This window comes from Pipistrellus hanaki (genome assembly GCF_964339955.1).
Source record: "Pipistrellus hanaki genome assembly, chromosome: 3".
In the NCBI taxonomy this organism is placed as follows: Eukaryota; Metazoa; Chordata; class Mammalia; order Chiroptera; family Vespertilionidae; genus Pipistrellus; species Pipistrellus hanaki.
Window position 1 is genome coordinate 170935611 of NC_140505.1, and position 71272 is coordinate 171006882.

Below are 71272 nucleotides of genomic sequence, written 5' to 3' on the forward strand. Positions count from 1 at the left end.
CCCCCCGTCTTCACCCTCTCCCTCTCCCGGCTCCCTCCAATCAGCATTTGGACACGCTCAGATTTTTCCTGTCTTCACAAGTAAACCCTCTCTGCTGGGGGAGAGGGCGGGCTGCCAAAGCGGAGCGGGAGGGGGAGAAGGAGGGAGAGGGAGGGAGGGAGGGAGGAGCTCTCTCTCTGGCGTGCAGGCCTGGGAGCCATCTTCTGGTGCACGGGGTTTCCAAAGGATTGCGGCGGGGGTGGGGGTGGGGGTGGGGGGTGGGGGGGGGAGGGCACGACTTTCTTCCCGGTGCTGGGGGTCGGGACCCCCTCCGGATGGCGGGGCTTCTTCCTCCACAGTGCAGGGGCCCCTCCCAAGCGCAGGGGAACTGGGGCTGCCTCTCTGAGGCTCAGGGATTCCAAAGTAGCTGGGCGGCCTCCTCCACCCCATGGAGAGGTTAAAGCCACCCTCCAAATCCCGCAGCTCCCTCTGTAGCATTGGTGTGTGTGTGTGTGTGTGTGTGTGTGTGTGTGTGAAGAGGAGAGGGGGTAGGGGGTGCGCCTGGACCCCCTGGAGAATGCGGGTTCCCTCAGGTGTGCGGAGTTTCCTGTGTGGCTCTGGGGACTCCCTCCACAGCGCTGGGGATGGGTGGGGAAGGGGGTAGTCTGAAACCTCTAATCAAAGTAAAAGGCGGTGGGGTAGGGAGTGGGGGGGGGGGGGGGTGTGTGTCACTCTTTTAAATGCAGAAGGGTGAAATTCCCAAAGTAACATGGGGTGGAAAAAGAAAACAAAAGCAAAACCTCCAGCTACTGTTTTCCTTTTCCACTTCAGAGTCAGGCTTCTTGAAAGACGATTTTACCCCCAGCACCTTCCACCTCCACCAGCTCCATTCACTCTCAGCCCGTCCTATTCTTTTATGGGACATTTATTGAGCTCTGTGTGACAGGTGCTGTTCTAAGCACTTGCATGTATTGACCCATCTACTCCTCAGACAACCCAAGGAAGTAGGTACTATTACTAGCCCATTTTACAGACCAGGAAACTGAGGCTAGAGAGGTTAAGTGCGGTCACACTGAGTACAATCCACTCACAAGAAGTCAGTCCTAATGCTGGTTTCAAAACCAGGCTGGGGACATGTTGATTCCTTAAGTCGTGGTGTTCCTGTTTCTCTTCCCATTCTCTCTTCTTTCCTTAGGTGAGCTCATCCATGTCTATGATCATTATGTGCTAACCGACTTTCCTCTTATCCGCTGTCCAGATCTTCCTTCTGACCCAAGTCCCTCATGGTGATCTTCAATTGGATGCCCCATAGATATTCAAAGTTGCCCCCAACCGAATGGAGGACATGTTTAGGACGTTTTCATTTGGGAATGGGAGGCCACGCAGGACTGCTAATGGGGGTGGAGGGATGGGGGGTGGGGTGGGGAGAGGGTGTTTGATCAGATCAGTGCTTTAGAAAGCCTTAAGTCCTGCATATGCTGTTCCCTGGGTCAGGTGCCCTTCCTCGGTTAACTCCTTTGTCATACCTCGGTCTCTGCGTCAGTCCCTTTCTTGGGGAAGTATTTCTTTTTAAGATCCCTCCGACAGCTTCAGCACCCTCATTGTGACTCTTGGTGTTCTCATCTGCCTCTATGAGATCACTTCTCCTTCCCCTGTCTGGAATCTTTTTTTGAAATTTATCTTTATTGTTGAAAGTAACACAGATGTTCCTTATCAGATTACTTCTTATTCTGGATGGTAATTGCCCATTTTCTTGTCTGTGTCCTGTCCCCCTCCTGTAACAGTGTGGCGAGCCTGTTGCCCTTTGGATCTGATGAGCACCATGCCTGCACATAGACAACACTCTCTAAATGTGTGTTGTTCCACTTATGTGACTTTTAAAAAAAATATATACATTTTATTGATTTTTCACAGAGAGGAAGGGAGAAGGATAGAGAGCTAGAAACATTGATGAGAGAGAAACATCAATCAGCTGCCTCCTGCACACCCCCCATTGGGGATGTGCCCGCAACCAACGTACATGCCCTTGACCGGAATCGAACCGGGGACCTTTCAGTCCCCAGACCAACGCTCTATCCACTGAGCCAAACCGGGTTTGGCTCATTGTGACGTTTTCATGAGGCAGATCTGTCTGGAACTGTGGGGTGTGTGTTTGGGTGGGGAGGGCAGGGAGGGGAGAAGAATTGCAAGGTGGTGGTTTGGTTCAAGAGAAGCTAAAGGGAGAAGCATGGAAACGGAAACATGGAAGTGCAGATATCTGTGTGGGTTTGTGTCTGTGTCTGTTAACCTCAACATCAAGGGGTAGTGGAAAGAGCAAGGGTTTCGAAGTGTGAAACTGGAGTTCAAATCCCAATTTCAGCACTTACTGCAGTGTGATTTAGAGGAAGTTCCTGAACCTGTTTGTTTCTCTTTAACATAGTTACCTGACACTGCTTGGCAGGTCACCACTGAGCAAGGGCTCTGCTCTTGATTCTGTCCCTAATAGTGCAAATGGCTTCCCCTCTCTATGCCTCTGTTCCCCATCTGCAAAAATGAAAGCCGTGGCCAGAAGGTGATACCTCCGAGAGGAATTGCTGGATTGTTTAATGTCATCCTGTAAGGTCATAAGAAAAAGAAAGTCCAATTGTTTTCCAAAGTGGTTGGTCCTGCCGGGACGGGTTTGGCTCAATGGATAGAGCGTCGGCTTGGGGACTGAGGGGTCCCGGGTTCGATTCCAGTCAGGGGCATGTACCTTGGTTGCGGGCATATCCCCAGTAGGGGGTGTGCAGGAGGCAGCTGATTGATGACTCTCTCTCATCGATGTTTCTAACTCTCTATTTCTCTCCCTTCCTCTCTGTACAAAATCAATAAAATATATTAAAAAAAATAAAATAAAAACAAAGTGGTTGGTCCTGCTTACACTTATACCAGTCATATATAAGACATCCTGTTGCTGTATCTAAATAAAGTCTCTTTCCACATATGATCTTCACAGGTTTCAAATTATTACCAGTTAATTGGTATAAATGTGATCTCTCTCTCTCTCTCTTTTTTTTTTTAAATCCTCACCTGAGGATATTTTTCCATTGATTTTTAGGAAGGGTGGAAGAGAGAGGGAAAGACAGAGAGAGATAGTAATGTGAGAGAAACACACCGATGGGTTGCTTCCTGCAGAGTCCTGACCAGGGTCTGGTTCACGGAAGAGTCTGCAACCGAGGTACATGCCTCTGATCAGAACTGAACTCAGGACCTTCCAGTCCACAGGACGACACTCTATCCACTGAGCAAAACCACCTAGGTCTCTCCCTGTGGTCTTAATGTGCATTTCCCTGATTGCTGGTAAAGCTGGGCATCTTCATCCTCCTTTAGCATGGAGATTGCTCCTTCCTTTTGGAAGCACTTTCGCTCCCAGCATTCCTGAAGCCTGCACTCTGATTTCTCTCTTCCTGTCACTGGCTGCTCTTTTCTGGTCTCCTTTGCCATTTCCTCCTCATCAACTTGACCTCTTGGCTCTGTCCTTGGAACTCTTCCCTCTCCTGTTCTCACTCATTTCATAGGTCTTTCTCATCCAGTCTCCTGATTTTATTATCAAGTAGATGCTACTATCTCTCTGTTTATAGCTCCTTCCCAGATCACCCTCCTGAACTGTATATATTGAAATGCCAACTACATATTTCGCTACTTGAGTTTTTAACTGATGTATTTAAAATTCAACTCTTGATTCCCTCAACCCCCAAACTCCTAAAGTCTCCCCATTTCAGTACAAGGCAACTCCATACTTCTGCTGCTCAAGCCCAAAACCTTGGCATCACCCTTGACACTATCCTATCAGCAAATTCTGTTAGCTATACCTTCAAAATTATATCCACTTCTCACTACCTCCTTCCCGCTACTCTGGTCCAAGCCACCATTATCTCTCACCTGGATTCATCCAATAGTATCTTAATCTGAATCCTCTTCCCTTGTTTCCTAACCATCTATTCTCCAAATAGAAACCAGATCAGGATGCTCCCTTTTCTTAAATCCTGCAATGATAGCCCATCACATTCAGAGTAAAAGTCAAAGTCCTTGGAACAGACTAGGAAACCATTTGGCTTCTTGCTTTCTTTCTGACCTCCTCCCCCTCTTCTCACTCTGCTCCAGGCTTGTTAGCCACTGTGCTGCCCCTGGGACCTGTAGGTGCTCTTCTGCTTTAGGTTTTGCACTGACTATTATACTAAGATTAGAGGCCCAGTGCACAAATTCATGCACTGGTAGAGTCCCTAGCCAATGATCAGGGCCGATTTGGCCCTTCCTTTGTTCCTCACTGCCCCCTGATGGTCAGCACATGTCATAGTGAGCGAACTCGGGGTCTCCTGGTTGAACTCCCGAGGGGATACTTTGCTTATTAGGCATATATATATATATATTAATTATTCTTGTTGATTTGCTTTTTGTCTGTTTTCTCTCCAATAAAAAGGTCTTCACAGGCAGGGACTTTGTTTTGTTCATTGCTGTAACCCCAGCACCTAGAACAATATTTGGCAGAGAGTGGGAAACCTTGGCAACTATTTATTAAATGAATCACTTGACGGATGATTATTATGAGCTAGGTAATCTAAATCAGATAAAGAGGAAGTGACATCATGAGGGGAAGGTGGTAAGATTGAGGCACTGGGTGGAGTTGGAAAATAGTTGAACTTGGAGTACTAGAGCCAATGAGTTTGAGTGACAGGAAGAGATTGGAGAGTGTGATTCTGTCTTGTATTGTGAGAGCATCATAGAGGGCATTATACAAACCTAGATGGTATAGTCTACTACACTTCTAGGCCATGTGGTATAGCCCATTACTCCTAGGCTATAAACTTGCACAGCATGGTACTGTACTGAATCCTGTAAGCAATTGCAGCACAGCAGTAAGTATTTGTATAGCTAACCATATCTAAATATAGAGAAGGTACAATAAGGATACGGTATGAAAGGCTTAAAAAGCGATATATCCATATATACAGGGCACTTGATATGGATGAGCTGCAGGACTGGAAGATGCTGTGGGTGATGTGGGTGAGTTAGCGAGTGAGTGAATGAATGAAGGCCCAGGATATTACTGTATACTATGGTGGATTTTGTAAATACTGCACACTTAGGCCACACTAAAGTTATTTGAAATTTTTTCTTTTTTCAATGATAAATTAACCTTAGTTTACTTTAGCATTTTATAACCTTTTTAATTATATCAGGTAAAAAAGTTATAGTAAGTAATGTGTTGCACTACAATGCTACGGCAACTAAGTGATGGAATTTTCAGCTCCATTATAATCTTATATGTGGTCCTATATGTGGTCCTCTGTTGACAGGAACCTCATTATGGGGCACATGACTGTGTTTGGATTGTACTAATGAGGGGTCTGTTTGTTCTTCTACCTCATTGGCTACTTCCTCCCCAGCTTTTTGGTCTCTAAAACTGGAGTGATGTAATGAAAAAATCTAGGGCAGTGTTTTTCAAATTGAGAGACAGAGCCATTAGTGAATCACAAAATTAAGTTAGTGCATCTGTAAAAATGAAATAGAACAAAATAGGAAATAGCAGAGCACAATGCATGTAGCAAGGGTAAGTATCATATTGTAAAACTTGATTTCATTTACGTATGTGTAGATGTGGGTATTTACATATGATGTGTGTGTGCACTGAGTCACACATATGGTTGGGCCATGGACAAACAAGTTTGAAAGCCACTGGCTGTGAAAGTGAGTGAGGAGGTCAAAGAAGAGAGACACCAGGCCATTGGAAAGATTTTATTGTGAATCCTGAAATCACCAAGACTTTACAGAGGTAGTGCTGGAGAGAAATATATTAATACAGGGTTCAAACTCTTCAAAAAATGTCCCAGGAGTCTGTAGAGGATATAGCAAGGTCATTCTTACTCCCTGCTTAGGCTTCTAGTTCTAACCCTTTCCTGCCCTTCCCCAGCTCAGAGCCTGCACATGGCTTTTGGGGGGGTCTCCCCCCCTCCCCCAGTACATCCCAACCTGCCTCAGTAGCCCTAGCAGCTTGCCTCTGATATTAGGTCAGAGGGGTCAGGTTTTCTCACTTATACCCTCCAAGGGTGCTCATTAGTGAGAATAGTAACACACTATTTAGGTCAGCCATTGTTGACTGAGCCCCTTTCCCTGCTCTGTAGCACTCTGGCAGGCAGATTACCCCTCATTTTATGGAGGAGAGCCAGGAATTCAGAAGTTGAATGATTTGCCTCAGCTGGTCCAGTGGCGGAACCAGGATTTAAACTCGAGTCTGCTTCACTCCCCAGCCAAGCCTTTGCAATTGGACCTCACAGCCTCCCTCTTCTGTGGATTGATTCACTCTTACAGACCATCCTCACAGCATGACATTCGGATTTCATGCTTCAGTACAACTACAAATCGCTGCATTTCATGGATGGCTGGGTTTTACAATCCCGCCGTTCAGTGAGTGGTGATGGGCACAGTGTGTATTAAGGTAAGGAGCTGATTCAAAGGAGACCCGGTTGGGGTAGGGCCTGCATTTGGGGTGGAGAGATATATAAATCTGGGTAGAAAGAATGAAACCAGAATATAGAAGGCTGTGAATAGCTGTGTCCATCTACTTTGTGTTGTGTTCTCCGGTGTTGATTGGGGACTATTATGCAGATGGTTTCCATCTGGGTCCCCACCTGTTAATCACCGGGATTCAGGATGAATTCCACAGCATCCCATGTCATGGAAAAGGAATGAGTTTCAATTATTAGTTGAGGGTGAGGAAAGGGACAATTTACAAGCACCAGGTCAGCAAGACCCCCGCTCTTCCTAACAGGACAAATATAGAAGCAACTTTGTTAATGACAGGACCCAGAGGCTGCTTGGGGCTAGCCACTGTGGATGTGGGACTGGAGCCCAGGGGATGTTGTAGTCTGTTAAGTTGTGGAAAGCTGAGCTTGTACAGTGCTGCTCCCCACACAACTGAGAGCTGAGATTTTGTCATCTTTTGTTGAGGGGGAGTTCTGACACTCTCATGTAATGGTTAGTGTTGCATTGTGGGAGAGGTCAGAGCCCAAGGTTTCAATAATAAGACCATTTATTGTGTTTCTTACTATGTGCCAGCCACTTACAGTAGAATAAACAAGTAGGGCTCATGGTTGCAATCTTATAGCCATTCTCTTTTGTCTTGCCCCCTTCCTAAATTGTGTTCTGTGGGGGCAATTCTTTGTGCCCAGGTTAGATGTGTGGCAGTCCCATGACTTTCCTTATGACTTTTAGGGTAAAGTTGGTCAAATTTTCAAAATAAAATAGCCAGTTATTTTACCAGCAAAAACCAGTATATTTGGGAATAGGAGAGGAATTGCAATCTGAGACATGCAAACGGTGGCAAACCACAGGCAAGTCTGGAGAACAAAAAAGGGGAGAGTTATTTTATTTAGTTAGTTAGTTAATCCTCTCCTGAGGATATTTTTCCATTGTTTTTTTTTTTTTTAGAGAGAGTGGAAAGGAGGAGGAGGGAGAGAGAAAATCAATGTGAGAGAGGGACATTGACTGGTTGCCTCCCACAAGTATCCCGACCAGGGCCAGGGATAGAACCTGTAACCAAGGTACATGCCCTTGACTGGAATTGAACCTGGGACCTTTCAGTTTGAGGGCCAACACTCTATCCACTGAGCCAAACCAGCTACGGTGGAAAGTTATTTTATGGAGAAAAAAGGAAAAGTTTGGAGGGGTGAATATGAACAAAAGTCCACTGGAAGAGAATGAGTGTTCAGGGTGGCAGTGGCTTCTCATTGGCTGAGAGTGGTGGCTTCTCCTTTGCTGGGTTGTTGCTGGGATAGTAAAATAAGCTTCTTCCTGCCCAAATTTGTAAAGTAAGCTCAACAGGTCATATGTTTGTGAGAGCTACACTTTCAGGACTTCCTGACTCTGTTTGAATAAGGTTTTCTTTATTTGTTTTCACAAGTACTACAGTGACTTTGAATTGCCAAACACAATCTTCATTCCAGAATTGCAAGGTGTAGTGACAGGTACTAGTCAAAGCTTTCAGTCATAGTCAAACTTATCGCCAGGTTCCTTATGCCAGTGGAAGCCTGCTGTTGCGAACGAGGTATGGCCAGCGTTTCCTTTCCTGTCTCTTTACTTCTGCTCACCCAACTGCATTTTTTGAGCTTCCATTTGGAGAAGGTTTTCGGAATTTCAGGCAATGATCAGAGGCAGAGAGGGCACTATTCTCAGAGTCAGACTCTCTACAGCTCTCAGAGGTCCCCACAGCAGCGGGGGACATGGCTCCTCCTTGAGGTCTGGGTCCCAACTCTGCAGGTCCCATAACCCCACCCCTTCCCTCTATTCCCCCAGCCCTAGGCTGGTAGCTGTTTTCTGTGGTTATTATTTCTGCATTCCCTCATTGTTCTCATTTTGATTTTGCAGTCTTCCAAAACTTGTTTAACCAATTCCCTATGTCAAACTTACTCTGATAGAATTACCTATTTTGAATCCTATCTTCTTGACCAGACTCTAATTATACATTGGTAATTTAACTATTTCCAACTCACCACAATTGAAAAGAGATGTAAATTATACTAAACAGCCACTTATTTATGAAGAAAATAATTAAACATTTGCTTATGTCAGGCAGGGTTTGATAAACTACTTTCCCTGGGAGAGAGATATCTGTACTTAACTGAAGTGCTAGGACCTTCCTCCGCTGCCTTTGCTTTAAACCCAGAGAGTGCCCAATATGTCACTCATGAGCCAAACTACAAACACACATTCCATAGCTTCAGCCTCACCGGGACCTGGGAGGAAGGAGGTGATGGGGGACTCTGTGTTGGTCCAGAAGGAAATGACGGTGTAGCTGCCACTCACCACTGTTTCAGTGAATTTGTGTGTTCCTCCTCCTCCTTCACTTCCTCCTCTGCTCTCTACCCTCCCCGTTCCTCCCCAGCAAGTCAGAGAAGCCAATCTGTACTGAAAACTGAAGTGTCTCTAATGAGAAAAACTGTCCTCCAAAATAGGATGGCTTTGGACATTATTACTGCATCACAAGAAGGCACCTATGACATTACTCAAACAGAATGTTGTGTGTTCATATCCGATGAATTTGCTAATGTATCATCTTGATTAAATCACATGAGGACTCTAATAAATGTCTTTAGTGATTCAACTCTCTAGCCTAGGGGACTTAGTAAATCAAAGGTTGGGATCATGACTCTTGGTAGAGAAAATTGTTACTTATTTTGGGAATCATCTAATCTGTGTTTTCTCTTGCATGTGCCTATATTGTTGCTGTAGCATCAGCCTCTTATGCAGCCAGGTAGCTGCCAAATGAGCCACCTCCATGCAGGTGAAGTCAGACCTTATTGTTGAAGAGGGGGAGTGCATGTGACATTGTAAGAGCTGGTCATGAGGGGTAGGGTGTTGGAAGAGGTTATCAAAAGGACTGCTAGTTGACACTTGAGCTGGATTTTATCTAGGAATCTCTGAGGGTTTCGAACCAGTACTGCCCTTGCAAGGTGTGTTAGAACAGCCCGACTGGCCCCTCATTGCCCTGCTTGGCCAGAAGGTCTGCTCTGGCTCTTTGGAGCCTTTCAGAATAGGAAAGATTCTACACTGGGATAAGATCTGATCCTGTTTGCATAGCCAAAGGGGAAGCAGATGATTTGGGGAAATCCAATTAAAAAAGAAAGAAATCAAATTAGTTCTCCAGGGGTTTGCAGGCCAAAGCTTCAGTGAAAACTATTCCATTAGCTGCTCAGGCCTCTCCAAGCCAGCATTATAACCGAGGGTGGGTGGAGGTGGACTGGGGGAGGAGGGGAGAAAACTTAGTTTAGTGGAATAAGTCCTTAGACTCTGATGATTGTTGGCTTGGGACCCATGGACTCTCCACTGATTTTTCCATTGTTCACAGACCCTCTGTAACGTCCCTTTCTCAAAAGGCCCACATGCATAATCCTACTTCTTTTGGAGTGTGGTCATACTTATTTTAGGAGAATACCCCTCAACAGGCATATCTACTCCAAATTCCACTGCAGACTTCTTTAGGGTGTAAAGACTATGGAGTGGGTCCCAGGTGGTCCTGGAGACAGTCAGCTCTAGCGAGGTGAGGTGTCCCAGGAAGTTCTTTCTGCTTAATTTCCTGTGCTTGGAAAGACCTAAGGGATCCTCAGTGTTGATATTGCTACCTTAACCACAAGCACTGGGGCCAGGGATCTATGTCCTGACAAAAGATAATAATAGGGATGCTTTTTTTTTTTTTCCTTCCCCACCAATACCTCTATTTTACAAGTTGAAAAGCTAAGACAGTTCATGAAAAATGAAATCTATTGCATAATATAGTCAAAGATCTGAAATACAATTGGTGTCTTAATGATTTCCCATCTTTTTGTTAAAATTTTTAAAATTATTGTTGCAGGAATTTCTTGCCCCTTGCCCCCCTTTAACCCTCTTTCCTGACAATCCCTTCCTTGGATTTTACCAAATTATTGTCCATGTCCATGAGGTATGCATCTGTTCTTTAGCTATTTCCTTCATGGTCTTTATCCAGTTACCTGACCCTTTCCTTTGGGCACCAGCCAGTCTCTTCCATGTATTCATGCTTCTGGTTCCATTTTATCAGTTTATTTTGTTCATTAGATTCCACATATTAGTGAGATCATATGTATTTGTCTTTCTCTGACTGGCTTATTTCACTTAGCATAATACTCTCCAGGCCCATCCATGCTGTTGCAAAGGGCAGGACTTCCTCTTTTTTTAGCTGTGTAGTGTACTTATATCAATCTACCACAGCTTTTTTATCCCCTCATTTACTGATGGGCATTTGGGTTATTTCCAGATCTTAGCTATTATAAAAAAACACACACACACACACAAAAAAAAACACTGCTATGAACATAGGGGTGCATATGTTCTTTCTGATTGGTATTTCATAATTCTTAGGATCACTGGGTCAAAAGGCAGTTCCATTTTTTAAATTTTTTTTTTTGAGGAAACTTCATACTGTTTTCCACAGTGGCTGCACCAGTTTGCATTTCCACCTGCAGTGCACAAAGGCTCCCTTTTCTCCATATCATGGCCAGCATTTGTTTGCCATTTCCCACCTTTAATCAATAAACATTATTCTTCTTAAGAGGAAGTAAAAATTTTTACCCATCTTAAAATGCTGAAAACAAACATCCTATATAATAAAAGGCTAATATGCAAATTGTCCCCTTGACCAGGAGTTTGACTGGGGGTTTGACCAGAGACGGGGTCGGCTGGCCAACCTCCCACATTCCCTCCCCTCAGCCAGGATCGGGGCAGGCCAGCTGGACCCCACCCAGGCCTCTAGTTGTTAATAAACACCATTAAATGATGAATAATTTAACATCTCTCTAGTCTATTTGTTTCATTAGCATTCCAGAGTAAAAATAGGCTTCATATTTCTTTGAAATATTAACTAAAATAGGTTTCCCAAATTGGAAACATACAATCAATGCCAATTTTTTTGTTTGTTTTTTTAATGCCATTTGGTTTTAAACAGAATTGTATCTTAATCATCAAGCTGAAGACATAACAAGAAAATAATGACATTGCCACTTGAAGGTCATCTCAGACTACTGTTCACCATGTAATCAGATACCCTTAAATGAACTCTAGCAGAAAATCCAAGGAATTCATGGCTCGATCTAAGCACATCCAGGAAAGTGCTAATACCCTGGATGTAAAAAGGCAACGGCAGTAGAACAGCTTATCTAAACGTTTGGTGATAAAACAATACAGAAGTGGAAACTCCCGTGAAAAGTTTTTTTTTCCCCCCTCTCCTTTTAGTAACAAGATCATTAATACGTTATAGTTGTGTAACACTGTAAAGTTATGAAAAAACGTACTATATGTAACATTTACAGGCACAGGGTTACAATTTCAAGTAACTGAAATTGGCCATCTTACAAATAAGCAATCTACTACAAATGGCTCTTACTACTACCTAGTTCTTAGGATAAACACCGTTATACTTTGAACAGTCACGTGGATACTATAAACGTGGTGCTGCGTATCACTACTGGATGAAATTTCTTGCCTTTCGCCATGATTTCTTCAGTCATTGTTCCCCCCAGTGGGCAACAGACTTTCTAAAAAGTCTGAATCTTCTAAGTACAATCTGTCTGCTGAGCAGTTAATGTGATTGACATCCACCCATCTGTCCACCCCTTCTTTTTTTTTTTAATAAATTTTTATTGTTCATATTATTACAAGTGTTCCTTTCCCCCCCCTTCCCACCCCACCCTCTGCCCTTTCCCCACTCCCCATTGTCCTCATCCATAGGTGCACAGTTTATGTTCAGTCTCTTCCCACATTCCCCTCTCCCCTTTTCCCCAAGAATCATCAGTTCACTCCCCTTCCATACCTCTGATTCTATTATATTCAACAGTTAATATTGTTCATCAGATTTTTTTTTAATTTCCTTGGTTTTTAGATTCACTTGTTGATAGTTACGTATTTGTTGTTCATAATTTTTATCTTTATTTACTTTCTCTTCTGAAAGAACCCCCTTCAGCAATTCATATAATTCTGGTTTGGTGGTGATGAACTCCTTTAGCTTTTTTTTATTAGTGAAGCTCTTTATCTGACCTTCAATTCTGAGTGATAGCTTTGCTGGGTAGAGTATTTTTGGCTGTAGGTTCTTGCTGTTCATCACCCTGAATATTTCTTGCCATTCCCGTCTGGCCTGCATGGTTTCTGTTGAGAAATCAGCTGACAATCGTATAGGTGCTCCTTTATAGGTAACCACCTGCTTAGCTCTTGCTGCTTTTAATATTCTCTCTTTGTCCTTTGCTCTTGGAATCTTAATTATGATTTGTCTTGGTGTGGTCCTCTTTGGATTCCTCTTATTTGGAGTTCTGTGTGCTTCCTGGACTTGTAAGTCCAATTCTTTCCCCAGGTGGGGGAAGTTTTCTGTCACTATTTCTTTCAGTATGTTTTCGATATCTTGCTCTCTCTCATCTTCTGGGACCCCCATGATTCTGATGTTGGATCGTTTGAAGTTGTCCCAGAGGTTTCTTACATTATCTTCAATTTTCTGGATTCTCTTGCCTTCTAGCTTCTGCAGAGGAGTGTCTTCTGGCTCTTTATGTTCCAAATCTTTGACTTGATTCTTGCGATCTTCTATTCTGTTTTTAGGACTCTGTAGAATATTTTTTATTTCAGACAATGTATTCTTTATTTCTTGTTGATCCCTTAGCATTTCTTGTTGATCCCTTTTCATATCCTCATAGGTCTCATTTATTTTATCGGCCTTTTCTAGGAGTCTCTTGAAAAACCCTATGAGTGTGGTTTTGAACTCTATATCCAGTCTCTTTTTGTCCTCCATTTCTTTCGTTTGTGATCTATTTGGTTTAGGCATTTTCGCAGGCAGCTTTCCTGATGGGGGCGGGGTTTCAGGGTGGAGCCTACAGCCTTGGCTTCCGTCAGCCCCGCCCTATGGGACTCCTGAGACTCAGGGTCCTTCAGTACTTGTTGTAAGCACCTCTGAGAGAAAGGTGCCCTCGATTTTCGCCTGCTACCAAACAGTGTAAGCTCTCCCGCAATGGGCCCGAAACTGGGGTTCAGTTCAGTTGGAAGTGGAGTTGGAGGTGGCGTTCAGAGCAGTCTGGAGCCTGTCTCCTTCCCGCCAGGGCAGTCCTACGGCACAGCCGGCCGGCCCTTCTCTGCGCGCTGTGTGCGCGCCTCTGGGACCTCCTTTCGCTGCTTCCCCGAGTACTGCCTTACAGCCCAGCTCCCTATGGATGAGCCTGGGTCCCCAGGGTCTGGCCTAGAACGGGGGTTCAGAGCAGTTGGGGGCCCAGCACAGTCGGAGTGTTTATCTCCTTCCCGCTAGGGAACGCCAGCCAGGCACTCGGCCTCCCTCCTCTCCGGCTCTGTACTCGCCGCGCGCGCCGCGTGTCTCCGTACCTTGGGCTTTTACAGCTCCTCCGCGCTTCCTTCTGGTTTTCTCCTTGCTTCTCGTTGTAGAATTTCCAGTCAGTTGACTTTCCTGTAGTTCTGGGTAATGTCCATTTTATATTTTAGTTGTATTTTATTGAAATTGTTGCGTGCGGCTGCGGCTAGGTGCCTACCCGAGCAGCCATCTTGGATTCTCCTCTTCTGTCCACCCCTTCTAATGCACAAGCCAAACAAAATTTATGCAAGTCAGAGAGAGGCAAAGTTTTCCAGTATTCTTATTTCATAGAGCTCTGGCGATTCCAACCAAATTTTCTGTGATATGAAACTTCAGTCACCTCTGATGGACAAGGGCAGCAGCCCCACCACCAGACAGGCAGCCAACCCAGGAAGTGGCCATGTGGAAGCCAGACTCTTGGGTGGTGCAGTGCCCACATGTGGGGCGTGGGCTGTCCAGGGGTGCTCACAGGCACAGGAAGAGTCCTGGGGGTGCAGTGGACACAGATGTGCCAGGCCGTCAGGCCCCAAAGGGGCGGGCCAGGGTGGGTGAGGATTGGGGCCCAGCTCAGGCAGGCAAGGCCAGGTACCTGCAGCAGCAGCAGCACCAGTGCCAAACAACCTGTTTAGAACCTTTTTGCTAAGTGGCCTTGGGTGACATTGCAGAAAGACCTAGGGATTCCGGGGGCGAGGGAGGGGAGCAGAAGCCATATGAAGAGCTGGGACGAGCCACTGTCTCGTTTCTGCTTGGCCTGTTGCAGGCCAGGCTAGAACACACAGGAACTCAGAAGTTGTGCTGTGGTTGCTGAGATGTTGAATATCCTCCCCAAAAACCCCACGATTTAAGGGTTCTGGTGCTCTCTCCCTTTCATCTCGAAGAGCCCACGAGTAGCACTGAATATGAAAAATGCAACAATTTCAGAGATAAGGCATTATTTTGAAGTATTTTGGGGTTTCCCATAGAAACAGAAACTGTACTCTTACATTAACCTTTATTAGAGGACTTCCCCTCACCCTTGCCCTCCTCCATAATGAATTGGTGTTTTTGTTTGTTTGTTTGTTTGTTTTACTTAGAGACCTACATTTTTGTAAGTGCTTAGGGGTGGAAGGGATGTAAGAATTCCTCAAGTCCCCATCAGTGCAAGAATTGGCATAACCCCATCTCCAGCCTCTCCTGGGGGAACACTACTCCTGGAGAGCATCTTCTCCATTGGAGATCCCTGCTTTTAAGGAGTTTTCTTTGGGTTTAGTCAAAATTTGTTTTCCTGTGGGTCCCATCCATCAGTTCTTACTGTGACCCCTGAGATAATAGATGCCCCTGGTATAGCCCTTATGCCCTTTAGATATTTGAAAACAAAGATCATTGTGTGGTAAGCCCCCCTCCCCCAACCTCAGGTTAGAATTCTCTGGTCCTTCACTCTCCTCTTGGGGGACATGATTGTAGGCGCCTCTCCCATAAGGTCTGTCCCCTTCAGGTCTCTGTGGTTGGCACTTTCCTTTTTAAGGAGTGGCCCCAGATCGGAGCATCATTCCGCTCTCCGGCCCGACCACTGCATCTGTGACTCTGGGTAGAGCCCAAGACAGCCTCACTTAACTTTGTGGTAAGCTACATTTCCATGTCTTTTTTCAAGGGAAATTGTTTCTCCAGCTTGCATTTTATGAGTTCTTCCAATCGAAAGATGTTCCAGTTTGTTCCTGTTAAATTTCCTCTTACGATATTAATCCAGGAAGGCAGCCTGGTTGAAACTGGAGAAAGGCAAACCTGGGTTCAAGTTTGTAGCCAGGATATGAATTGTGTGATGTTGGAACAAATATTTTTCTCCGAACCTCAAGTTCTCGAACGGTAAAAGGAAAGAAACATTCACAACTGGCCTGTCCCTTTCCTACCTTCACCATAGATTGGAAAAACTAAATATGTTCTCAGCCTCCCCTATAGTTATGAGTACCCATATGACAGACTTGGGCCAATGTTTCACAAATGGAAGTTGGCTTTTGTTGGAGGAAGCTTTTGCATTTTAGCTAAAAGTGGTAGTAGCTTTAGCGAGCATTTGCCCTCCTCTCTTACTTCCTGCTAAGAATGTAAAAATGGTTGGAGCTGCAGCCATGGGGGGCAAGCTAAGAGAATCAGACATCCATCTTTGACAGTACCTAACTCCTAAGTCAATACCAATGGTTGTCTTCAGACGTAATATGAGGGGGGAAATCCTATTACCTAACCAGCCAAATCTATTCTAACTATAAGGATCAGAGACTGTAGATTGCTTGATTTCATTTACTTATTATTTATTCCTATTAAGATACATTATTTGGGTGTCATAATCCATTTTCCAGGCTCCAAAATCTCTCTTTAAATCATAATTCTGTTACCCAAACTATTCTTCAGAGCTTTGTGAAACCTACAATCCAATCTAATAAAGACTCTCACGCCATAACAAGATGGCTGCGCCCACAGCGGAGGAGAGGATTCCATAACACAAGATGGCTGTGCCCATATCGAAGTCTGAGTTCCTGCAATGAGCCTTAATGAGCAATTAGCAGGGACCTGAGGCTGTGTGGTGCTGGCTGGGGTAGGGGACCTGAGACTGCGCCCCCCACCCAGCGGGGTTTGACAGGAGTGGGGCCAGCCAGATCTGGATCTAGCCCAAGGGTGTGAGGCAGGTTGGGTTTGGATCTTGCACAATTTTGAGGCACATGTGGATGGGTGGGGACTTGACTCTGGTTCCTGTGGCCCACCCCAGACTCTGACAGGAGGAAGAGTTTCATATATATTTTACTAATTTTCTTTCATCTCTGACACTACTATTATAGAGAAAGGGCAAATAGCAATATTAAAATATTTCCTCTAATTAATTCCCTTTTAATGTGCACGAATTTCGTGCATTGGGTCACTAGTATTTAATAATATTTCAAGTTATCATTTAAAACACTGACCAGGATAAGGCAAAGCAGGACCTCCTTAGCCCATCAATAGAGACCTTTCCCCTTGAATGGGGGGTGTCTGCCCAGCTATGGGTCTGCCTCATTATGCTAGAAGTCCACCCATACTTCATCTTTGCCCATGAAGCTCATGAGATGCCCTCACCTAACTTGTAGTGAAACAAAAATTGCCTGAACTCCTGGAGTGTCTTCATGCACTAGTCAAAACCCCCTTTCCAAGGAAGTGACAGCAAGCAGCAGCAGTGCTGGGATGTGTGGGGTCTTGGATCCACCCTTGCACCATTCTGCTGTAGAAGGATGCGGGATGTGGAGATGGGCCTTGTGAAGAGACTACCAGGAGTTTAGGGATTTTATTTTATTTATTTAAAAATATATTTTATTGATTTTTTTTTTTTTTTTTTTTTTTTACAGAGAGGAAGGGAGAGGGATAGAAAGTTAGAAACATCTATCAGCTGCCTCCTGCACACCTCCTACTGGGGATGTGCCCACAACCAAGGTACATGCCCTTGACCGGAATCAAACCTGTAACCTTTCAGTCTGCTGATAGACCAGATCCGGGACACTCAGGGCAAACCAGTCGCTGATAGACCTGATGCTAGACCTTTATCCGCTGATAGATCTTTCAGTCTGCTCAGTATCCACTGAGCCAAACCGCTTTCGCTAGTTTAGGGATTTTAAAGCACTTTCAGTTCTGAAGGGCACAGGGTGAAGTAATAACCTTTTAACTATCCATCCGTGTTTATTCAAATTGGTTGCCCAGGGCTGCTTTTAACAGTTGAATCAGAGGCCAACATACCCAGCTGAGCATTCCTCTTTTGCTTAAAGTAATTCTTTCTGGACCCAAATCTCTTGTTGTCATTGGCAGAGTCTATTGCCTTTTTGTGACCTAAAGCTTCCTAAAGGCCTTGGCTCCATAAGCCCTTCAGGTGCTGAGGGCTATGTAGCAGCTTGGTTTTGTCTTAACTCTAGACATCACCTGGACCTGTCGGCCACGAGTCAGGCAAACTTGTTTCACTGGATTGATAGCAGGGTCCTGGGCCCAGTCTACAGGTCAGAGTGGGCACATCTTTCCCCCTCACTGCCAGCTGACCGAATAGGGATAGGTATTTGACTAAAAACTGGCTCAGATGTTTTCTCCTAAAGCTTCATATGGGGCTAATGGAGGTTGTCTCTGTGTAAGCTTGGGAGTTGCGGGCCAGCCCTTTCCCACCTCATGTGGACAGAGTAGCAGAAACAATTGGTCTCTTAGGGGAGCACACAACACAGAAATGGAGAGCTGCAGTTCCTCGTCCACAAGTCCAGGATCTTCCCATGGCTCAATTGTTTCTATTTTTGGGTTCCATAAGACACCACTTGTGCTCTTAATACATGTTTGCTGTTGCTTAAGCTAGCCCATTGGTCCGTTATTTCCAACAAACTGAAAATACAGGGTATAACACTGAGGTAGCCCTCAATTTAAATAATAACAATCTGTTATACTGACTCCAGCCACCTGCAGCAAAGAAGCAGGGTAGGAGTGTGTATATGGGAACTGCTTTTCCTAGAGGGAGCTGGCAAACAGTGGATATTGGAATTAAGCTTATGTCAACATAGTCTCATTCACTCATACATAAAACCAATAGTTAACTTATTATTTCCACAAATAGTAGTAAGACTTCAAATGTTTAAATAAGGGACCTGGGGCCATAGAACAGCAATGAAACCCAGGATGCCAACCCAGCCAAATTTTTTTTTAATGTGGCAAATATAAAATTTACCATTTTAACCATTTTTAAGTGTACACTTCAGTGGCACCGAGTACATTCACAATGTAACCATACCACTATTTCCAGAAAAATTTTGTCACCCTAAACAGAAACTCTGTCCACCCCAGGCTCTAGTTATCCTTTTTTTTTTTTTTTTTTTAAATCCACAGCATTTATGGATTACATTTTAATTTTAAATATATTTTATTGATTTTTTACAGAGAGGAAGGGAGAGAGAGAGAGAGAGAGAGAGCTAGAAACGTCAATGAGAGAGAAACATCGACCAGCTGCCTCTTGCACACTCCCTACCGGGGATGTGCCCGCAACCAAGGTACATGCCCTTGACTGGAATCGAACCCGGGACCTTTCAGTCCGCAGACCGATGCTCTACCACTGAGCCAAACCGGTTTTGGTGCCCTAGTTATCCTTAATCTACTTTCTATCTCTATGAATTTACTTATTCTAGGCACCTCATGTAATTGGAGTATTTTTTTCTTTTGTTTCTGGCTTATTTCACTTAATATCTTCAGGCTTCATCTGTGTTGTATGTAGAATGTGTATTAATGCATCATTTCTTTTTAGTATGAAATAATATCCCATTGTATAGCTATACCACATTTTATTTATCCATTCGTATGTTTTGTTGATGGATAGTTGGGTTGTAGCCACCTTTTGGTTATTGTGAATAATGCTGCTAGGAACATTAGTGTTCTGACTTTTTTTTTTAAACACTAAGAAAGAACCCAAACTGAATTAAGGGGTGGAGAATAAAAACAGGTTTCTTATGCCTCTGTACTATCCTCTCAAAGTGTTTATCTCCCTCTGAAGTAATTGCCTGCCTAACTTTGAACTGCCCACTACATTGCAGACATTCTGAGTAGAGCCACGTCTCCCACACTGGTGGCTCACTGAGTGCTCAACCCAGTTAAGCTGAACTCCACTTCCCAGCATGCCCCTCCTGAATGGTGGTGGTTAGAGTGGAGCAGGAGGAGACCCAGAAGATCCTTGTGGGAGGAGGGAAATAAAGCAGCAGCCATTTTGAAGCTCAAATTGTTGCTTTTTTTGCTGGATCACTTCAGCTTCCCCAACTCCTGGCCAGTGTCTCTGTAGGACCCATACCACCAACATCAGAGGAACAAGAGCCCACACAGATTTGTCTGTCTCCATGGGCTTGTGCTTGCGAATTCTAGCTTGTTTTTGCCCTCCTGTCCCCAATTCACTTCCATTTATCCTTCCTGTCTGCCTGTGGGCTTCAGGCTCCAGCATCAGATGCAAGGACAATGTCTTACAGAGACTGCTTAGCCAGCTCCAATGATTGTAGCTAGTCTCTTTCTCTCTCCATAATATTTAATACTAGAGACGGGGGGGGGGGGGGGGGGAGGGGGGAGGAGAGGAAAGAGGGGAGGGAGGGGGGATGTTTCTCAGCCCAGCTTGCACCCTCTCCAATCTGGGACCCCTTGAAGGATGCCCGACTGCCAGTTTACAGGAATCAGGCCTATACCAGCAGTCAGACATCCCTCTTGCAATTAGGGACTGCTAGCTCCTAACTGCTCATCTGCCTGCCTGATTGCCCCTAACCACTCTGCCTACTGGCTTGCTGGCCTCCAATTGCTCCCTGCCGCCAGCCTGCTCATCCTCAAATGCCCTCCCACCCTGCCAGACTGATCACCCCCAACTACGCTTGTGCCAGTGTGTTTGCCCCCAACTGCCTACTCACCCCCAACTGTCCCCCCTGCTGGCCTGCTCACTCCAAACTGCCCCCCACCCGCTGTCCTGATCACCTCCAATTGACCCTCACTGATGGCCTGCTAGCCCCCAACTGGCCCCCCTGTTGGTCTGCTTACTCCCAACGGCCCCGCCCCCCACCAGCCTGATCACCCATAACTGCTCTCCCCTCTTGGCCTCTATCTCTGCCCCGCCACCATGGCTTTGTCCATAAAAACAGAAGGTCTCCCAGTCTAATTACCATATTACCCTTTTATTAGTATAGAGGCCTGGTGCATGGGTGAGGGCTGGCTGGTTTGTCCTGAAGGGTGTCCCGGATCAGGGTGGGGGGTTCCCTTGGGGTGTGGGGCGGCCTGGGAGAGGGGACTGTGGTGGTTTGCAGGCTGGCCATAGGGTGAGGGTCTCCGCTGGGGAGCATGGCCAGCATGGGTGAGGGGCTGAGGGCTGTTTTCAAGCTGGCCACACCCCCTTCAGGGTGGGGGTCCCTGGCCAGTCTGGGTGAGGAGCTGATGGCTGTTTGCAGGCTGACCACCCCACCCCCCCAACCCAAGCTCCCAGTCCCTCCTTTTTTTTTTCTTGAGTGACTCCTTGAGCAGAGGCCAGTGCCAGCTGGAAGCAGGTATCTGGGATTTATTTATCTCTTATAATTGAAACTTTTATAGCCTTGGGCAGAGGCCAGAGATGGCTAGGGAGGGTAGGAAGCTTGGCTTCCTCTATCACTGGAGGCAACCCAAGACTCCTGCTTATTCCAGCTCTGGGGCCACCACTATCTTAGTTGGGTTAATTTGCATACTCACTCCTGATTGGCTGGTGGGTGTAGTGGAGGTATGATCAATTTGCATGTTTCTCTTTTATTAGTGTAGATCCTGCTTCTTGGATCAAACCATAATGGGTACACACTCATTTATCAACCAACAAATGTTAACTGATAATAAATACTGAGCAGCTATCAATACTATGCACCAGATACGAGGTTCTAAGAGCTGGGGGAAGAGTAGTGAATAAAACAAAGTCCCTGCCAGCAGGGATCTCACATTTACTGTTGTACTTCCAAGACACAACACACTGCTGCAAGAGGGGTTCTAGTGTTGATCCTATTAGCAGTTGTGTGACCTTGGGTCAGAATCCCTTCATCTCTCCACACTTTTTTTATTAGCAAGGTAGGAAGACTAACCTTCCAGCCTACTTTTCGTGTAAATGCAATTAAAGCAGAAAGCAGTTGAAAGACATCTGAGAAATACATAGCTCTAAAAAAATAAATAAATAAATGAAGCCATGAGACCCCAAAACCAGTCCAGGATATTGTCATAATCTTTTATTATGTATCAAATTGTCTTCAACATAAGTTACAATCTGATTAAATTTGATAGACATTTTTTTTTAAATCTATTTAAAGAAAAAAAAATCTCTTTATGTACAATATCTTTTGTCTAGAGTCTAGCAAATATAGTACCTTTCATTGCAGGATTTCTGCCTAACATAATAAGCAAAAACAAACGACCAAAAATTATAAGCCAAAGCAAAACAAGTCCCTCAATCTTTCAACTATCCATATGAATAAAGCATTAAAAAGATAAAAAAGAATAACATTTTTTATTGTTTATAATTGCAGAATGAATACTAAAAGTTAGTGGCAAAAAAGAAAAAAAAAAGAAAAAAGAAAAAACAACAAAAAAAATAACAACAACAAAAATAAAACCCCAGGAAAATAACCATCTATCTTCAGGGGTAAACTTTCCTGCTCAGGAATGAATGCACGCTGACTCTAGACCATCTCTCGGTTTCTTCGGATAGCACAGCACAGGATCATACTGAAGATCATGCCAAAGATCTGGAAGACAGGGAGGAGTAGGAGGAACAAAGTGGCTTTTGATGAGGGAAAGACATGAATCATTCAGACCAAGACAAAGGACTAGGACCGTGGTAGGCAAACTGTGGCTCAGGAGCCACATGCGGCTCTTTGTCCCCTTGAGTGTGGCTCTTCCGCAAAATACCACGGCCTTGGAGAGTTTATTTGAAGAATGGAGTTAGAAGAAGTTTAAATTTTAAAAATCTCGCTCTCAAAAGAAATTTCAATCATTGTACTGTTGATATTTGGCTCTGTTGACTAATGAGTTTGCTGACCACTGGACTAGGAGAATCAGAGGCCAAATGAATTAAATGTCAAAGCAGGGAAGTGTAGGCTAGATCAGTGTTTCCCAACCTTCTCTCATGATGAGAATCACCTGGTGGAGTTGTTAAAACACAGATTCCTGAATCCCAACTAAGAAGTGCTAAACTAGAATCTTTGGGAACATATAGGTAAAATTGTATACTTAACTAGTGCTCTAAGACAGATTTTATATACAGAGCACTAAGTTAGGTATGCAATTTTACCTATATGTTCCCAAAAATTCTAGTTTAGCACTTCTTAGTTGGGATTCAGGAATCTGTGTTTTAACAACTCCACCAGGTGATTCTCATCATGAGAGAAGGTTGGGAAACACTGGGCTAGATAATGGGAGGGATCACTGACAGGTGTGATTCCGAGAGTCTGCAGCCACTTGCTAATGCAAGTAACTTCCCTGGGTGAGACAAATACACTCAGAGCTAAAATGAATGGTCATATTTAGATATTCCCATAGCTGGAACTTTCGCTTCCACCTTTGTGTTTTTGCGAGTTTTATATTCTATTTTAAAAGGTATGGGGTTTTCTCTTTTACTGAAAGCTGTGCCAAGCTTTTCTAGATGCAGATGAGAGGTATCAATAACCATTTAGAAAGCAAGCAATTCTCCTTTGGAGTAGTCTTGTGAGGGGCAGACGAGGGCTCAGTGTCCCTTGAAGAGTTCTCATAATGCCCTACTGGGGGAAGAAGGGAAGACCTCAGGGGACCTCATCGACCCTTGATGGTTCCTGGGAGCTGATTACTACAGAGTACACTATTTGATGCTTTGGGCTGTCCACCCTGGATGCCTTTCAGACTACAGAGGGAGATGAAACAATTCACATCCATGTAGCTTTTACTGAACTACTTTTTTTGGAGAAAGAAGTGCAGGCTCATGATGAAAACATGTTTCAAAGATCATCCCAGGATAACTAGCAGGTCTGGGGTGATCCAGACCCTTGCATGGTCCGTGGACCAGAAGCAGTGGCTTCACCTTACATTTACCCCTGAACCTCAGTGGTTCAGAGAGTGGATTTGAACACCAAGGTCAAATCCCAGAAGCTTCACTCATGAGCTCAGAGACCTTGATCAACTTATTCAACCTTTCTGTCTCTCTGTCCCTTAGTCTCTGACACGGGAATGTTAAGAGTTCCACCTCATAGGTACGGTGAGGATTCAATCAGCTGGTAAATGTGTTAGCACCTAAGATAGCGTCTGGCCAGAGCATGCACTTAATCAATGCTAACTACTAAGAAGATCCTTTCCCCTCCAAAACCCCAATGTCCAGGACACTCACCATCACCACAGCGATCCCGATGCCCACAGCGCCGATGATGTGGAACTTGTTGTGGAAGACCTCTTTGATGGCCTCAGGGCAGGACTGAGGGGGGAAAACCAAGACCCTGGTCACACACGATCTCTGCTCACACCTCCTTCCTCCCACAGAACCCGTTTCACACCCAGAGCATTGGTGGTTCCAGGGATAGGGGAGGGGACAGGAGTGTTCAGGTATCTTGGTTGGTGGATAGAAAGGAGAACCGAGAGAGGAATAGGAGGTGGGTGCCACATATTTGGATAAGAAATCACAGAAGAAAGAGGGGTAAGCCCTGCTGTGGGTCTGTTTCTTATCTGGGTTACATCTTGTTCTTCTGGAGTTTGGACATTAGCTCTCGTTTACAATCTTGAGCCATTTGCAAGTCTACAAAGCAGATGTCTAGGACTCGGAGCACACCTGACCCTGATGCCTTGAGTGCTGGGGGAGGCTAGAACATGGGGCAGCAATGGGCAGTTCCAGGTGCCAAATCATTGCAGGCAGCTAGACACACTTTGCTGTTTCCCTGGTCTGGCCTTTGTTTTGCTGCCATTGGGGACACAGAAGACACACCAAGGCAGGGGAGAAATGAGGTGGCTACCCTGGGACCTTGCAGATGGAAGACATATTTGTGAAGCACTTAGATGACTGTCCTTCCAGAACGAGAGGGCAGATTTCACTTCTACCCTTATGGGATCTGCCCAGAGCAAGCGGGCAGGGGCACAAAGATCTTGCTCCTCATGCTTACCTTCACGGTGAAGGATGTGAGTGTATCCTTCTGGGGGCAGATGTCCGAGATGAATTGTTCCACTCCCCCAGCCACACCACAGCAGTTCAACTGGGGAGAGAAGGGCAGGGATGGGGTAAGAGAAACAAACACAAAAGTGATTGAGATAGAGACGCACTGGTCTGGGGACAGCAAATGCCATGTGCACATGCTCTGAGGATGCAAAGACGACGTACCGCGGCGTGGATGGCTTTCAGTGTTTCCCGCTGGGGCTCGTCCTTGTTTTTCAGCTTGTTGTAGGTGTCCGTGTAAAAGTCCTGGAGTTCCTTAATCACCTGTGATGGACCAACAGAGAGAGAGAGAGAGAGAGCAGCAGAACAAATGAACAAATGTCACTGTTCCGTCTTCTTCACACTCAGCCAACAAATGCCCGTGCTCAGGAAATGTTACTGAGCAGACTGTCCCCATCCCTATTCTCCCCCTCTCCCCTGTGCCATCTCTGGGACCCCTCGCTCTCCTCCCATATCCTCTAGGAACTCTGCGCCAGTCATTTCCCCTTCTCCTGCACCTAAGGTTGGTCCTTTTAGTCCCACTCAGCTCCTTACCTTCTATCTATGAACAAAATGTTGTCTCTTCAACTTAAACAAAACACAATTCCTGATCTGGTTAGTTCCTCGGGTTTCTGTCTTTCTATATTTCTTCACTCAGAGGCTGTGCGACTTTTGGCAAATTAACCAAGCCCCTCCCTCTGTATGTCACTTTCTGCATCTTTAGGGCGGAGATTGTATTAATCCCTATCCGAGAGATTGCTGTGAAAATTTCAATGTGACATTACATGGTAAGCTCCTAGCACAGTGTCTGGTACAAAGTAAATTTGGGATAAGTATTACCTATTATAAAAGAAAGACGATGTTATCATCCTCCTGTAACTGGGTTTGTCCCAACTTCATGGGTGCCTATCTCTTGGTCCCCCCAAAACCTACAATATCAATAAACTGACCAACGTCCAGCCTTCCTCCTTCAGTGTTTCTCATCACTACCCCCGCTTAATTCCGGGACTGTGGCTTCTATCATCTGACTCATGAAATCATTCTTTTTTCTTTTTTAAAAACGGGGTTCCCTCATCTAGTGTCTCTCTGCTTTCCTCCCTCCTGCTCAACACGAAAACACAGTCCTTCTAGAACATTGTTCTGGGTGGCCATCCTGGCCCCTGATGCTTTGGTCTCCCCAAGGAGCCCATGCTCAGCTGGGTCAGGCCCTTTCTTTGCTGGGATGTACCCTGTCTCCCACCAACGTTCCTCCTGAAATCTTCTCTCTCATCCAAGGTTTGGGTCAATGCCCTCTTCTCGAGGAATGGGACTTTTGGATATAAGTGACTCCTGTGACACTTATCAAACGCATGTCTGTCTGCCACACTAGGTGGCAAAGCTCCTTAAAAGTGAGAGCAACAGCCGAAATCGGTTTGGCTCAGTGGATAGAGTGTCGGCTTGTGGACTCCAGGGTCCTGGGTTCGATTCTGGTCAAAGGCATGTGCCTTGGTTGCGGGCACATCCCCAGTGGGGGGTGTGCAAGAGGCAGCTGATCGATGATTCTCTCTCATTGATGTTTCTAACTCTCTATCCCTCTCTCTTCCTCTCTGTAAAAAAATCAATAAAATATATTTTAAAAAAAAAATGAGAGCAACAGTTTGTGCAGTGCTCGACTCATGTTTATAGTCTAGGTAAAAGAGCAAGGGCGCACAGCCCAGAAAGCCGTGTTTCCCTAAGGTGTTTCCCTAAGCTGTCTTTTCCAGAAGAATTGGGGAAGGGCTGCCGAGGTGTGAGACACATACACAGACACCCGGGCCCAGTGACTATTTCCTGAACATCTACTTTGTGCCAACACTGTTTGGGGAACTGGAAGCAGTGGTTGGCACAGTACCACCCAGGGTAGCATAAACGCTCACATTCCCTGCCCTGGGGAAGCTCACGTTCTGAGGGCATGTGGGAATGTGGTGAAATAAGAGGCGCGATGAAAGCTGACCAAGGTGGGCAGCCAGGACAGCCTTCCACAGGCATCACCCCTCACCCACAAACTCCCAAACCCGAACCACCGGAGGCCCTGAGATTTTACAGAAACTACTCACCTCATCTTTGTGCTGATATCCCCACACGGCCGCAGCTACTTCAAGGGCAAATATCACCAAGAGGAAGACAAAGAACTAGAAGGTAAAAAGGGGGTGGGGTGAGGAACAATCTTAGCCAACCAGAAAGATAAAAGGTATTCTGGCAAACAAGGAAGAACAGCAATTCTCTGGGACTAGGCACCTGGGGACACAGATGGAGCTGTTCACAGAAGCTGGAGAGCGGAGAGAGTTAAGCCCGGGCGAGGAAGGAAAGCTGCAGCAGGGAAGGCCTGGGCACAGGGACCCCCACACTGATATTCCTGAGGAGTTAATGAGGAGCCAATGGTAAAATACCACTGCTCACTCACAGAGCCACAGAGATTTGAGGAAATAAGTGAGAACACTCTGGAGTTTGAGGAAAACTGTAACAAGTTTTTGAAAAAAGAGAAGGCACAGATACCTGTGGATTCAGGGAAAGAAAGCAAAAGGAAAAAAAAAAAAAGTCCTGGCATTTAGTCACCTGAGGGAAAGTGATAAGATAGACTCCAGAGAGGAAGAGAGGGAGGCACCACCATGGGGGAGAGGATAAGACAGATGCCTGGCCAGGAGGCTGGGGTAGGACCCTGAGGGGAGGGACCCTGGGGGGCGCAGAGGACAGCTCATGCCCTTGGGGTATCCTGTTTACCTTACCCTCCTCGCCCAGCTCCACCCACCTCACCCCACCCCACCCCACCCCATCACATCTGTTCTATGGGGACTTCCCAGGCAGGGGGCCCTGGAGTGAGTGTGGGGAACACAGAAAGAATACTCACCAATCCCAGCATGCACTGGGACTCCTGCACAGCCCCACAGCAGCCCAGGAAACCCACCAGCATCATGAGGGCACCAGCTCCAATCAGAATATAAACTCCTGAGGAGAGAGCACAGAGGACAAGACACAGAGAGATTAGCGTGGAGGCTCAGCTGCTTCCTGCGGTTCCATTTTCCCTCTCTATGATGTGCTCGCTCCGTGTCTTTGTCACCCTCCACCTTTGCTCTCAAGCTCCTTCCCACCAGTCTCTCTTCTAGGACCCCAGGGCATCAGGTCCTCACTCCTACCTTACCCTCAACCTTACTAGAAGGTGCCTTAACTGGGGCAAAGAATACCCCTGGGACCCCCAGGTTTTACAAGGGGTTTGGAAGGACACAGACTGGCCTAGTCTGCCACCTGTTTCCAGCTGGATGAATGAATCCACTTATGCCAATGAAGACAGACCCTCCTCCCAAACTCCGGGTAAATTCCTGGGACTCTGATGAGCCCCTGCCAGCCTCTACCTGGCAGAAGAGGCTGTCAGGGCAAGCTTCCAGCAGCAAGGGGCTGTGCACACAGCAGCCAGCCCTGCCATGGGTGGCAGCGAGGCATGCACAGTTAGTAACACCCAAGGGCACATGTTGGCAAAGGCAGAGCAGCTTGCTGTAGTGTAGAGAAGATAGGCCTGGGGTCAGGAGACCCTTGACTGGGTCCTAACTCTGCTACTAAGTTTTGTGTGACCATGGGTAAGACACGTTCCCTCTCTGGGTTTCAACTTCCTTGTCAGTAAAATGAGAGGACGGCGATCTTGCGGTTGCAATTTGGTTAAGGGTGAAAAGGCTCAATCCTCTTGTTAAAGGTGGGTCGTGAGTGATGCATTCTAAGCCTTCAATTTTAGTGACCAATGGAGAGGGGGCGATGAGAAGGGCAGTGTCTTTTATAATTTCTGACTATGCCCAACAAAAGGCATATTCCTGGGATGGGGGGACCCAGTGGAGCAATACTAGCCCTAGTCACCCCCAGGGAATGCCCAGAGGGGCCCAGGTTGCAGTTATATTCTGGAGAAGTCACAGCTGTTCTTTAGGAACCACCCCCTTCTGAGTCTCCCCCAGTGGACCCCATGGAGCATTTCTTTTTATTTTTAAAAAATATTTTTTATTGATTTTTTTTACAGAGAGGAAGGGAGAGGGATAGAGAGTCAGAAACATGGATGAGAGAGAAACATTGATCAGCAGCCTCTTGCACACCCCCTACTGGGGATGTGTCCACAACCAAGGTACATGCCCCTGACCGGAATCGAACCCGGGACCCTTCAGTTGGCAGGCCGACGCTCTATCCACATAAGAGCCAAACCGATTAGGGCCTCAGGGAGCATTTCTAACTCTGAAGCCCAGAACGTTTGCGTTTGAGAGTGGGCACTGTGACCCTGGAAATGCCACCTAATCTCTCTGTGCAGCACTTTTCTGTCTGCAAAGCAGGGATGGTAATGTCCACCACGAGGTGGTTGTGAAGATGAAGAGACATGTCGTCAAGGTGTGCACAACACATTTCAGCTACTGTTAATTTTAAGAATGCAAAGGATGGGGGACAATTATGAATCATGATGGTGAATTTTCACATACTTGCTGATCCCTCCCTGCTAACTGGGAGCAGGGCGACTTTCTTGAAATAGGGGCTGAAAGGGAAGGAATCTATGATATTTCCACACAATACACAACGGGACACTGCAGTGAGAACCCTGGGCAGGCGCCACTGGTCCACATCTGGACCCCTATTACGAGGGCGAGGCTTTGCAGGCAACAAACCGTGCAGTCTGAAGCTCACGGGCAGCACCTGCAGAACGCACATAAGGGAGCATTTGTGTCTCTGCCCCCTTTGCCCCACATCTGTCGTGATGTCAAGTCACGTGGGTTTACTGGCAAACCCCTCTGCTGTGTGAATATGGGTATTGTTCCTGTGCATGCCTGGCTCAGACTGGGCAAGGGGACAAATGCAGCTTGTCCTTGAGTCAAGTTCCATCCTCCTGGGCAGTCTCATACTGCGGGGCCCAAGCCCGTGCGTCTGCTGAGGCCGTGACATGGCCTCAGCTTCTCCCCATCTTATCGGGACAAGAAAAGGAGGACGAGTCACTTCTCTGAGCTCCAAAACAGGGACTGAATAAACAGGGATTATTAAGAGATCAAAAGGATTTTCAAACACACGAAATCTGTTGAGTGGGAATGAACAGACAGACATGTTTTCTCTAAGTCCAGATCCCAGTTGGTAGGCCTGGAGACGCTAGCAGAAGTCGGAGAGTTGGGTGAGTAGCATTAGGGAGTTGTGACAGGGAAAAGCATTTCTAGTGCAGAGAGATAGGTAGCTAGAGAGAAAGAAAGAATATTCTCCTAGCCGAAACCGGATAGAGCATTGGCCTGCGGACTGAAAAGTCCCAGGTTCGATTCCGGTCAAGGGCATGTACCTTGGTTGCAGGCACATCCCCGGTAGGAGGTGTGCAGGAAGCAGCTGGCTGATGTTTCTCTCTCATTGATGTTTATAGCTCTCTATCCTTCTCCCTTCCTCTCTGTAAAAAAATCAATAATATATATATAAAGAATATTCTCCTAATGGAGAATAAGAAATATTCATTCTTGGGCTTAGCGGATGAAGACTTTAGGACAAAGGGTACTGATGGCTTTAAGTCTTGCTCAAGCAGCTGCAGATCGGGGGTGTCTGGGCTTCACGCTCTCCAGTTCCCTGGCAGCTGTTTGTGGGGATTTTAGCAGCAGCTATATGATGGGTCATCTGCAAGGGCCCTCCCTGGAAGTTGGGGGAGTGGGCTGTTAAAGGGCCAGCCGTGCAGGGATCCCCCTTGCTAAGCTCCTCTGAGCCTCCACCCCAGCTAGTTAACAAGGGCTGGCCATGCAGATAACAAAGCTGTTCTCCTTTATAAAACAAGTGAATGTGGGCTTTCCATCTGACTCATGGAAAAAGTTATTTGTCACAGAGCCTTCTCTAGGATTACTGTATTAGTTTGCTCAAGGGCTGTTTATTCTGCCTTTTTTTTTTTTTTTTCCAGGCTGACATTATAGCTAGTTTTTACAAAAAGCCCTTGGTGTAGCAGTGACAGATGCCCGGGTGTCCTTTCACCTGTTTATCAGGGCTCTGCGTTGGCTGGATGGAGGACACATCAGCCTCTTGTCACCACCTCAACCCCATCTTGCAAAAAGCACTCACCACACCTGTGTTTGCGTGGAGAACAAAACCCAGTGGAGCTCCTAGCCTCCACTTGCTTAGAACAGTTGATTATCTCCAATGAACATAATCAGGGCTCCCAGGAACCCCAACAGCTCTCTTGGTCCCTCTCCATCCCATTGATGGCCGTTTTCATTAACGAGCGCCCCTGCGAACCCCATCTGCCAAGCACAGAGGTCTCTGCCTCCTAGAGGTGTGGGTGTGTAGACTCTGCCAGTTTCAGGATAAGGAAGATGAAGAGACACAGAACAACCAGACAAGCTGCCCCAGATCATAAGCTGGAAACAGGGAAGTCAGCTGAGTGCAGGCAATGTGTCAGGCACCGTGTCATAGAAGGGGAAAGGTCCTTGAGAGTGTGCATGTCCACGGCCTCTGGTTCACCATCCCCCCCACTCCTCTCCCGGATGCCCTCATGCAGTGGCTAGGCTCTGGGAGGACACCAAGGAGTTAAGAAGAAGGGCTGCTGGCCCGAGACCAAGAAATGAAGTTCCCCAGCACGTTTGCAGCCGGGGATCACGAATACTGCTGACGGGCTGACTCTCTCAGGGCCTGAACAGCAGACAAGGCCCTTATAAGGCTGCCTGTCAGCTGTTCTGCATCACTATGGCCTGTTTTGAATGTTGGAACATTTATTTTTCACTTGCTTCTCTGTCTGGCTAGCCATTGTTTCGCTATTTTCAAAGCTGTGGTCCTTCAGGTTCCCTGAGGGGCCAGCTGCCTGGTCAGGCTGGCCTGTGGATTGCCCTGCGGATGGTCGGTGCCCCTGGGCAAGGGATGGTCACCTCCTGATGCTGGGAATAGCGGCGGGGGTGGAGCTGGCATGCTGCTGGAAGAGGGCGATGGGTCAATACCAAGGCTGGTGTCACAGGCCAAGTGGGAAGGGGACAGTGTATGAAGCCTCCTTAGCTCTTTGCCCATGGACCGTAATGACTGAATTTCAGAATGCACTCAGGGAAGGGCAGGGTCAGGCTAGACCCAAGTGGCCACCCAGCTGACGGATGCTCTAGTGTCACTTGCATCATCCTTTGCTCCCTGAGCTTCTGCGACCTGAACGCAGTCTTCAAAGCTGAGCTCTTTCCCAGGCAAGGGGTCCATTTCCTCTGTTAGAGCTTAAAGCTGTGTTAATGCGAAAAAACACATGCATTGTGTCTCTGTGAGACTGTGCCTTCCAACCCTTATCCTGGTCACGGGAGGTAGGACCAGTGGCCATGGGGGATGGGAGGTGGGGAGGGCCTGCAATGACCTGTGAGGCTCCCAGAGGCAGGTCCTGGCTCCCCAGACAGTGTGCTCATCGCTCTCCTGACACTCGACAAGACTTTCCCACCTGTCATCTGCTGGCTGGGGCCACCGATACTTGTGGTTTCCCTCCTCCAACTATAACTTGGGCGTAATCAAAGGCCAGAAGAGCCCCCACCCATGGGGAACGTCGGGTCAGTGTAGATATTTTCCATTCCTACATAGGGGAGGCCTCCCCACAATCCAGTACAGGTAATACAAGAAACAACTTTCACAGGACTGGGTTCCAATCCCAGCCCTGCCTTTGGAGGGTATGGCGCTCGGACAGGTAACTTAACTCCTTAGGCCTCGGTTTCTTCATTAGTGAAATGGGGATCACTCCATGTATAGTAAAGAGCTCCCGGGATGACATTACATAACCACACGTGAGACAGGGAAGGACACACAGAGAAGGGGGAGTGGGAGCGGGTGGGAGCCAGGCCCCCTGCAAAGGAACTGTGGGAGGTGCCCTATGGGGGGCTCTCCTCAGGAGGACCTGCCAGGAGTGGCTGCCCCGCCTCACACTCCTCTAGCAAGTCTGCCCTCCCCTCTCGCTGCCGAGGGTTCCCAGCAGCCTGGTGTGACATGACATGACATAGCAGGAATCAGAGTGCTCCTGGTCTCCCCAGCACCCCGCCCCTGCCCCTCTAGCTCCGCAGGTGGCATTCCAGGGCCGCCACAGACTCACAAAAAGCAAGCTGTTGCTAAAACAAGTCCGGGCACAATGGAGATCTGCTGCCCAAAACTCTGTGCGCAGTTTAAAAACGCACACGTGCTTTTCTTCCCCCCCCCCTTTTTTTTCTCACGGTAGGGAGGCACACCCTAAAAAACCCAACTAACAATAACAGCAAGAAATAATAAAAGCCGGGAAATCATCCAGAGAGCCAGGGCCCTGGAACCACGAGGCTGGCCTCCCAAGCTGGCCTCCGGGAGGCTGGAGGGAGGTCTGCAGGCTGGCAGCCACCGCGCTCTTCCTGAAGGCCGGGGCGATAAGTCTCTTCAGACTGTTTTCTTCATCTTTTTTAAAAAAATAACTTCTTTGGTGGGTGGGGAGGAAGTGACCAAACTTATACTTTGAGCCTGATGGTGTGACACCACCATTCTAAAAATAGGGGGGCTGCTTTTGTTTCTCGCAAATGAAATGTTTCCTATTCCCAAACCGGGCAGAGTGGAGAGTGGCAGACAGAACCTGGGTTGTCCCAGAAACTGGGCAATTGCGTTTGGCAGGCCTCCCTCCGTGCTCCCGCTCATTTTAGGGAGGCGCTTACATGGCGATATGGCAGTGAAAAGTGACAGAACGATGCCAGAAAAAATGCCACGGAGCCTGTGGGTACGAAGAAACCTGTTAAGTCAATTCTTGCTGAAATTGGAAACCTTTTCCCTTAAGTAGGAATGCTTGGCCTTTATACCAGCACCAGGGGTCCGGAGGGCTGGCTCTCTACTACTCTCTCTTACTAATTTTGACTGTTACTATCCAGGAGGCAGGTCTTTGGGGTCTCAGAACCCCCCTGTCTGAACAACTGGGGAGGAGTCACCTCTCCTTTGCCTGGCACTGTGGATTCCCCAGGACAAAGCTTTTTGAATTGAGGAGATGATTTAAGCCTGAGAAGACATGAAAGGAAGAGAGGATCAGGGTCCAGGACAGATATTCTTTCTGTTTTGTTGTTAATCCTCACTTGAGGATATTTTTTCCATGGATTTTCAGAGAGAGGAGGAGGAAAGAAAGGGGTAGGGGAGAGAAACATCAATGTGAGAGAGATACATCGATTGGTTGCCTCCCACTTGTGCCTCGACCTGCAAGCCAGATACGTGCCCCTAACTGGGAATCAAAACCACGATCCTTCAGTGCTCAGGTCAATGTTCTAACAAGTGAGGGCAGGACAGAGGTTCTTAAATCCCCAAGAGTGGCAGCAACTTTGGTGGAGCCAACTTCACATCAGAGAATAGTCGAAACTCCAGACTTAGTCAGCATGAAAAAAGAAACCACATCAGTCAAATGCAAATTCATGGGCATAAATACCTACACAGAGCAAGGCTTGCAAGGGACATGACTGACCAATGTGACCAGAGCAAATGTCTTTGCCAAGGCCAAGTCCCTGGATCAACAAGGCATCTCTGCAGCTGGAGGAAGCACCAAATCTCCCCATGGTTACCTGTGTAGAAGCTGGCTTGATTATTTTCTTGCTCGAAGATGCTCTTCGTCTGAGAGTCGAATCGGAGCCATAGTCCAATGGCAAGGACTGCAATCCCAGCAAGCTGCAAGAAATACAGGGTGTTGGCATTAATTCTGGCTGCCAGGGAGAACATGGTGTCTGAGTTCTGAAGGTGAGACCACACTTGATTTCTGCTCCTCACCCATGTACCTGTAGCAGCAGCAGCCTGTGTAGGATTAGGAGTAGGGGACCAATCCATTTGGTCCCCTAAAAATATCAGTAAGCTGGGAATAAATAATTACCTACTAGCAATACAGCAAAATGGTTACTTTATGAACAATGGAATGTTATACAGCTGCGAAAACGAAGTATAGCAATACGCAATCCTATAGTGCATCTCACCATGTTAAACTAATGAAGAACCCCAAGAATATAGTCAATATATTCCATATAGTTAAATATTATTCTTCTGTTTAGGGGTATAGAGATGACCAAGGGAAAAAAGGGAAGTGATTGTTATATAAAGTCGAGTGTTGGTGACCTATAGTAGGAAGGAGGAGTTCTCATCAGGGAAGAGCACTTGGGGGCAGGGTCTGGGGCACTGGCAATATTCTAGCTTTTGACTTGGGTGGTGGTGACATGGGTATTCACTTCATAGTTACTCTTTAAGCCATTCATGTTTTATGCACTCCTCTGTGTACATACCATACCATAAAACAAGAGACAAGCTGGTCAAAGGGCATACCCATGCGCCAACGAGGGCAGCTGTGATGCCTATCAGACCTCAGAGTCCCCCCTAGGGCGTCCACATTTGCTCCTTTCCCTTTCCACACAGGGAAACCTTACAAACTGACTTGTCCAATTCTAGGTTTTAGGTACTTGCTTCCTTACGAAGGAGCCTCCAAATATCAGACGAGAAACCTCCAAGTAATCTTCCAATCTTATGGAAATCCCATTTCATAGGTGGGCAAGTTGAGATACTGGACTGTAATGGGCGGACTTTCCCCATAAAGAACCAAACTAAGGTGCCAAATCCCGGCCTGGCATTGTTGAACTAGATGCCTGTGGAGGTGGCCTCCTGCCAAGCCCTCGCCCCACCCTCAGGGCCGGCTGAACTCCGTCTCTCACGCTTGTACCAGGGCTTGCTGGGAAGTGACTCAGGCTGCAGTGTAGTGGCCAGCTGGATGCCTGAGGGGGTGGGCTCCAGGCCAACGCCCAGGCACCAGGTTTCACTGGCCCACCCTTCTCAACAGAGACGCCCTACGTCAGAGCCTTGCTCTTCAGGAACCTTGGTTCTCTGCCCCCGGAGAGCTCGACAGCCCAGTGGTGTGGACTAGCCTCTCTTTCCTTCCTTTTTTGCTCCCTTCCTTTCCCCCATGACTTGGCAGTTGGGAGGAAGAGGAGAGACAGCAACAGTGGAAAGACTGACCCAAGACCTCTGCATGCAGTGGTGAAAGCCTTGCCTACACTGGTGTATACTGCCCTGGGTGTGTTTCCCTAGTAACGGGCTGGAATTCCTGCTCAGAGTTCTACTCTTCAGTTTCTCACCAGTAAACAAGGAAGGTGGCCCTTTCTTGCCTTTTAAGTATGTTAACAAATAAAGGAGACTATATACTACCAGTATTAGAAGTGACTGTGAGAACAACTCAGCATCCAGGTCACCACAACTACACTCCTACCCCCTTGAACAGTCACTCAGCATCTTCCCAAACCTCCCAGTCCTCACCTTAGGGAAGGCAACACCAAACAGCAGTAAAAAATGACACATCACCACATGGCCCATGGTTGGGCAGTACAGAAAAGAAAAATCATGGGTGCCAGACTTGAAGGAGCAGGACATTTAGAGTTAAAGCAAACCAGAAAGCTTTAGGTTTAAGCAAATGTGGCAGGTCTTCCCTCTTATTAAGACAAGACATGCAGGTGAGGAGGATCTCCTGGCTTAGGCCAAAGATAATGGACATGGCTCCACGAGTCTCTCTCCGTTAGAGCATGGACATGCTTTTAGGTGGGGCCCAGCTAGGACATCCCCGTATACTGGGTACTGCATAAGCACGCACGTGATTTCATGGTGGGCAGGCCCTCCCTGGCCTACCTCCCCTGGGTCCCAGGGAGTTAAAAAGAAAGAAGGCGATGCTTTTCCCGCCCCCCCCCCCCCCCCACCCAACACGTGGAGGCCCAATCAGACCCTTGAAAAATGGGAGACAGGCTGCTGGCTTCTTTGTAGACACAAAAGCATCAACCTGTTGTTCCACGTTTTGGTTAGCACTTAGCTACAGTCCTCCCTTTCGCCCTCATCTTGGAGTCCCTGTGGCCGAGAGGTAGTGTCCTTTATTGTCCTTTCTGTTCTAGGCTTGTGCTTATCAAAAAATTATCTTCAAATCATCTCATTCTTCTGGTGGATAAAGTTACTCAACCTCCCCACCCCTTCTTCTGCCAGGAAAGTTCTTAAGTCAGTCACCATAAAAAGAATAAAAACAATCCCAACCAAAGGAGAACGAAGCCACAGAAGGTGTGATGGAAGGCTGCACTGTGCACAGAAGCTTCTCCTGGGCAGGAGCTGGGTCTCTTTGGGAGTGACGCCATGCTTGGCTAATGACAGGGCTCCCGCCAAAACCTCCACGGGTTAAGCCCCTCCCACTTCATAATTTCAAGGATCCCGAGTCAATCGGTAGAAGGCTAGTTATTTCTCTGGTCTACACGCACAGGTGGCAAGAAGGATATTTTCTGGAGAACTGAAACCAGCAGGGGAAAGACTCCAGTTCCACCTAGTCAAAGACAAGGCCAGACACAGGAACTCGGGTCCTGCAAGTCTAGACCCCATCCAGAACACTTTGCAGAATGGGGGAAGCAGCAGCTGGCTCTGGAGAAATGAAAGAAGTGGCAATAGATGGCAGTCTCATACCTAAAGCCTCACCATAAGAGAGGGGGAAGGGAGGTCAGCGGCAGGACTGGGAGCACTTGGTTCACCAGAGGAATGAGCCTGGCTGATTTTTTGTTGTTGTTAGATCACTAAGTTAATTGGCTTGAGGAGATGCTGTGTAAGCCAATAGTGGCCCCATTTTCTGTAATGGTATTGGAGAGACCGTTTCATTAGGCAGGGCCACAATGGCTGGGGGGATCACAAGGCCATGAAGTGAGTGTAATTGGTGTTCCCTAGTCATGGCTTACATGGTTGTGGGGGCAGCACAACTGAAGGGGTGCAGTGTTCTGAGGAGAACTCACTTCTTGGTGTGGCGCAGAGGGGCTCCCCAGGCCCCAACCTGGCTCTCAACCCCGTTACTTGAACACTAGAAGAAACCAAATGGGAAGGGACCATCAAGAATCAAAGAGAACTTCGACCTTTAAAAGGAGCACCCAGTCAATGTTTAAGGGACTCCAATAAAATAAGAAAACAGGGCCTGGGAGGCCAGGAAGTTGACTGTTTCCTCCCAGGTTAATAACCGATACATGGCAGGAATGTTGGCCATATAGTTGCCAAGGGTGCTACTTTACTCTTGCCCATCCTTGTAGGATCTCAGCTGAGCAGGTTTGCTACAGATGCTATGTTAGACAATACCTGCTCACAAAGCTCATTAAAGGGAACAGAGACCTGCCCAAGATCACCAACGGGTCCAGTGGGGATGGAAGTAAAAAGTCCAGCACCTCTACTCCAGCCTTGCCCTGCCTGGTTACCTCTCGTTTCCAATTACGGCCCAAGGGAGATGTTCTGGTTTTGCTGAGAAAAGCTCCTTTGCCTGTGGGCTAGAAATGGGTCTCACACATTGCATAGTGCAGGGAGAAAAAGGTTAGTGTTTTTTCCCCTCCCTATTGTTCTACTGGAAATGTCTTCATTTCTTCAAAGAATTCTTTTCTTCCCAGAAGATGGGCCATGAGAAAAACAAGTCACACACCCAAAGGAGGGCATTCTACAAAAGACTTGACCAGAACATCTCAACACAGTCAAGGTCATGAAAAAACAAGGAAAGACAGAAACTGGCATAGACTAGAGGACATGAAGGAGACTGCCCCGTGCACTGTGGAGGGGATCCTGGAACTACACGTGTGTGTATTCTATCTAATAAAAGAGTAATATGCAGATTGACCATCACTCCAATGCACAAGATGACTGCCCCCATGTGGTCAAAGATCCTGCCCCTATGTGAACACAAGATGGCCACCACAAAATGGCCTGCAAGGGAGGGCAGTTGGGGGCTATCAAGCCTTCAGGGGAGGGCAGTTAGGGGTGACCAGGCCTGCAAAGGAGGGAAGTTGGGAGCAAATGAGCTGGCAGGGGAGCAGTTAGACATCAACAAGCTGGCAGGGCAGTGGTTAGGGGGTGATTAGGCTGGTAGGCAGAAGTGTTTAGGGGCAATCAGGAAGGCAGGCAGGCAAGCAGTTGGGAGCCAGCAGTCCTGGATTGTGAGAGGGATGTCTGACTGCCTGTTTAGACCTGATCCACCAGATTGGAGAGGTTGCAGGCTGGGCTGAGGGACACCCCCCACTCCCGTGCATGAATTTTGTGCACCAGGCCTCTAGTCTAATATAAAGAAGGTGGGGCCTCTCCCAAGGCTTCCTGTCTCCTTCAAGAACCTGCTCCATTAATCCACCTCTTTCCTGCCTCTGCACTCTGTCTCTGCCACTGTTTCATCCTTTGCCAACACACATGAGCAGGTGTGTCTATCCTGAAACACCAAACAGAAAACAAAACCTCTCTTCCTTCAATCTCACACCAAAAGGCTGCAGACAGCTTAGGTCGTTGCCAACTTTTAAGGCTTTTTGCTCCGTCTTCACATTGTTTGATCTCCCAGCAGTATGACAGCATCCCTGCCCTCTCCTCCTCACCTGCTCCGTCGTGCATGGGAGCACTCAACGTTTCCCAAATACATCTCATATTGTCCTCTGCTCCTGCATGTCCCTCCTCCTGGAATGTGGTCCTGGCCACCTCGGCCTGCTGTTCCCCCACCAAGATGCCCTCAATCCCTTGAGCTCCACATTGGCTCTTTGTAGCACCCTCACACCCTCCTTTCTCAGGAGTGTGCTTGTCTGTGTCTCTATCCAGAGCTTAGCTCCTTGAGGGAAGGGCCACTTCTTACTCATCTCCCAGGCTCCCCTGCCCCAGTCACACTTCAGACAAAACAGTGAAACAGTCGTTAGTAAATAATTATTCCGCAAATGATTGCTTCAATGAAAGAGAATCTCTGAAACCCACCAGAATTTCCTCCCCTTGGCAAGCCTCCTTTCCCATCTGAGTTTTCATCCAGACTCACCTTCGAATATCTCACAAGAGAAGTCAGGAACAACAAAGAACAATTACTTGCCCAGAGAAAATCGTGAGAAAAACCCATAAGGGTACATGGTGAATGTCACTGTGAGGTGTAGGGGCAAATCCACATAAAGTCTTTTGAAAATGAGTCTTTAAAACGTTCCTGCACTGCTGTGACCTCCCTCCCCCCGTACAGTTACACACTCCGACTTTTTACGAGCACACAACACAGGTAATCCTGTCTCTGGGGCTTATGGCCACATCAGGAGTCATGAAACTCAGGACTTCCCCAAGCCGGGGCCCGCAGGGAGCAGCTTCCTCGCCTCCTCTCCCGCCACCGCAAACACTGTGCTGCAACACCCACACGAAGACCAGGGCCTCTGTGAGTCACACCAGTCTCGCTACAGGGATAGGTCCAGAAATCTTACACTGAAACAAGCTCCAGTTACAAAGGAGGCTAAAAACAAATCAGGGCAATGACACTTAGGGGCACCTGGCTGCTCTGGACCCCACGCCTGAGAGTCTACAAAATGGGACAAGGGGTTTGGGAGGGTGGTTCTGTATCCCATCTCTCAGGTGGAAAGAAACACATCTGCCTGTGGGACAAATCCCACTTCAGTGAAAATTCCTCTGGTGACAAATGAACTGGGTGGTCTTGGTGACAATCCCGCCCTTTCCTCTAGTCCTTCTTCTGTAATATGACCCAACTGGTCAGTTTTTTTTTTTAAAGGACAAAATAGTCCTTACACTTTCTCTGTCCAGCTGTCTCGGAAAAGCCAGCACACGGAGAGCAGCTCATTCTCCACATGGTTTCTCTGTGAGGCAGGTCTCAAGACGTGTGGTCACAGCTGCCACTTTGGGAAGGCTTGGAGGTGGGCAGTGGCAACCGGATGGGGTCTGGGAAGATGGGAGCACTTTTTTTTTTATGTCCCACTGTCCTCCTGCACCAGCCAGGACTATCTGGTGACTTGGGTGAGGCTGTGGCCAAAGAGTTGCTGCAAAAGTTTTCCGTAAGGGGCAGGTGACCTTGACTCTGTTACTGGTCACTTGCATGCCTGTGTCCACCCAGGGCCTGAGTGGCTTACATAGGCTTTCCGTCTAAACGTGCACCGGCCTCAGACTTCATCCCAGGGGAGTCTGTGTTCCCAGGTAATTCATGTGACTTCGCTGCACAACTGTTGAGAGGGGCCGGATGAGTCAAAGGGCGTGGACTTGAGTCTGATTCTGGCACTGCCAGTAGGAGCCGTATGACACTAAACACTTTCCTTAGCTTCTCTGAACCCTAGCACCCTCATTTATTTAAAAAAAAATAATAATAATTTGTATAATACCTGTCCTGTCTTTGACCTAGGCTGATGATGAGGATTAAATGAGGCAATGCATATAAAAGTCTAAAAACTGTGAAGTGCTGTAGCCAGGCAGATTCTGGAGGGAGGGGTTGGGGGAGAGGGAGGGATGATGATGACAACAATCACAAAGAACCTTGAGAAAGACGCGAGACGACAGTGGGGCAATTCATGGCACTTGGCGGACGTCAGTTGCGTGTCCTCCTGTGATCTGAGGAGGTGGCTGGGCGGGAGCAAGGCGATTAGGACACTGGGGTTCTCTTTTCTGGTTTCTGTGAGAGCCCGTGAGTGTGGTGTGGTGGGGAGGTGGGATAAATTTACCTTCTTCACACCCGTCCTCGGTGTCCGGAGCTCTGCTGCGATCAGATGGGAACAGCCAAAGAAAAGTGGGGAGGGAGGATTAAAGGGAGATTGTTGGCTAAGACTGGAGGCCTCTGTCCTTCCTTGGATCACAGACTGCTCCTGTGGGTGAACGAACGCTGTGCAGGGAGTTATTAAAGGAGCAGATCACAGAGAGGGAGGGAGTTTACCTCTTCACTTCCTCCCTTCAGTCAGATAGGTATCAGCCCTGGGTTTGTTTGTTTTTTAATGTCCTGGGCTTAGGAGACCGCTGGCATGGTTGCCCATGGTGCCCAGAAATTCGCAAGAGACTGAATATTGAAGAAACAAGTTTCCCCTACCAGCCCGTTCTGGGCCCAGAATACCAGTCATGCTTTAAGGCCTCGGCGGTGGGGACGAGGGCCTCTATGTTCACACAGGCTTCAACAGTTTTAAAAACAAGTCAGGCCACCCAGACCTGCGGGCTCCGGGCCTCACCCATCCCCATGGCAACCCTGGCTCACCACTGAATGCCAAGCCTGGATGGGATGATTCACTGTCAGGAGGCTGGGCCCGGAGCTGCCAGCAAGAACAAACAAGTGCCTAAGCCCAAGCCCCACCACCTCTTCTAATCCTCTCGTGAGTCCTCCTCCCCCAACTCCACGTGAAGGTGGGAGCTGTTGTCTTTGGAGGGGCAGGAACAGAAGTCTCAACGTCCTCCCTCATCCAGTCCCACCGCACAGTAAAACCCACACAAACCAAGCTCCACTCTCTTTAGCAGCAAAACCTGCCTCGGTTTGCTTTCATTAAAGATCCCAAGTAGACTGTTAATTCATGTCAAAGTTTGAACATCACTAACTTTAGTTTTACTGAGTTGAAAAGCCCCAGAAATCACCATTCTGGAGAACATCCCCCCCAACCCCCTGTATGATCCTCCTGGGCCATTTTGTCCCTTTAGGCAACTTCTGCTCTTGGGACTTCTAGTGAGCTCATCTTAGAGCAGTGTGCAAATCTACAGAAGCTGGGATCCTCGAAGGCCACTGGGAAAAGTTTTCTTAGACCAATGGTCCAACACGTGTGGTCTCCTACTGCAGTAGCAGCAGCATCTGGGAGCTTGTTAGACATGCAAAATCTGCTGTCCCCATCCCAGACTTAGTGAGAAAGTTGAGTGGGGTGGGGCCCAGCAATTTGTGTTTTAACAAGTGCTCCCGGGCGATTCTGATGCTTAGATTCTGATGCTTGCTCAAGTGTGGCAACCACCCTTCCAGGTCTTCATACAAAATGCTGGTCAATCGGAAGACATGGAAAATTTCTCTCTATGGGTTCTGAACCCAGAGGCCAGGGGGGAAGGGCAGGCAGCCCTGGAGCAGGGCTATGAGCTTTCTCTGGGCTCAAGGTTATGGTGTCAGTGAGAGCTCACAGGCTCAGCCCAGCAGGGAGCAGAATCTCACCATTCCATGTTACACCATGGAATCTGGAGAGTGGCTCAGAGGCCCTGCCTCGTACTGTAAAGCCATGGGGACTCAACCTAAGGACCCCCTGAGCTGCTGCCTGGTGACAGGTAAGGGGGAGGATACAGGACAGTTAAGCAGGGAGGAAGCAAGAGAGATACTGGCTGGACAACTGTACCCTGAACCCACTGAGCCTGGGAAGCCATAGTAAAAGGTTCAAGTCAGGACCTGCATTTGGCTTCCCAAAGTGCATGCAGCACACAGGTTCAGTCCTGTGAACACTCCTCCCCGAGATGCCAAGGTGACTCCTGCGGTGTCTGAGGCAGGACACCCTTGGGAGAAACTTCGCCCTGACTTCTGCAGTCTGTGTTCTCCCTAGGCTAGGTTAGGCATGGGAGGGGCCTCTTCCTCAAACCTCCCAACATTCTAAAAAAAAAAAAAAAAAGAAAAATTTAAGAAATGCAATGACGTTGTAGGTCATTTCGCTTTAGTGTTAATCGGACTTCTGGCAAGCTTTTCTGTCCATTAGCAACCCCTCCAGAGGCTAGGGAAAGGGAAATAAACAACATAATAATAGTAGCAATTATCATCTGTGTGTCCCACGTAATAGGAGGTGATTTACATATATTATCTCATGTAATCTTCTCATCATTCTCATTTGCTAGATGAAACAGGCTCTGAGAGGTTAAGCAACAATCCGCTGAAGAAGACCCAGCCAGCAGGAGGCAGAGGTCACAACACTCCTCCCTTCCCGCACTGTGCACCTGGTGAGGGGAAGAATGGGCATTCCTAAGAACTTTTCTTGAGAAATAAGAGGGTGGTCTGGACATGTTGAATCTGGCATATGACCTAAACCTTAATCTGCCACTGCAGTGAGGTGTTTCAGGTTCAGGGCGTCCATCCAGCTGAGGGGAAGCCAAGAGGCAGGGAGGGCACCAGCCACCATCTATTCCGTTGGGTTTCTCTCTCTCCTGCTGTTGAGAGTGGGAGGTGGTGGCCTCAAGCCCACAGTCATTGGGCACCTGGTAGGGCCAGCTCTCCCTTCCTCTCTTTTCTTCCCATGGTGACTGGCTCTGTCCCCCATCTAGGACCTGCTTCAGGTTGTCAAGAAAGTTCCAGAGAAGTGAATGGAAGGAAAGGTGCCGAGACCACTCTTCTTGGTTTGAAAGCAGATTTCTTCTTTTGACTCCTGTTATTCAATTCCAAAGGGGAGTCTCTACCTACGGGGCAGTCTTATGGGGACTTTTCCAGCAAAGTGCAAACTTAATACCTCTCCTCACCCATTGTTTCCAGACTGGGGTAATCTCTGAAATGGGCATTTTGTAGACAGTCAGAAAGACAAGTCTTCTAGTTCTTCTTTTTGTTTGTAATTCTCATAAGAGGATATTTTTCCATTGATTTATTTTAGAGAGAGTGGAAGAGAGGGATGGGGGTGGGGGGAAAGAGATAAATACATTATGAGAGAGACACATGGATTGGTTGCCTCCTGCACATGCCCTGATAAGGGGGTGGGGGATTGAACTGTCAACCCAGGTATAAACTCTTCATCAGGAATTGGACCAGTGACCCTTTGGTGTGTGGCTCAATGCTCTAACCATTGAGAATACCAGCTGGGGCTCTAATTCATCTTCAGAAAGGGATAAAGCCTAGCTGTGAAGTTTCAGCAATCCTGTGCAATGCAGCCTTTCAGAACTGAAGCAATAAGCTATGGATGAGAGTGATTGTTTAGGACAGTGGTGGGCAAACTCATTAGTCAACAGAGCTAAATATCAACAGTACAACGATTGAATTTCTTTTGAGAGCCAAAATTTTTAAGCTTAAACTTCTAACACAACTTCAACTTCTAACGCTACTTCTTCAAAATAGACTTGTCCATGCTGTGGTATTTTGTGGAAGAGCCACACTCAAGGGGCCAAAGAGCCGCATGTGGCTCTTGAGCTGCAGTTTGCCAACCACGGGTATAGGACAACCTTAATCTCTGAACAAATGTGAGAGGTATTATAATAGTAACTCCACAACAGCTGCAGAAGCCGACATATGGGCTCTTGTTTATATGTTGGCTTCTGCATTAAATACCCCATTATTCCTCTTGATGGTCCTAAGACTTTGGTTTTATTATTATTTTCATTGTACAATCATGAAAGTGAGGCTCAAAGAGTCAGGAATCATCATTTCTAACAAGTCAACTTCCCCCTCCCCAACAATGTATGTATTTGTGTGTGTGTGTGTGTGTGTGTGTGTGTGTGTGTGTGTGTGTCTGTGGTACTACATGTTGCTCTTGTACACACCATGGCAGGCTGGGAAGTTGACAACAATAAAAAAATAAATAAATCCAACTATCCACAAGAAGCCAAAAACCAGGTCCCTTGGGGAAGCCAACTTCAGCTTTTTGTGGCCAGATTAATGCCCTGGACTATGAGAAGATTATGGCACCTACCCTACCACCTACATAACTCAACATTAAAAAAAAAAAAAATCTATAAAATTAGTATATACAAGTTCAAAAAAAGTGCTTACATGCCCCACAATTCCTTGGGCTTGCCTGCCTGCATTGCTGGCATCCTAAGCACATACTCAGCCTGTCCCTGGCCCTGCAACCTCCATTTCTGGGGATTCTGGTGCACTCAGGGGCTCCTTGTGGAGGAGGGGTGATGGTGGCTCAATAGCTATACTGTGGGTGCCATCCTCTCGCTATGCCTTGCTCTTTTGGGCAATTGTGTTTGAATGTTTAAGCCTGGGCCCAGGCTAGTACAGGGATAATGGGCACATTCCCTGTAGGAGCAAGTGAGAGATTTCCCAAGGAGAAGAGGAATATTGGAAGATGAGTTCTGCTGTAAGGCTGTGAAAACCCCTTTGGAACCTAAGAGTGCTGATGGGACAGCCCGATACCCTTCAAGGCAGTTCTGATCATCCCAGTGTGAGATGAGGAAAATGGGCTCGGAGAGGTGAAGGAACTTGCCCAGGGACACAGAGCAGGTCTGGGGCGACTTAAGCCGTCAGTGCTCTCCTTCTGTCACGCATGAATCTCATCCCTGGTGAAAGGGAGGTAGCTTGGTCTCCTCCGGGGTGTGGCAGAGGATGAAGGGCCTTGCAAACTTTTTCTCAGAACACTTTATAGAAATTAGGGAGCGACCTGGTCTGAGTAAGTTCAAGTGTTGAGAAACCCTCCATTCCAAGAACAAAGTGAGCCTCAGTTACAAACCAAAGCTCCTATTCTGCCTGAGAGAGGAGGAAAACTTCACCTAATATGATGTGCTGGTGTTAAGTAGCTTGGGGCTGAGGAACTGGGAGGGAGGGCCTGTGCCCAAGGTAACTTCTTTCTAAACAAGAAATCTCAATTCAAGTTTCCACTGCCTGCTTGCCAGGAGATTAGTATATACTAGATAGCCCATAAATCCATTTTCTGCTGAAAGCAGGCATTCTGATCTTAACCAAAATTACCTGATGTGGGGGACTGTTTGGCAAGTTTTGCTTTAAATTCCAGAACACCACTCATTTGTTCTCCATTGCATTCGCTTTACTAAGATGTCTGGCAATCTCTCTCTCTCTCTCTCTCTCTCTCACACACACACACACACACACACACACACACACACACACACTTTAGCCATATGAACCAGCCAGGTCTCGTTCAATCCCTGGAACCGGTTATGCTGTGTGCATGGCCCTGAGCAGTGGAAGATGCCCCTTCTTTTACGCACTCCAAGCAATGCCATATGATGCATGGATCAGCAGTGTTGGCAAATGGCCCTCCTTCCCCATCATAGGCCACTCTGAGTAGCAAGCCAGCAAGGGGGCAAGAGTCAAGGTTCCCAAACTGCTGTGTCTAATCTATTACCTGCCCTATTCCTCTGCCACAATCCCTGCCTTCATTTTAGGTCTCTTAATTATTAGATAGCAAGCACCCCAATATTTGCTATGTCTCATATGCCGCTCAAATCACTTCTTATATTATGTAATTTCCACAACAGACCCACCAGGTAGGTACTATTAACTTCAACTTTTTAAATGAGAAAGCGCGAACACCTAAGTTAAGAAGCTTGTCTCAGATCACATGGCAAATAAATAGCTGAATTAGAACTTGAACCCCAAATAGTCTGAATGCAAAGCCCAAATTTCCAATCATTTTGGTAAAATTTTTTTCTTTTTTAAAATATATTTTTTTATTGTTGATGGTATTACAGGTATCTTTCACTTCCCCCCTGACTGTTTGTCTTTTGAACCATTTGGTGAATTTTCAGAGCCAGACTTTTCCACTTTTGTCCTTTCTCCCTCTTAGCCATCCTTTCTCCCTCACAGCCACATCTGATCTTATATCAAAAGTGCCATCTTCTATCCTTGAAGGCCCCAAGACAGCCCACCTACATGAGCAGAGAGCTCTACTTTCTCACGGACAGGAAGGCACCTGCAAAGACCACGTGGCCTGCAGGTACCATCTGAGCCGGGGGTAGGGTGGGGGTGAGGGGTGGAGATCCACAGGTGGACAGAATCTAGGCAGGGGTCTTCAAACTACGGCCCGCGGGCCACATGCGGCCCGCAGAGGAGTCTGATCCGGCCCGCCAGGTTTTTTGGGCAGTGAGCGCAGCCGAGGTGTTACAGTAGGAATTAGTAGTTCATATAGTCCGGCCCTCCAGCTCTCTGAGGGACTGTGATCTGGCCCCCACTTTAAAAAGTTTGAGGACCCCTGATCTAGAGAATGAGCCTGCACTTTCTGTTGCTCGCCTCTGGCCCAAGAGCTTCGCCACACCCTTGCTGTGCTGGCCAGAATGTCAGCGTGGACACAAGCACTGGTCTGGGCAACAGCTTCTCTGGAGTAACTTGGTACATTTTCTTCTTATTCTTGCTTCACTACCACTGCAGGCCTGGCAAGTGCAGACGCTGTTGCAGTGCCCACTGGCCAACACGTTCACAGATGAGGCTGTGGTCCATCAAGTGGCCACTGCCTGGTATCCCCTTTAGGAGTGACCCCCAAAGTGGGACCCAGAGCCTCTGCCTTTCCACACAGCACCATCTTGCTGACAAAGGTCAGTGCCCGGTGTCTCTGCAGGCACCGACAACACAAGGACAATGCCAGCTTCCTATAATACTCAGGGTCCCTCCCCAAATCACCTCTAATAATTTATCTCCAAAACAGTAGAGATAATTTAATTTCTATTTGAAAGGAGTTTTCTGGTCTGTGGGAGACCAGAGGTTCCCTGGTCTAGAGTCAGGGCCACAGTCTGATTAGAGGGGGAAGGTAGAGGACCGAGTGGATGACCCCAGCTTGTAGAAAAGAGGTTTAAGAGGTTTGAGTGGAACGTTGGAATCCACAGCCCCGAGTCACGAGGAAATCGTTTCCATTGGGGTGAGCAGGAGGAAGACACTCAGTGGGAAGGGTTTCCTGTCTGTGGAGTACACATTCTTCTCTAGGAGGTCAGCACTTTTCAGGAGCAGGGCTGCTGGGGGTGAGGGGGGCATTGATGTGGGGTGCCTATGAAAACTGGCACATTGTGAATACCCACCTAGAAGGGAAGATGTGATTTTGATTTAAACCGGTAGATAACTGTGTTGGTCCATTAGGGCTGCTATAACAAAGACCATACACTGTGTGGCTTATAAACAATAATTTACTTTCCATAGTTCTGGAGGCTGGGACGTCCAAGATCAAGGTGCTAGCAGGTTTGGTGTCTGGGAAGGAACTGCTTCCTGGCTCATAGAAGGCTGTCTTCTTGCTATGATCACACATGGCGGAAGGAAAGGGGGAGCTCTTTGGGGCCTCTTCTTTTAAGTGCCTATCCTATTCATGAGGCTTCCATCCTCAAGGCCCAATCACCTCTCCAAGACCCCACTTCCAAATACCATCGCACTGGGCTGTAGCATTTAACATGCATTTGGAGGATATACATTGAGTTTATAGAAAACTATCTTTTAAAAACATCAAACTTATATCGAAAAGCTGTGAGTTCACAACTAAGTATGATTTTGCTGATCTTTTCATTTAAAGTGTTAATAAATCAATCTCATCACTTTTCACGCTACTGATTCAATCAACATAGGCTTAAAGATGAATTAACACTAAAATGCGATAGAAACGTGTTTTGAGAATTCAAGGTAACGGTCTGATTTATTTTATCATACTTTGAACCCGCCATTAAGGACCTTCTGCTGTGGTCTACGTGTTGTGTTTCTGCACCTGGACACTGCCGTGCAGCTGAGACTGGAGGACAAGCAAGGGGCTGCCTCCTGAGCAGTTTGGAGGCAGGGGCTTGGTAGAAGTCACAGGCCATTGACCTGGGCCTGAGGGGTTCACTGGAACCGTGATGTACACTGGGTAAGTTTTGTAGGGTCACTTTCCTAACAGAGCCAGCAAGAGACACTGTTTCTGCTCCCTTGCACAACGCTGCTCAAGAAGATTGAACAAGAAGGGCCCTAAAAACCCAGATTTTGGATTTTTCTCAAAGGCAACAGTCCTCCAACCTCTCTGGAACCAAATAAATCTGGCCCCTGTCATCTCCTCCAGAGTCCAAGTCCCCAAAGCAGTCCCTGGAGACACTTCTTCCTTCCCAAAGTCCTCAGGGGCAAGGCCAGGGAAGACTTCTGGTCTCTATTTGGTGGGAAGGTGGAGGAGGGAAAGAGAGCTCCACTCCTCCCGAACCAAACAAATCACCCACGCTATGGGAAACCCTAACCCAAGATGCAAGACTTCGTTGGAAGCTCATAAAGACGGATTCTTCTTGTGGACTAGAAATGCAAAACACTCGTTAAATTAATCAAGAGTCAAAGCCACTCGTTGGGCAATGATTAAGCTGAGAGTCAGAGCAAGGATGGGCAGGGAGGCCTGGATTGCCAGGGGCACTAAGGACTCTTAATGCCTCTCTCAGAGCCCTCCCATGATGCCCCCATGCAATCCCCAGGAAGCAGTGAGGCAACCCGCTTCTCATGGCAGAAATGGGATTCAAGACAGAGCTGGGGTTGTCTGGAAACCAAGGGAGCAAAACCAACACAGGGGGTCCATAATCTGAGGTGAATGAGCCTCCAGAGAAAAAAAGCAAATAAAATAAAGTAAAATAAAATAAAAAATGGACATAACATGTTTCTGGAGGCAGGCCCCAGTGATTGCATGGAACTCCCTAAAAAAGGTTAAGATCCACCAGTGTAGATGACGACATAGAGTACTTAGCAACTATCCAGAACAAAGTAATTTTGGGAGCGAGGAGAGGAATTACCGGATGGATGTAATTATTATAAAATTACCTCATCTGTGAGACAGGATGCTGCTTTCCACAGATGCATGCCATCACTTGGTGGAAAATGAAAATGTCCCTGGACCGGCATTACTTTTTCCACAGAATGAAACAGGCAAGTGATCTGCACTCAGACTTCAAAACCATCAACTTAAAATATGTCTTGAGATCAGCCCTTTTGGTCTTCTGGGTTCCCTCGGGTGCAAAGGACAGCTCTGGGAAGTTGAGAACATGGGCCCAATAGGCTCTTACCCAGATTCCCAAACCCCAGAACAACAGCCATTGCTCTTCTGTGAGAGGGAAAGACGGTTTCTGCAGGACTTTGGTTGAAAAGACCTGTGGCGGGTCCGCATAAACCCCCATTGACCCCAACCTGGGGAGGGGGAAGGAGGAACACAGAACATAAATATAGGGTGTTCCCCCCAAAAATGTATACACACACTTCGAATAATTATAAAGGCAGTGTTCATTAAAATACGGGTTCATTTTCAAATTTGAGCTATCAGCTGTTGGAGTGTGTATGGGGTGTGGGGTGGGGAGACACTCTGTATGTACCTTCCTGAAACTGCTCTGCTCCCCAAGTCAATGCAAGCAGATCTAGAACACGCAGCCACCACGCAGGCAACGGGACTGCAGAAGCCATGGGAACTCTGATCCCAGGTCCCTTACCAGCCGACACACTGAGAAAGGGACCCTGATCCCAAGGTCCCTTACCAGCTGACACACTGAGAAAGGCCATCAAGGGTTGTGTTCTTTAGAGAAAAAAAAAAAAAAAAAAAAAGGTGCTTTTGTAAGTCTAAGGTATGATTAAGTTCCAGACTGTGCGACCCATTCCAAAAGCCACGCCTCCTTGTGAAACGGGATGGGGAAAACAAAGAGACAAATTAAACCCGGACGCAGGGCTCTGTGTAAGAGGGAAGACTCCCATTCCACGACGGGGAGGACGTGAGAAGGCTGGTCTGTGGTCCGTGGCTGAAGAGGAGTCCGCTTCAGAGGAGGTGCTCTGGCCAGGGCGGCCCTCAAAGGGCTGCTATCGAAGCAGCTCCCAATTCGGGTCTTAAAACAGCAGCCGCTTCCTTTGAGTACAAAAGAGTAAGGTCTTGAACGGTGCCCACGGGCCACTCGGAAAAGAAAGGGTGTGCCTGTGTAGAGGAATCCTCCCCCCACCAAACCCCTAAAACTCAGGAGTCGGATTCTTTGTTGTGACAAAGCGGGGGGAGCCGTCGAGATCCTGGGCTGGGGAGAAGTCTCATTTTCCTCCGCAGATGCGGGCACCTGGCCTCACCTCACCTCTCCCCAAAGCTGCCAGCCTCAGTACAAACACAGCCGGCCTTCCAGAGCTCGGCTGTCCTGTCCCGGTGCCAAACTCAGGAAGCCATTTCACTTCGCCGCCCCGGCTGCTGGTTCAGCCCAACAACGGAGGCCACAGTCTCTGGGAAAAGCGGCAGGTTGGTTGGGAGGGGCTTTGCCACCCCCAAGCCCACTAGTCCACACCCTGCCCAGACTCAGAGTCTCTGCCTCCAGTTTTATTTTCAGAAGTGGGACACCACCCTCCCCACACCCCCACGTTCCCGCCTCTCCCCAAACACATATGAAATGGAGTCAGCGCCCAACCCAGAGCGGGCAGAGTGCGTGTGGATTGGATTGAGAGCCTGCTCCGGGCTAAACTGTGGTCTGCTCTTCCACACTTTTTTTTTTTTTTTTTTTTTAGGAAATTGCTCCCACCTTCCCAATCGCCTCGATCTACTTTCCACTGTGAGCAACAATAGCCACAGAAGTTTGCTCTGCCTCCAGTGCTAAGAGCATCACACGCATTCTCTTATTTCACCCCTCCCCCAAGGGGCAGGCACCAGCTCCATCTGGTGATGGGTAAATCCAATCCAGAGCTGGTGCTCCAACGGCTAGCCTGTACTACCACCATGGCTGAGGGCTGCGGAAACAGAGAACCCCACACAGAGAGAGATCCCACTGGGGGGAGCAGAGGGAACTGTGAAGTTAACAGGAAAGAGACGTAAGAATCAGGCCCCAGCCGAAACCGGTTTGGCTTAATGGATAGAGCGTCGGCTTGGGGACTGAAAGGTCCCGGGTTCGATTCCGGTCAAGGGCATGTATCTTGGTTGTGGGCATATCCCCAGTAGGGGGTGTGCAAGAGGCAGCTAATCGATGACTCTCTCTCATCGATGTTTCTAACTCTCTATCTCTCTCCCTTCCTCTCTGTACAAAATCAATAAAATATATTTAAAAAAAAAAAAAAAAAAAAAAAAAAAAAGAATCAGGCCCCAGAGGTAAAGGTCCCCCCGGCTCTGAGGAAAAGAAATAATACTCATAGTACATCCCACTGCCTGACTCTACGTGGGGTTGTGTGGGAAAGTCCTCTTGCTTTAGGCAGTGGGGAAGGGGTTAGTTTCACAGACTGAGCTTGAGACCATTTGCTCCAACCCATTGGTTTTACAGATGAGGGAACGGAGGCCTGGGGCACAGAAATGACCTGCCCAAGACTTCAAAGTATGTGAGGGACGCAGCTGGACTAACACCAGTCTCTGAATTTCCATCCGGTCTCTGCTCATGCTTCTCAGAAGCCTCCGTTAGGTCCAAACCAGCACCATTTCTTGGGAGAGAAGTCCCCAGCTAGTCCCACCAATGAGGATGGGTAAGAAGTGCAAGGCAGTGAACTAAGGGGCAGAGGGAGGTGTGAGATAGGAACTGAGCCTTCTCAATGCAGGCTTAGGATTTGGAGGGAGGGGGATAGGAATAGACCAGGAAGACAGGTTTCTAACCTGACCCTAGCCTTGGTTCCCCCCTTATAGCTTGAGAGTTCACCACTCTCACAGTAACACGTTTTCCTTTGCAACCTTTTTTGGGGGATGGGTAGATAGGGAAGTCTGAAGGAAGCGGAGAAACAAATGAAATAGAGCTGGGAGGTTAGGGTTCCGGGGGCACTGGAAGAACAGACTGATTGCTGCTTGGGCTGTGGGCATCAGAGGGCCTGCTTGGGGGAGGGCTGGTAGCACAGGCAGCCACTGAGGGTCCCACAGGGATGAAAGTGGGGGCCAGGGAAGAGGCACCCCCCCATGCCTACCCCATCCCAATCATCCCACTGACACTGAGGGCTTCTTCTCTCTGGACCCCTGCTACACCACCTTCCTCAGCAGCCTCTGTTCAGTAGGTGCTGGTTGGCACTCTGGCCTCAAAACTCCTGCTTTCCAAGGCCCACACCAGGTTTCCAATTCCAAGTTTATAAATTCCTTCTCTCAAGAGAGAAAGGAAAGTGCTGACATCATAACAATCCAAGCCGTTCCCTTCCACCACAGGTTCCCTTAAAAGATGTCTAAGAGCTTGTTGCCACCCTTCTTCCACTCCCACTAGGTTGGGATGGAGAGTGCACTGGACCTGAAGCCAACCGGATCTGCTTTCAAACTGTGTTCTGGCGCTGTCCTGCCACATGACCCTGGATACGTCACTTCACCTCTCTGGGAACTAGTTTCCTGCCCATCTGCCCATCAGTAAAATGGGGATAATGCTTCCTGCTCTGGCTTGAACTATAAGACAGCTTGAACTTGTGGCTTGAACTTGCAGACTATAAAGTGCTTCACAAGTGAATCGCAGTGTCCCTTTACTCCATCATCTCCTAGGGGATGAGGACTTCATCTCTACGGGGACCTTGATACTACCAAACAGTAAATTCAGAAAAACATAAGCTTATCCTGAACCCCGCCCCCTCCCTCTGCACCAGCCTATGACCAGGTCCCCCTCGCTGGTTTTGTGATGGAGACGGAAGCGGGGCTGGAGGAAGGGACCCAGGGGTTGTAGGACTGGTTGCCTCTGTGGTCCTGGGCAAATCACCCCCTCTTGGGTTCTCTGCTTTCTCCCTGTGGATAAGAGGGCTGGGCTGGATAATCTCTAAAGTCATTCCTAGCTCTAAACCCAAACATCACCGGAGAGAGTCATTTCTGTTTCAGAAGACATAGAGGCCCAGGCGGGGACAGCTCTGAATATGGGTGGGGTGGCAGGCTGGAGACAGGAAGAGGCTGAGCAGATACGAGTGGCCCTAGGAGGCGCCCCCCCCCCCCCAAATTAGGCTCTTGGGGGTGCAGAGGGGGTGCGGAGGAACATGTAGTCAGTGGTCCCCCCAGCCCCAAACCCTGATGCAGCCTAGGCCAGTGGCTAAGGACTAACCAGCAGACTGGGAGGGGAGAGACTGTGCTAGGCAGCAGAGAGGAAAACTCCCTAGAGGACAAGGGTGGGGCAGGGCCGGCCTGCCTCCTGACATTCTTTTTTTGTGCCAGGAGTTGGTGGGAGGAGGGAGCCAAGCCTGGCAGCTAGCTGGCTGGCTGGCTGCTGGGAACGCCAAGAAGGGGAGGTGCCCACTGCAGGAGGGTCTCCTTAATGGCCAAGGGTTGGGCAGGGGCATACCTATGTGCCATCCACACTAGCGCATGTGTTGGATGTGGTGACTTGGAAATATATTTCTATAGATTTCAGAGAGGAAGGGAGGAGAGAGAGACAGAAACAACGATGAGAGAGAATCACTGATGCCCCCTACTGGGAATCCAACTGTGACCTCCTGGTTCAAAGGTTGGGCGGATGTGGCGGCTCTTGCAAGGACAGTTCACTCTTACCAAGTCAGCTCCGGAGAGAGAATTAAACCTCGGGGGATTTGTCCCCGGTTCATGGGAACCCCCGTGAGCAGTTTCCAGGGGGAATAAGTACATTTTGTTTTGTTTAAGCCTCCAGAGGCGCGCCCCTGTATTCACAGGATCTCTCTGGAGAGTGGCACAGGGGCTGCCTCTCAAACTCCTGGCTGCAGAGGAGCCAATACTGTGCATCTGTGTGCAGGGGATGCGGCCCTCAGAACCTATTTCCCCCCTCTTCCAGTTTGGGTCTCTGGGTGGCCCCTTAATCCCCCAAGGGAAGGTGTGGAGGGGACACTCCCTTTTTCCGTTGCCTCCCTCGGGCTTCCCCGAGGGCAGCCGGCGCGGAGTCAGGGAGCGGCTGGCCCAGCCCGCGTGCGCTCCGGGAGGCCCCACCTGGCCGCCCAGGGGCCTGGGAAGTGGGAAAGCAGGGTGGGGATGAGGGGTGGGGAGAGAAGGCGGAGACCTTGGGCCCGCACCTGATCTCTCCCGGAAATGGAGAAACTCAAGACTCCACAGGAGGCTCGTCCCACTAAAAGCGCCCGAGGGCTTCTGCCCCTCCTCTCCCCACCTCTCCCAGAATTCTCCCCAGTCAGATACTTATCACCCTTGGGGGAGGGGGAAAAAAAAATCAAGACAAGCTAGTCTTTCAGGTAGTTTCAAGGGAGCCTGGCCTTTCTCACGGCGGCTCAGAACCGAAAAGTTGGAGAATGGTTGTGGGGTAGTGGTGGGGCGGCCGAAGGTTCCTCTTGGAGGGTGGAGGGTGGGGTGGGGTGTCCGGACTCCCAACTTTAGAACGGGGTTCCCGCCACCGACAGCCCCGCGTCCTTCCTCTCCTCCCCCGTGTGAAGGTGCCCACGGCCCGCGGCGGGGCGTTCCTGTGCCACCCGAGACCCCTTGAGGTGCCCAGTGCCCGCGTCCGCCCCCCTCGCGGCTCTGCGACCCCACCCCGGGCGCCGCCTGCGCTGCCCACCAAGGTCCTCTTTGGCCCCGGTCTTGAGTTCCCAGGAGAGGGGAGCTCCGTTTCCTCCCACCCTCTGCACCCGGAGGGGCAGCCGGGGGCTGGACCCCACGCCCCAGCTCACCGGGGGTCCCCCCCTCCGCGCCCCCTCGCCTGCCCGGCTTCGGAGAGCCCCCCAACAAACGTGCTCGCCCCGGGCGCCTCCGGACCCCGCGGAGCAGCCAGCTGGTAGCCGCGAGCCCTTTCTCCTCCGCCCCGAGCCGACCCGACGGGCCGTGCCAGTTACCGACACCCCGGACAACGGGGAGGGTCCGCGGGGGCGGCAGGCAGGTGCCCCCGAGAGGAGCGCGCGGCGGCCCCGCTCACTCACCCAGAAGACGAAGTTGAAGCCGAAGAGCAGGTACTTGATGCACTTGGTGCCTCCTTTGACCGGCATGGCGAGGGCTGCACGGGCCTGGGCTGCACTGCACTGGGACGGGGGCGCGCGGCCGGAGTGGGCAGGACCGGGTCGGGAGCAAGGAACTGGTGGCGGCGGCTGGCCTCTGGGCTGCACTTTTAAAAAGTACCACTCCTTACTGTTCGCCCGGCCCCGTGCGCATGTGCGGCGGGCCTCGCCCCCGCCAGCCCCACCTGCCCCGCCCCCGCCCGGCCCCGCCCCGCCCCGCCCAGGTTCCCGGGATTCGGGCTCCAACAGTCCCTGGACCCGCCCTGCCCTCTTTCCCCGCAGGGTCTCCGGCTCAGCCCGTTCCCCACCCCTCCGCCCCGCAAATCTCTGGATGCCCAGCCCCTGCTGCTTCCACCTGAGTTATAGGGGAGCCTCACCTCGCCTTGTAGAGACTGGCCTTCCCGCGGGAGCCCCCACTTTGGGAGACCTTCCCCCAGGCAGGTCGTCGGGGTACAGTCCCGTCCCCCCGAGGCCGGCTTTCCGCACCTCTAATTTCGGCCTCGATTGGAAGGGAAGCAGCCCGGCTTTATTGCTCCAGGGGCCTCTCCTGGGAAACCTCACCTCGATGAGCGTGCTCGTGTTTGGCACCACCTGTGGAGCAGGAGGGGTTAGAGGGGCTGCGGGCCGCGTGGGAAGAGAGGTCGGCGGCTTATGGAAGTAATTCTCCAATGCCCCCGGCACCGAAGAGTAATGAGGCAGAGGATCGGGCAGTCTGGAGGGCGCTTCCTGGACTTGCGGTTTGGTCCCCCAAGAGGGGAAGAGAGTTGTAGCCGGGCTTCAGCTCTGGCCTGTTCTCCACAGCACCCTCGCCCTTGCCCCTAGGACTTTGCCTAGTTCTACCTCTTCAACGCTTCAGATGCGGAGTTCGGAGCATGTTTGTCCTCTGCTCAGAAGCTCTCTGCCTCCCTACAGTCAGTGATCAGAGTTGAAATTTCTTACCTTGCATCTGTTAAAGGAATATTCTGCTCCACCTGGCACCCCACACCTGCACCCAGCTTGCGAGTGCCCCTCTTCACTTGCAGAAATTCTGTGGCTTCTCATTTCAAACTTTTTAGTTTCTCACCCAAAAGAGGAATACCTCCTTCTTTTGAAGACCTCAAACCCCTTGTTATTTTTTTTCAAAATGAAGTTCCCTTTAGTGTTCTTTATTATTATTATTATTATTATTATTATTACAAAAGCAAGACCCACTCATTACAGAAACATCAGACAATATCAACAAGCAAACAATTCACCCACCAGAAAAAGACAAGGTTAGCATTTCGTAGCTCTTATTTAGTTGTTTATTTTCACTGCAAATTAGTCTTACTTATTCATTCAAAACACTTTTCATATCTACTTATGAGGGGCCTATTATTAGGAACAGGAAAGAGCTGGTCCTGTTTTCCCCCTCCAGGAGCTCTGAGTCCACTTGGGAAGGGATTCAGGCAGCCTGACAAGGGGATCAAAGTGCTGAGTGTGCGCACATGTGTGCATGTGTGCGTGCATGTGTGTGTGTGTGTGTGTGTGAGAGAGAGAGAGAGAGAGAGAGAGAGAGAGAGAGAGAGAGAGATATGGTGGGGGTGGGGATGTTAAAAGGATGGGCCTCTCGCCCATACTTGAAAGCAACAGAGGGAAAGTTGTTTCAGAATCTTGGGTAAAGCCTGGGGCTGGAGCTCACCGCGTGGGAAGGTGTATGGGGAGGTAAAGGTGGGGACCTAGCAATGAGTAGGATGCACAGGAGCCTCCTGGTTCTGGGCTTTGCATTTTGAGGCGAGGAGCCACTAAAGGGTTTAAGGGGCTGTGTGATTTAGTTCCATCCTTACCTGTACCTTAGGTAGTGGGTGGAGGAGGGCAGGAGGGGCAGGCGGTTGTCCCATTGAGGGTAATTACCATTGTTTGTATTTTCAGGACTTGGCTCAGAGCTTTGGTGACTTAGACTGAAAGTTGAGGTGTGGCACTTGGGGACTGACAACCTGGTGATGAGAGAGAAGCAGCAGGAGATGACAGGGGAGCTGAGGACTGTGTAGAGATCAGTTAGGAGGCAACTGAATGTTGAGAAACATAGAGAAATGAGCTAAAGTGGGGCAATGGGGTGAGGCCAGAGAGAATGCAACAAAACCAGAGAGGGGACAAGAGATATCGCAGCTGGAGCAGCAGAAAGCAGATTTGCTCATTTTTGCTTCCTCTAACGTTTCTTGAGCACATACTATGTTTCATTTACTGTACAGTATGCAGAGATGAAACGACCTCCAACCCGCATGTGTAGCCCATGAAGTCTTTGGTCCAGGTGATGTTGCCCAGGTACAGGTAGGGGCACAGGTTGTGTCCCCAGCTCTGCCTGAATCTGGAGAGACGCTTCCCAGTGCAGGGGACATGCAGCAACTGACTCTGGAGAGCAAATCCAGAAGGGAATTCAAGGCAGAGGGAATTTTTGTAAAGGCTCAGAGCACGAAATCACAGGCCACTGGTTGTGCCCGGAAACTACAAGTAGTGGGTGAGCCTGGAAACAAAGGAGGAGGAGGAGGAGGGAGCAGAGAAAATGGGGTTGCCCAATGCCAAGAGCAGTGAAGCAGAGGAATTGTGGTAATGTTTTACCCAAGCCAGTGTTCATGAGAATGGTTGGGACACAGAAATATGTGAGGTACGTGGGTGGTAGAAAAGCAGACAATGATCCATTGTGCTGGACATCAGAGTTCACCCATTTTAGAACAGGTCTAAGGAAAGAAAATATTTTATCATTTTATATTCTATTTGTCTCTCTCCTCCAACAACAAGCTCAGTTGGGAGGAATTTAGTAAATGTTTAAGCTTGTAATAGAGATGACGTGTTAGGGCAGTGGTCGGCAAACTCATTAGTCAACAGAGCCAAATAGCAACAGTACAACGATTGAAATTTCTTTTGAGAGCCAAATTTTTTAAACTTAAACTTTTTCTAAAGCCACTTCTTCAAAATAGACTCGCCCAGGCTGTGGCATTTTGTGGAAGAGCCACACTCAAGGGGCCAAAAAGCCGCATGTGGCTCGAGAGCCGCAGTTTGCCGACCGTGGTCTTAGGGTAATTGTGAGTATTCATTAAGGTAATCCACAGCTGGGCTTAATAAAGTGCCTGCCCCAGAAATGCTCAAGGTATGTTGGCTGTTGTTAATGTTACTATTATTATTTACACTCAAGAAACAATGGTGTGTGTGTGTGTGTGTGTTATGCTTTAGTGAAAGATCACATTTCCTACAGTCCAAGGGGTCCTTATAGTGTGAGTGAGGAACCTGAGCTCTCTTCTTGATCAGATCCTTTTATTTATTTGGACAAGTCTCTTGCTCTCTCTGGGCCTCAGTCTCCTCACCTGTACCACGAGCACTTTGGATCAGATGTTCTCTCCATTCTGACATTCTCCAGTGCAATAGCCTTGGAGCCAAAGTATGTTTGTGACAGGCTGTTTAGTTCTGCAGGCAACGCAGAAAAGGACAGAATGGAAAGAATATGGTTTGCGTTAGCTGGAAGAGGAAAATCTGGGTAAGCCCCTGAGTCAGAGATCACATGGAGACATGAGCCTTCCAGACTTTGTGGTGCTAGGAAGGGGAAAACTTTCCCTCTTTCCTCAGGGCATCCTGTTTCTGGGGAAAAAAACCTGGTTCAGGATGAAGGTCCACTTTGGCTCTTGAACCCCCCCTGGTGGTAAGATTTGAACATTCAGGGGCCTGGGAGCTAATGATTCCTCCCCCTCTCCCCCCCATATCCCTCCTCATCCCTGCAGTTGTGGGAGGACAACAGGCAGGACTCACACCCTCACAGGCCACTAAGGTACACCAGTGGCCATATGGAGGCTTGTTTTCTCCTCAAAGCTGCTGTAGCTTTGAATCCTGCTGACCATCCCTTCTTTCCAGACGCTTGTCCCTCAGTGTCTCTGGTGCACTCCCTTGGTTCACTCCCTTTACTTCTAGAAAATTTTATTGCTCCTCTTACTGAGGTCACAATGTCACCACTTCATGAAGCTATTCTTCCTACCAGTCTTTTCATTCATATCTTGATGACTCTATCATGTGTGACTCATTGAACTCATGTGACTCATGTTCTTTATGTGTGCACAGTTTGGTGGTGAGCTCCTCTAGAGTTCACTTGCATTTAATTCATTTATTTTTTAAAAAACGTTATTTATTTGAGAGAAAGAGAGAGGGAAACATCAATTTGTTCCACTTATTTATGCATGCATTGACTGATTTTTGTATGTGCCCTGACCAGGCAGGGATTGAGCATATCAGGACAATGCTCTAACCCCGTGGTCGGCAAACCGAGGCTTGCGAGCCACATTCGGCTCTTTGGCCCCTTGAGTTTTTAGCAAAGGCCAGCTTAGGAGTACCCTAATTAAGTTAATAACAATGTTCCTACCTATATAATTTAAGTTTAAAAAATTTGGCTCTCAAAAGAAATTTCAATCATTGTACTGTTGATATTTGGATTTGTTGACTAATGAGTTTGCCGACCACTGCTCTAACCAACTGAGCTACCCAGCCAGGGCTGAATTGGATTCATTTCTGAGTTCTCCATAGCACCCAGTCCCTTGCTGGCTTAGAGTAGGCCCTTTGTAAACGTGTGTGGAAAAACTGCAGGGGGGTGGGTCTTCCTCAGGCTCTAGTCCTCTGTCCTGTGTGCCCCTCTCAGCTCTCTCATTGAGTACCCATCCCCTCTTCTTCCTCTCACCATTTCTGTTTTGAGCTGACCTCTTCCTAGACTTGTCATGATATCCGAGGGCCTGTTGGCATTTCCACTTTAATGCCTCCCCCTAAATATGCCCAAATCTTCAAAGGTGTTACCTTACACCACATGTGTCAAACACAAGGCCCGCGGGCCAAATCCAGCCTGCCAGGCCTTGCAATGTGGCCCGCACCGCGCTGTCATCACTGCACTCCGCTGTCAGTTTATGACATTGTCAGTTTATGACTGTTCAGTAAACCATTCGGCCCGCGATTTAGGCTGGATTTTAGATTTTGGCCCCTTCTCTGATTGAGTTCGACACCCCTACCTTACACAGCCAACGGGATTTTGTACGTGTGATCAAATTAAGGATCTTGAGATGGGCTGTTATCCTGGGTCATTCTTGTAGGCCCAATGTCATCACAAGAGTCCTTACAAGAAGAGGCAGGAGGGTCAGAGCCAGAAAAGGAGTTGTGAGGGTGGAAGCAGAGATCGGGGGACGTGAGGCCACATACCAAGGAACACAGGCAGCTTCCAGGAACCACAAGGAAATGGATTCTCCCTATAGCTGCCAGAAGTAACAAATGTATCCTGATGACTCATTTTAGACCCCTGATCCTCAGAACTGTAAAATAATGTTATTTTAAACCTCTACATTTGTGGTGATTTTTTACAGAAACAATAGAAACTAATATATTTATTTCAAAATAAATGTCAAGAAGATTAGAATTCATCATCTCCGAGGGTCTTCCTAAGCCAGAAGCTGACTTCTTTTCTCCTTCACCTTCCCCCTTCTCCTATCAGTCATCACCGAAACCTCAGGACAAACTCCCCTTCCAACACCCACACCTGCTTAGAGAATGTGGTTCTTGCTTCCTCATAGCTCTCCTATCTGCCGGGAGGGTCCACAGAGGCTGTAAATGTGAAGATAAGGAAGCTGGAGATAGTGATTTATTTCCAGCTTAGAAACTTCAGGTCTTCTGATTCCAGACCCCTGCTGGGTTCTCAGCATTCATTCCTCCGCCTCCACCCAGGATGGGGATCACGTCTTTGAAACGTTTCCTCTTCTCAAGCCACTGTCCTGCCCTCCCTCCGATTTCCGGGTCCAATCTGCACACACCACATGATTGACGGTCCTCCTCATGGCATTTGACTTGGACTGTTCTACTCTCACCCACCCTTATTTTCATTGCATTTGTAAGGGAGCTCTACAAGTATTGCAATATATCTCCAGCATAAAGGTGTCCAGGGAATGTTGAAATCTCTCTTTAACCTTCTGTGACTGTTTAATTCTCTGGAGGCTCAAGTTTGGCTGACTACCCAAAAAAGCCAGAATACCACCCAAAGACAAATGTCAGGCCCCGGAAAGGAGGTCAATGAATGTATAGAGTGTGGATTACTGCCTGATATTATTGGTTAACTTAGAAATGCGTTTTTCTTTCGGGTGGTCTCTGTAATTACCCACCATATGCTTTTACTATTAACTTCCTATAAAATAGAGACGTTGTCGTGGGAGGGTATAGATTTCTTCCCAGCCGGCCACCACTGAGAACAAGTAGCCATTTTGCCTGTGTATGTAAATTTATTCTAGTAAAGTTCTTATGAATTTGAATAAGGCCACGCGTCAGTTCTTTGGAATTGACCCTGAATTTAGACTCTTGGGGCTTCTCCCCAACAGCACTCAACACACATATAAGGCCCATGTGGAGACCACCGATGTTTAGTGTGGAGTTTATGTAGATTTCATGGACAGGTGGATGAGGCCTGACAGGTCCCATGCCCGAGAACACCATCCCTTTTTGGATATCTCTTTTTTGTAACTTCTGTTCTGTGGCAGCCACTCCTGCCTTGTCCCCTGCCCCCAGCCCAGCCTCTGCCAGCCTCCTGGTCCCTGCTCTCCTGTCCATGTGGAGCAATGTAGCCCTCACTAGGCCATTTCCAGCTTATATCCTTCACCTTCTACCCCTTCAGCTTAAGCAAAACAAATCATAGTTCTCTCAGAATCTGTTTTCTTTGTAGAAGACTGGGGACAAGGAGGTGTCGTAACTAACTAATATATAACATTGTCGATGTAACATTCGGACCTGGAGAGAATTTTTGTAAAAATTTGTTTGAACCCAAAGAGGATATACCTGGAAGCAAGATCATAGCAGACTGAGATACACGCTCCTGTAATAGTTTGCAGCTTCTTTTATGCATTTGAAATTAAAGAGGGGCTGTAAGGAAGGTTACCTGAAGATGGGAAAAATCAGGGATGGAATTGGATTACAGGAGAGTTACAAAAGATTTCATATTTTTGTTTGTTGTTGTTGTTGGTTTTTTTTTTGTTTGTTTGTTTTTTGAGGATGGTTATTTCAAAGGTGTGTTAACCCAGATGCACAGAATTAATGGATAGGACTTGCTTAAGACAAAGATAAACCTCTTGCTACAGAAGTTATGTGCCTAGGATGTGACTGCCCACTGTGACCTGCCCAGTTAGAAATTTATGATCAGATCACCCTGAGAGGTTATTTTCCAGAGAAGCCCCCTTTTTTTCCATCCACATTGCTACCCCTTTGTCATAACTCCTAAAGCTCTTCTACTCCTCTCACCTGCTCAAAATCCTCCCAGCTCCCTTTACTTTTAATTGTTTTCCACAGCACTTACTGTTTTCTAACAGAGCGAAGAATTTTTTTGTAGTTTATTATCTGCCCGAAGTGCCTTGAGTAGTGCCCTACGCATATCAGGTATGCAAGTACTCATTTAATGTATGAAAAGCCAACATCCTAATTCTGGGATCATCATAAAGGTCCTCTGCTCTCCTGTCTTAATCTATCCAGTTGGTCCTTGAACAACGTGGGTTTGAACTGCTCAGTGACATTTATATGTGGACTTTTTTTTTTATCCAGTTAAATACACAATTGTCCTTCTGTTTCCTTGGGTTTTGCATCATTGGATTCAACCAACCACAGATCAAAAATAGTATTTTCAATTCGTGATTGGGAGTCCACAGACATGGAGAGCTGACTGTGTGCATCATACAAAATGATTTTTGTGTAAGCGATGTTAGGCAAAAATTAAAAAGGTCCATGGGGTGGATTTGGGGAGAGGGACTATTCCTTGCAGGTAGATGAAGTCTGGACCCTGTCATGGCACCAGAGGTCCCTGGTAATCTGACCTCTGTTGACATCCATTACCCATTTCCCCACTTCTGGCACCTTAAATGCTGTAGCCATTTTGCACTATTTTTCTTTTCCCCCCTTCTCTCTCTTTCTTAATGTCTTTATTTTGGGATAATTTTAGTTTTACAGGAAGTTGCAAAGATAGTACGTCTTACCCCTCATGTTAACATCTTACATAACCATGGCTTCTTTGTCAAAACTGAGACCTTAATGCTCTTACAGTACTATTATCTAAGCTGCAGATTGTATTCTGATTTCACCAGTTTCCCCACTAATGTCCTTTTCCTGTTCCAGAATCCAATCTAAGATTTTACTTTGTGTTCCTTTTAATTCTCTAAGCTCACTCACTAGGCTTGTTCCTGTCTCTCCGCCTTTGACCCTGCCTTTTTTTTTTTTTCCTACAGTAACTTTCCTGTTCCCAGCAAACTCCTATTCAGCCTGTAGCAAACTGTCTTTTAGGTCAGGGATGATGTGGAAACTTGGCAGGAGCGGGGTTTGGGGATCTGGATGTCAGCAATATTAAGTGGGGAAGATTGTTACTTCCCCTTCCATACTCAGAAGTTCATTCCACTGTCATTAAAAAAATAAAAAATAAAAAAATTATATATATATAGTATTGATTTCAGAGATGAAGGGAGAGGAAGAGAGAGAGAGAGAGAAACATCAATGATGAGAGAGAAGCATTGATTGGCTGCCTCCTGCATGCCCCACACTGGGGATCGAGTCCACAACCCAGGCATATGCCCTGACCAGGACTGAGCCACACCGGCTGGTCATTATTTGTTTTTTTTTTTTTTTTTTTTTTTTTTAAATCAATCTTTATTGTTCATATTATTACAAAGGTTCCTCATTTCTTCCCCCCTCCACCAAGTTCCCACCCCACCCTCTGCCCCCTCCCCATCCCCCATTGTCCTCATCCATAGGTGCACAGTTTATGTTCAGTCTCTTCCTCCCTCCCTTTCCCCGATAGTAAATCCCTTTTCAGATAGTAAATCTGTTACTTAGCATTTTCTCATATCAATAATACCTCCACATGCCCAATGATACACTTCACACAAAAGACACTTCCAAATAGGTCAACCAGCCTCATCCAGGCCCCACCCAAGGCACTCACAGATCAACACCCCAGCGCTATACTAACTCAACACATCCAGATCTAAGCCTTCATCACTTGATTCAGCAGACCCTCAAGTTCCCGCAAAAGTTTCCAGCCATGTCTGAGAGGCAGCCGTGGGCAGGGACAGGCGAGGAGCGAGCTGTTTCGGGCCTGGCTGCTCCGGGCCTGGCCTCTGTTGCTCTGGTTCATTCCACAACCAGCTGCTCCGGGTCTGGTCACTGCTGCTTCTGACCTAGTTGCTCTGGACTTGGCTGTTGCTGCTACAGGCCTGGCTGCACCCGACCCGGCTGCTCTGGGCCCGGTTGCTCCGGTCCCGGCCGCTCCCAGCCTGTCAGCCGCTGCTCCGGGCCTGGCCGCACCAGACCCGGCTGCTCCGGGCCTGGCCGCTCCCAGCCCGGCAGCCACTGCTCCGGGCCTGGCCGCTCCCAGCCTGGCAGCTGCTGCTCCTGGTCTGGCCGCACCCGACCCGGCTGCTCCGGGCCTGGCCGCTCCCAGCCTGGCAGCCGCTGCTCCGGGCCTGGCCGCACAAGACCCGGCTTCTCCGGGCCTGGTCGCACCAGACCTGGCTGCTCCGGGCCTGGCCGCTCCCAGCCTGGCAGCCGCTGCTCCGGGCCTGGCCGCTCCCAGCCTGGCAGCCGCTGCTCCGGGCCTGGCCGCACCAGACCCGGCTGCTCCGGGCCTGGCCGCTCCCAGCCTGGCAGCTGCTGCTCTGGGCCTGGCCGCTCCCAGCCTGGCAGCCGCTGCTCCTGGCCTGGCCGCACCAGACCCGGCTGCTCCGGGCCTGGCCGCTCCCAGCCTGGCAGCTGCTGCTCCGGGCCTGGCCGCTCCCAGCCTGGCAGCTGCTGCTCCGGGCCTGGCCGCTCCCAGCCTGGCAGCCGCTGCTCCGGGCCTGGCCGCACCAGACCCGGCTGCTCCGGGCCTGGCCGCTCCCAGCCTGGCAGCTGCTGCTCCGGGCCTGGCCGCTCCCAGCCTGGCAGCCGCTGCTCCTGGCCTGGCCGCACCAGACCCGGCTGCTCCGGGCCTGGCCGCTCCCAGCCTGGCAGCCGCTGCTCCGGGCCTGGCCGCACCAGACCCGGCTGCTCCGGGCCTGGCCGCACCAGACCCGGCTGCTCCGGGCCTGGCTGCTCCCAGCCTGGCAGCCGCTGCTCCGGGCCTGGCCGCACCAGACCCGGCTGCTCCGGGCCTGGCCGCACCAGACCCGGCTGCTCCGGGCCTGGCCGCACCAGACCCGGCTGCTCCGGGCCTGGCCGCTCCCAGCCTGGCAGCTGTTGCTCTGGGCCTGGCCGCTCCCAGCCTGGCAGCTGCTGCTCCGGGCTTGGCCGCACCAGACCCAGCTGCTCCGGGCCTGGCCGCTCCCAGCCTGGCAGCCGCTGCTCCGGGCCTGGCCACACCAGACCCGGCTGCTCCGGGCCTGGCTGCTCCCAGCCTGGCAGCTGCTGCTCCGGGCCTGGCCACTCCCAGCCTGGCAGCCGCTGCTCCAGGCCTGGCCGCACCAGACCCGGCTGCTCCGGGCCTGGCCGCTCCCAGCCTGGCAGCCGCTGCTCCGGGCCTGGCCGCACCCGACCCGGCTGCTCCGGGTCTGGCCGCTCCCAGCCTGGATGCTCCGTGCTTGGCTACTGCTGTTCTGGGCCTGGCTGCTCCCAACCCGGCTGCTCTGGGCCCGGCTTCTCCGGGCCCGGCCACTCCGTGTCTGGGTGTTCCTGGACTGGCCACCCTGGGCTTGGCCGCCTCTGCCTCAGGCCTGGCTGCCACTGCCCCAGGTCTGGCTGCTCCAGTGCTGGCCGTTGATGCTCTTGTTCTGGCTGCTGCTGCTCTGGGGCCTGGCCGTTGCTGCTCCGGGCCCTGCTGCCACTGCCTTGTGCCTGGCCACTCTAGGCCTGGTCACTGCTGTTCCAACATTCTGTCCCTTTTTTCTTTTTTTTTCTTTTTTTAAAAACAAAAAACGCATTTATGTTGCAATGTTGGCTGGTGAGTTGAGTTCTGACTTAGTCTTTGATTTTTCAAGATCTTCTTTGTATTCTTTCTTAAGTAATTTTACTATCATTTGCTCTCATTTGATTTCTTCACATTGAGAACTTCTTTGGTTTCTTCCTCCTTGTCCTGGGAGCTCAGCAGGTTGGCCTGTGGCACCCCTTTGTTCTCCGCAGGCTCCTGCGCTGCTTCAGCCTGTTACCGGGGTCGGCGCCGCCTAGGAAGTAGCCCCCGTCCTTGGCTCCGTTGCCCGTGCTCAGCAGTCGAAGGCTCAGGGGCACACCCCCCCCCCACCCCGGGGGACCCGTCGCCCGGCTCCTTGCTGGTGCCCGGCTTGCCGGTGTCTGGCAGGGGCTCCTGCTCCTCGTCACGTTCCTCCAGTCTGGAGCTTTCTTTCTCCCTCCCACTAGGGGAGTCCAGGATCAGAGTCAACAGACTGTCCTCTGCGCACAGTGTGCGCAACTCCAGGGGCTCGGCCTTTCGCCGCGCTCCCAGGACTCCACCTCACAGCCCCGTCTCCCCCTGCCCGAGCCTGGGTCCCCAGGGACTGGCCCAGACCTGGAGTTCGGGGCGGTCCAGACTGAGGCTCAGCGCCGCCGCCGGCGGCTTTGTTTCTTCCGGCTAGGGTAATCCAGCATCAGAGTCAACATTCAGTCCTCTGCGCGCAGTGTGTGCGATTCCAGGGGCTTGGCCTTTCGCCGCGCTCCCAGGACTCCACCTCACAGCCCTGTCTCCCCCTGCCGGAGCCTAGGTCCCCAGGGTCTGGCCCATAACTTGGGGCTCAGCGCTGCCGGTTCGGGGGTTCAGCCCAGTCTGGGGGTTCTATTTCCTTCCTGCTAGGGAACGCCAGGCAGCACCCAGCCCTCTCCTCCTCTCCGGCTGCGACCTCTCCGCGTGCGCGTGCGTGCGAGCGCGCAGCATGTCTCCGTACCTTGGGCTTTTTTTCAGCTCCTCTGATTTTCCTTCTGGTTTTCTCCCTCCTTCCTATTGTAGAGTTTTCAGTCAGTCGACTACCTGTAGCTCTGGGCAATGTCCACTCTACATTTTAGTTGTATTCCATTGAAATTGTTGTGAGCTGCTGCGGCTAGGTGTCTACCCGAGCAGCCATCTTGGATCCTCCATTATTTGGTTTTAATGTACCCTTCTTGATGCAAAGAAATCCAAGCAAATACTGACATCTATTTATTACTCACCCTCCGCCCCCACCTCCAGCCCTGATTACTTAAGCTAATGAGTCTACAGGTGGCTTTCATGGACAGTGCAGGCAGCTGGTGGCAGAGTCAGAACCAGAAACTCAGGTTTCCTGACTTCCAGTATCATTGGCTCCCTCTGTCCTTGATGGTTTACCTTTCTCTTGCTGTGTGGGTGTGCTTTGGTGTAACACGTGGCTCTGTTTGGTGGGTGGTGGGTTTCCTGTGGTTTCTTATCACCTCACACATTTAGGATGATAACATCATCCTTGGCTTTGGGTACTTTCCTCAGATTGCCCCAAGCTAGATTGTCGCTGGTGTCTCCACCACATTTCACCCACCTCTGCCATGTGGGCTAGGAAACCCCCGAGAGTGCCAGCCCTGGGCAACCCGACTCTTTCCACCTCCTGGAACTTGGTGGGGCCTTCCACCACCCCACCGTCCTCTCTGTCCTGAGTCCCCACTGCTTGGGGCGCTGTCCCTCACCCACCACCCTTTGGGGCCCTTGGAAAAGCTAACTCTCCATGTATTTTCCTCTAAGTTAAATTTTTATGTAGACTATTCGTTTATAATTCAGGGGTCTTCAAACTACGGCCCGCGGGCCACATGCAGCCCCCAGGGGAGTCTGATCCTGCCCTCCAGGTTTTTTGGGCAGTGAGCGCAGCCAAGGTGTTACAGTAGGGATTAGTAGTTCATATAGTCCGGCCCTCCAGCTCTCTGAGGGACCGTGATCTGGCCCCCACTTTAAAAAGTTTGAGGACCCCTGAATGATTGAAAATAAAGATATAAAAAGAATATAGAGGGAAAGTTTCCCTCCCGAAAATTGTTATAAAGTAATAGAGATTTAAGAGACCTATTGACCAAGTGCAACGGATGGGCCTTGTTTGGGTCCTGATTCAAACAGACCAATGATTAAAAAAAGGTTTTGTAGGCAATTGGGGAAATTTAAATAGGGGTTAAGTATTAGATGATGTTAAGGAAATGTTGCTAATTTTATTAGGTGTGATAATGGCATTGTAGTATATTTTTGAAAACAGACACACACACACACACACACACACACACACACACACACACACACATAACCCACAAAAGAACAAAAAACAAAACAAAAACAAAACCCTGCTATCTCTTAGAGATACATAGTGATTTTTTTTTTAATGGCTAGAATGGTATGATGTCTGGGATTTGTTTTACATTTTTCAGCCATTTCTCAAAAAGTGAGGAGATAAAACTAGCACGACAAAATGATGGTAATTGTTGATGCTGGATAATAGGTATAGGGATCATTATACTATTTTCTCCACTTTTGTGTATGTGAACACTTCTATAACAACAACAAAAATCTCCATTTAACCTGTCCCTGTCAGTCTAGTTCTCCAATAATCAACACTATTTCCTCCTTTATGAACATAGTATTACTTCTCCATCTCTCCTCCCACCCCCCATCTTTTTTATTTTTTATTTTTATTTATTTATTTATTTATTTTTTTAGCGCTTTCATACTGATGTACTTGCTTCCCCCACTTTATTTTATGTGGTTGGCAGAATAATTCCTACCTCTCCCAATGTCCACCCCGTAATCCCTGGCACCTGTGAATTTGTTACTTTCTGTGGCAAAAGGGACTTTTCAGATGTGATTCAAGTTAAGGACTTAAGATGGGGGAGATTACCCTGAATTATCCAGATTGATCCAGTCTCATCAAGTGGAGCCTTAAAATCGGAGAATCTCACCTGGCTGCGGTCAAAGGGCCATGTGACCAAAGGTCAGAGAGACAAGACATACTGGCTTTGAAGCTGAAGGAAGAGGTCACCAGCCAAGGCACAAGGGCAGCTTCTAGAAGCTGAAAAAGGCAAGCACACCCACTTCCCCCCAGAGCCTCCAGAAGGGAGGGCCATCTTGCTGACACATTGATTGTAGCCCAGCGAGACTCACATGGCAGACCTCTGACCTACAGAAATGTAATATAATGCCTGTGTGTCTAAGCTCATGGTCATTTGTTACAGCAGCAATGGAAACCTACCATGTTCTATGTTGGAGATATTTCTGTACCAGACCAGAGAGTCCTGGCTCTGCCACATATTAGCTGTGCAATTTGGGGCCAGTTATGTTACCTCTCTGAGCCTGTCTCCTTGTCTATAAAAAGTCATTAAGAGCATCTGATTCATAGGGTTGCTCTAAGGATTAAGCCATATAATGCATACAATATACTTGAGCAAAGTTCCTGGCATATAGTGAATGCTAAAAGAAGAAGAAGAAGAAGAAGAAGAAGAAGAAGAAGAAGAAGAAGAAGAAGAAGAAGAAGAAGAAGAAGAAGAAGAAAAAGAAAAAAAAGAAAAAAAAGAAGAAGACAGTTGTTAATACTATCACTATTGTTATTGTTATTGTAACAAGGAGCTCTCCCTGGGTTCTCCATGTGTCAACAGTTCCCCTCGGCCCTTATTTCTGCAGCAAACAACCCTCTCTCATCTTCTGAGTTTGTTTCCTTTGGTGTTTGAGCCCCACTTCCCTGGACAGCGGTCAGCAGAGTGAGGGAAGGCTCTGTCAGACGTCTCTGTGCTGGGTGTTTAGGATGGCATACCGCCCACCTGAGTGATTGGTCCATCAATAGGCAGCTCCCAAGGGTCCGCTCTCTCACTCTTCCCAAAGTTGAGGTCCCCTTCTTGCTGTGCTGAGGGCATGTCAAGGGCACAGTTGGACCCTGGCAGGCTCCTTGCTGCTCCCACACTCTCTGAGTGACTGGGCCTCCAGGATCCCTTTAATGTCCCCAACAGCCAGCTTTGCATGAGCTCACCCCCTCCTAAGGCCAGACACTCTATTATTGGATAGTTCTGGTTATTAGGAAGGTTTGCCCCAGCCCACCCTGTCTTTGTTCTGTCCTCTGGGGCCACATGGTATGATTCTGTGTTCCCTTCCTAACGGCAGCCCTTCTGCCTTTTAGATGAATGAGGGGTGGCAAGAGTGACACCCCTTAAAATTGGAGAATCTAATTGGCTGTGGTCAGAGGGCCATGTGACCAAAGGTCGGAGAGACAAGACAATACTGGCTTTGAAGCTGAAGGAAGAGGTCACCAGCCAAGGCACAAGGACAGCTTCTAGAAGCTGAAAAAGGCAAGCACACCCACTTCCCCCCAGAGCCTCCAGAAGGGAGGGCCATCTTGCTGACACATTGATTGTAGCCCAGTGAGGCTCACAATGCAGACCTCTGACCGACGGAAATGTAATATAATGCATGTGTGTCCAAGGACTGACACTTGAGTGACAGAGGTGTGAGGCCCAGTTCCCAGCTCTGAGACTCACTTGGCTGGGTGGCCCAGACATCAAGTACGGTAAGTCTTTCTGAACCCTGTTTTCAAAACCTGTAAAGATGGAATGAAGACACCCGCCTTTCAGGATTGTTGTGGGACCTTGGGGAAAGCACCCCACATGTGGTGAACACTCAGTACATCCCCTTCCCTTCCCTCTGCTTCCAGCCTCACCCTCTGACATCTGTCCTTAACTGCTTCTTGGGAGGAGTTTTGAAGGCTGCCCTTGCCCCCCGTACTCTGGGAGTTCTGGT

At 48.7% G+C, this 71272-nt stretch overlaps 1 protein-coding gene across 1 annotated transcript; it reads right to left on the minus strand.

The window, feature by feature from the left end:
- Positions 1-21552: 21552 nt before the first annotated feature.
- On the minus strand, positions 21553-55760 carry CD9 (CD9 molecule). The gene is made up of 8 exons (XM_084878467.1): positions 55531-55760; positions 33989-34091; positions 27352-27449; positions 26561-26635; positions 24672-24770; positions 24457-24546; positions 23694-23777; positions 21553-22083 (listed from the first exon to the last, which is right to left on the minus strand). The coding sequence occupies exons 1-8, from the start codon at positions 55594-55596 to the stop codon at positions 22018-22020; spliced, it is 681 nt and encodes a 226-aa protein (XP_084734593.1). The 5' UTR covers positions 55597-55760; the 3' UTR covers positions 21553-22017.
- Between the last annotated feature and the right edge of the window lie 15512 nt (positions 55761-71272).

Coding starts and splice junctions, on each gene's coding strand:
- CD9 (XM_084878467.1), bottom strand. CDS start 55,596: ATGCCGGTCAAAGGAGGCACCAAGTGCATCAAGTACCTGCTCTTCGGC. Junction 34,092..55,530: donor GCTTCAACTTCGTCTTCTGG/GTGAGTGAGCGG, acceptor TATTTCTTGCAG/CTTGCTGGGATTGCAGTCCT. Junction 27,450..33,988: donor TCAAGCCAGCTTCTACACAG/GTAACCATGGGG, acceptor CTCTCTCCTCAG/GAGTTTATATTCTGATTGGA.